This window comes from Oncorhynchus masou, chromosome 13 (assembly GCF_036934945.1).
Source record: "Oncorhynchus masou masou isolate Uvic2021 chromosome 13, UVic_Omas_1.1, whole genome shotgun sequence".
Lineage (NCBI taxonomy): Eukaryota > Metazoa > Chordata > Actinopteri > Salmoniformes > Salmonidae > Oncorhynchus > Oncorhynchus masou.
In genome coordinates this window covers 27973244-28034191 of record NC_088224.1, presented here as the reverse complement: position 1 = coordinate 28034191, position 60948 = coordinate 27973244, and the positions used below count along the sequence as shown (strand labels likewise).

Here is a 60948-nt window from a genome sequence, read left to right as displayed (position 1 = left end):
TATGTATGTTAACTGAAAGAGCGATTTGATGCAGTGAACAAGAGACTTTGAATTGTTTTGCAGTACTCAGTCAATTAAAAAAGTGCTTAGAGTTTTGAAACATGAGTCAATTTGATGATTTGTTTCCATTTTTTGTTCAGAGTTGTGAAAATGTACCACATACTTGTGAAAATTGTAGCAAAGTAATTTAAAAAAACCTGTAATAAGCTACATATCCTATACATTCTGTTTGCATGTTAACTGTTTTTGAACATGGAATAACATGTAGCTTAGAGTGTTTGATTGGTTAATGTGTTGTTACTTGTTGAAGTCAGGTAAGACAGTCCATCTCCAGGCCATCAGCTGAGAGAGCCAATACATCAAACTACTGTGACACTGTCTGGTGGTTTTGCTGATTATCTGCCAATGGGGGTTGAGCAACAGAGGTACTAACAAGTTAATTTTCACATAAGAATTTTAGATATTCTACAGTTGTGTGTGTGTCTGTGTGTCTCTGTGTGTGTGTGTGTGTGTGTGTGTGTGTGTGTGTGTGTGTGTGTGTGTGTGTGTGTGTGTGTGTGTGTGTGTGTGTGTGTGTGTGTGTGTGTGTGTGTGTGTGTGTGTGTGTGTGTGTGTGTGTGCGTGTGTGTGTGTGTGTCAGAGCAGAGAACATTTCTGGCTGGCATTTGACAATAAATGTTAAAGTAGCATTTATATGTATATACAGTACCAGTCAAATGTTTGGACACACCTACTCATTTCAGGGTTTTTCTTTATTTTTACTATTTTCTACATTGTACAATAATAGTGAAATAACACACATGGAATCCTGTCATAACCAAAAAAGTCTTAAACAAAACAAAATATATTTTATATTTAAGATTCTTCAAAGTAGCCACCCTTTGCCTTGATGACAGCTTTGCACAGTTTGGAGGGGTTGTTCTACAATGTAGAAAATAGTTGTTGTTTTTTTATTAAAAAAAAGAATAATAATTGAATAAGTAGGTGTGTCCAAACGTTTGACTGGTCTGGATAGGTGGAGTGAAATTTGTTATTTTATAGGGTCAGTACAGAGCCCCTGGAGCAAATTAGAGTTGAGTGCTTTGCTCCAGGGCATATCGAAATACTTTTCACTTTGTCGGCTCGGGTATTCGAACCAGCGACGTTTCGCTTACCGTCATGAACGCTCTAACCACTAGACTATTTCAGCACCTTGGACAGCTCTTACCGCTAAAGTGAAGCCTCTAAAAACAAACTGTTGATGATTTCTGAAAGTTACATTTGGCGCTCAACGAAGACGACTAGTCAGAAGAAGCGTTCATACATCAAACCACAACGTGTCACTTTTTCATAGAGCTTCAAATATTCAAATCACTATGCAGAATCAAGTCAATTGCAGGGCTAGAACATGGGATTTATGATTCACTTCAAGGTGTCTCTATTTACATTTTAACTGATCATGTGTCGATCGATAACGTTATTCGATAACGAAAAGCGCCCATGTAAACATTTTGTGAACCCATTCCTTGTTGTGCATGGTGCTATAGTCTACCTTTCAATTCGTCTCACAATTCAAACTCGTTTTAATGATACATAGACTCCACCTGGTGGTGACAAATGTATATGCATGGATACAGTGAGAGATTACATTAAATCAGTACTCTCTATCATCACTGAATGCAACTGAACCTGTCACTTTTATTAATACGGTGTGGCTCGGATCCTCACCAGTCATATGTCTCACATCAACAAGATTACTGTAAAACAATGTATCTCTCATCCCACTAGATGTCACTCTGGTTCCATTACAAATTTGCAGAGGCCTAAACTGGATCGAAGGTTGTTTGAATTAAACAGATAGAGTTTATGTTTTTGTGCATGAAACCTAAAGACACACTCATATACAAATCATAATGAAGACAACATCAATAGAATAACATAATGAACAACCATTTTGTTGACTATATATGCTAATAAGATTTGAGCCTTTAAAAAATAAGAAAACAATGAAAAATAAGAAGCCTTGGACTATAAAAAAAAATCAACACAAGCACAGTCAGGGGGCCTTCATAATAGAAAAGCCTAACTGATTATTATGGAGAGAAGCGAGCTGTGCCAGTGGGCTTGATTCGAGGAGAAGATCCTAGCCGTGGGTGTCCACTCCGGTTCCCAGTGCCAGCTGCCAGTGCTGCGGCTCTAATCCACCGTGTGAGTGGGTATTTATCTGCCTCCCAGGAGCTAATCTTGCCAGGGCTTCTAGCTCGTCCAAAAGGATGCAGTGGGTGGCATCATCTTTCATCTCAACCGTCAACTTCAAAGCTTCTACATATTTAAATGTTGTAATGTTTTCGACATAAACCTACTCAGCCCACCGATGCTTCGTGGAATTGGAAATCTCCTGTGTGAAAAGCAATAATGATCAAGCAGAAGTAGGCTATTTCAAAGATTTAGGATTCAGATTTTTTTGCTGCTGTCTTTATTGGCAAGGAACAAAATACATTTGAAAAGGCGCTCAACTGGGGCCACACAAGGGCCCTTAGCCCTCTGTTATTTTATCTTTATTCAAATGTCATCTCTTTCCCTCTCCACTGACATATACTGACAAACTGTGTTCTATAGCCTCTCGCCATATGCTGTATCATATAGCCAAAATCGTACAGGTTGAATCTCTTTTGTTCAATAAATAGTAGATGTAAGTCAATGTGCCCATATTGTAACATATAGCCCACATAGCCTATAGTGTGAACAGCCAACTGATCCATGAGAGAAAGGCTTTGAAATAGGAAGATATTTTGAAATAGAGGGATAGCACGAGAATGCAACGTAGCCTACTTCTATCCATAGACACTGAGTTAAAGTAACCACATAGGCTACAGAACAAAGGCAAAAGCAATAGGCTACCCATTGGTTCCACGCGCGCTCTATTTTCCTCTCAAGGCAGTGTGCGGGGTTAATTCATAGATTTTAAAACCAGGGTTAATCCCTCCCACTCTGCTCGCCCCCGCATCGCACCATCGAGCGCTGTGCTCAGCCTCCTCCTCCTTCTCTTGCTGTGTGTGGCGAGAAAACGATTGTTTTTATATCTGTCTGCCTAAAACCGCAAATCGACCTAGCGCAGACAATTAAATGTCGACCAATTCTACCGTTCTGAAAATGTGATGGATTATAACGGTTTGCTCCCGGAAGAGCAGGTTCAAATGCATAATCGAGGTAGATAAGAGTCGCGGATAAACAAGGGGTAGGGGTAGTACGCGAGCGGAGAGCACTTGCAGAAGACAAAGGTAAATGTGCTGCGAACTATGTGATGAATTAACAGTCCAGAAGAGCAGCTGGGAGTGTGGAGGCACAGTTTGGGTCAAAATAACTAGAGAGATTGGCTTTTAAAATACGACCAGAGCGACATGCTTTCTCTGTTTCTCTCAGTGGAATCCACAAATGAACTATCGGCGGTCGGAAAGCATAAAAACCCTAATATGACGATGCCCTGAAATGGTAATGACAGTCAGTCGTTAGGATAAGCTAAACCTTAATGCTAGAGATATATATGCTATTCGTTGATAGAAGCAGACAACTTAACACAAAGGAGAGATTCGTTTCAAAGCACATTATCAGGAAACGGTGATGGTTTGACAGGCTACATCTGAGATGTTTGAAGGGACATGCATTTGATTCTTTGCGCTTCAAGTCAGACATCGAACTCAAGCCACGAACGCTGGCACTGAACTCTACAACGAAACGCACAAACCACTGTAGAGATTGAGTGGCTTTTCCCACATTTTTCTCATGCTAAGTGTGTATACTTGAAGACTTCACATGTTGATGGAAGAGACTGACATAGATCTAACGACGCTATAGTTTCAACGAAAGCACTCAACGAATTGGCTGTCCATTCACTTCAGCACTTCAGCATAGAGCGTTCTACTCGGCTTCCTTCAGAACCTCAGCACAGAGCGTTCTACTAGGCTTCCTTCAACACCTCAGCACAGAGCGTTCTACTAGGCTTCCTTCAACACCTCAGCACAGAGCGTTCTACTAGGCTTCCTTCAACACCTCAGCACAGAGCGTTCTACTAGGCTTCCTTCAGCACCTCAGCACAGACCATTCTACTAGGCTTCCTTCAGCACAGAGCGTTCTACTAGGCTTCCTTCAGCACCTCAGCACAGACCATTCTACTAGGCTTTCTTCAGCACAGAGCGTTCTACTAGGCTTCCCTCAGCACAGAGCATTCTACTAGGCTTCCCTCAGCACAGAGCATTCTACTAGGCTTCCTTCAGCACAGAGCGTTCTACTAGGCTTCCTTCAGGACTACGGACAGCTACCAAAATGACACGGCTGCGCAAGAAAGCTTTCATTGCACTTTTCTTATTCACCCTCTTCATCTTCGGGACCATGATGGGCCTCAGGACACTGAAACCCAGCGATGGCTTCTCAGACCTGGCCCCGGGAATGGGAGAGTTTGTGGGGGAAAGAGGAGGCGACCGGCGACGGCCAGTTTCGAACGACATGGTAGTTTCCCCTGGTCAGCCCCATCTAGCCAGCGACACCAAAGTCGTCTTCACAAAATCCGACCGTGACTACAGTATATTCTACGATGTACAAATCTTCTATTACCTATGGTACGGCAACCCACAGATGGACGGTAAATATATTCACTGGGACCATGTTCTAGTACCGCACTGGGACCCTAAGATCGCCGCCAGCCACGCCAAAGGAAGACACACTCCTCCGGAGGACATAGCGTCGAGTTTCTACCCGGAGCTAGGACCATACAGTTCCAGAGACCCCACCGTGCTGGAGTCACACATGTCGCAGATTGAAGCGGCTGCAGCAGGTAAGGGATTTCGGCACGACTAACCCATCCAAACTGAAATATCATTATCAAGCGGTGTCCTGGACATGATACTGTAGCTCTCAAATATTGGACGTAGCTTCACTTAAACTCCCCCATTCAATCTGCACCAATGTTGTGCACCTAATGCTCTTGAGCTTTCATATGAAAGGGGATGTGTTATAGACCTACCCTTCTGTCAATAGTCATACCAGAGAGTGTCCTCACTAACTGTTTTGCCCCAGGGGTACTGGTTCTGTCTTGGTACCCGCCTGGCATTGCAGACAACCATGGTGAGCCATGTGAAGACCTGGTGCCTGCTGTCATGGACGCTGCCCACAGACACAGCATCAAGGTAACTGGTGAGAGAACCGGTATGTTTTTACAATTTCTGCTGCTTTACTGAAGAAATAAATGTCTGGCTACAGGGTTGGGGTCGATTCCATTCCAATTCAGTCAATTGGAATTTCAGTTTTCTTCTGAAATGGATTGAATTCAAAAGGAATTGGCCTCAACACTGGCTGGTTGACTGGCCGTCTGGCAGTGATGATTGGTTGGTAGGTGGTTATGGGTTAAGGGTTATGTTGTTCGCGCAGATCCTAAACTTGAGATTCAGAAAATAGACCTACAAATAGACCTACATTCTTCTGTAACAGTCTGTCACATTAATTCAGACCTTTATTGTAGTAGTCTTTGTTGTAGTAGTCTAAGTGAGTATCAGTCCTGGCCTTTGTACCTAACTAAATACATACACTTTGAAATATTCACACTACACAGTGGCTGTTTTTGTATGTATAAATTCACTGTGTTCCCTCGAAGACAAAAGCAATGGATTTCTTTTTTAGGGTGAAGTGTGTGATGTTGGTTTTGGAATGTATTTTCTATACCTAAAACAATCTGTTCTAGCCCACTTTCTTCCTCCATCTTGTATGTTATTGATGTAGTCAGAGAAAACACATTTCTTCAACAACCTCCCAAGTCTTTGGGTGCTTCACAAGGTCCTCTGAAGGCCGACTTTTTTTCCTTCAGTATTTTAAAACCGAAGGAAGACCGTTTCCAATTGACGGAGGAGTGACTCAGGGGATACCGTTCAAGGCACTGTTGTACTGTTTGACATTCAGTCTATTGAAGCAATTAGAGATGTTCTGGACACACACACACGCACGCACGAACACACACACACAGCATTGGCCTCCAAGGCATAACTGGGGCTGATCATGCAGCCTGAGGCCTGTGTGCATGGCACGAGATGGTCTCTCTCTCTCTCTCACACACACACTGCATAAACCCATAGCATGCAGTACAGTGCATGCATTTATTTAAATATAGCCCAAGGTTCTTCTTTCCATCCGCTTTCATATGTAGAATATGTCAGGCCTACATTTTGCAGAAGACAGTGCAGACTTCACTTCCAACCGTGTGTGGTGTGGAATTGCATGAATAATGAGCACTGTAGGTCTGTGTGGGACTTACACAACAGTAACGGTTTGTATCTCTGTATGACTAACCTGAGGGCTAACGCTGCAATGTTCAACCAGTGTTGCAGAATCCCTGCCACACAGGAATTATAGGTTGAGGTTGAGGGACTGAGAGATCTCTTTCCTTGCATACGTCCTCAGTGTATCTGTGCCAACCTGTCTTTTCTACTCATATAGCCTTTAATATGCACGCTGACTGTTCCATTCACTGACTTTGTTTACATGATCATCACCTTAAATCATGAATAAGAATATACAGAGCCTAATGTGTAAACATTAAACTGCCTCGGGCCTTGCTTATTATTACGTCTCACAAAAAAACAATGACAAAACAAACATCTGTGTTAAATATTTAGATGTTTCAATAACGATCGACATTCCCAGTTTACAGTAAGCGTTGCTGCACCTAAGGGCAGAATGCTAATAGGAGAATCTGTTCCCACTACACAGCACAATGTGTGAACAAACTGAAAAACAGCTTCTCATCTCCAGTAGAGACGCGCGCACACACACACACACACACACACACACACTTTATTCAGCTGAGGAAAGCGACAGATTGAACAGCACATCAGCTCACCTTGCTGCTCGGCCTTTGAGGCCAAAGACACAAACTGACAGCTCGGCGAGCGAGTGAGCCTGGTTGCTGCCGTGCCAAACACAGTGTTGCCATGGAAACTCTTTATGAAAGAGAGCTAGAGAGAGGGAGTGGGTGTTCTTTCCTTTCTATGTAGCCCGCCACGCTCCTTCATGGCTCGACGGTTCTATCAGCGGTTGTCGGTGAGCTGAAGTGGACCTTTTGCTATACAGCAGCTGAGGTAAACTTCCTAGTCGTCAGGCAGTTTAACCCTGGTCCCAAATCTGTTTGTGCTCTCTCGACAATGACAGTAGGTGTAGGCTATACAGCCCAAACAGATATGGGATCAGGCTTGTCTAACCCTGGGGTGAGAGAGGGCAGCCACCCCTCAGCAGTATGTCAGCCCTGCTGCCACAGTCCCATTCATGTCATTTGAATCATTCACAGCAATCTGTGTCACACCGCAATCAGTCATTTGAATGCTGAGAGACTCCCTGTTGACCCTTCAAGGTTCTGGATGTGGTCTCCCTTGAAAAATTGTTTTGAAACCTCAAGGGATTTCATCCTGGTTGGATGTATAGACCTTATATGTATGCCAACTACTGTATCTCCAAGTAAGGTCCTTGAGTGGTTCATTGAAAGGTTGGCAGGCATTGTCTCTCAGTTGCAGCACAGACAGAGGAACAGAGAGAAAATGGCCTTAGGTAATACTTTAAGGTAGAGAGTATTATTGCTTTAAAGTAGAGAGCAGTAAGTATCGTGCTCATTATCTATCTCCAGCAGATAAGGTTCACCGCAGTACCACTGGAAGGAATATATCTCCAAATCACTTTTCTTTTCTTAGGAGGATGGAGGATCACTTAAGACATGACAGAGAGGGTGAGGTGCTGAGTTTGGATATTGGATATGACCGCAGGGAGCTAAGAACCTCTGCTTCAGTGGTTTGCTCTTCTTCTTCCTCCTTCCAGTCTTTTTTTAATTTTCAAGAACTTAGCTCCTGCCCTGCGCCATTCTATCACCTTATATCTTTACCCTTGAGATACAAGCTCTCACATCGCCAGGAGCATACACACAGAGACACAGAGGCCCTGGAGTCAGAGAAGGATTTATAGATGATCTGCCAGTTATAGGCAATCTCTGATTGGCTGATCCCAGCCCAGAGGCCTCTGACACTAGTCTGACAGGGTCAATTTCATCTGTTATTCAGGAGTCCATGACATTTGATTAAACACGAATTCCCTGAGGAACAGGTTCTATACTCTTAGAAAAAGATAACTTGTTTGTGTTCCATGTAGAAACATCTCTGGAAAGGGTTCTACATGGAACCAAAAAGGTTTATTCAAAGTTGTTTCCTATGGGGACAGCCGAAGAACCCTTTTAGGTCCTAAATAACCTTTTTTTCTAAGAGAGTACTATTTACCGATGGATATGCCAGTTGTAGGGCAACATGGCGAAATGCATTGGTTATGAACAATAATCAGAATCACTTTATCCGCATAGTACATTAACACATATCCAGAATATAACTTAGTGAGAAGGTGCTGCCATGAAGACATTGTACAAACAGAATACAGACACAAAGTCAACATACAGAACATACTGTATGATAGCACCTTTTTTTTAAAGAGTGTATCTAGAACCTGAAAGTATTATTTGGCTGTCCCCATAGGAGAACAATTTGAAAACCCTTTTGTGTTCCATGTAGAACCCTTTCCACAGAGGGTTCTACATGGAATCAAAAATGTCTCTACCTGGAACCAGAAAATATTATCCTGCTGGGGACAGCTGAAGAAACCTTTTGGAACCCTTTTTTCTAACAGTGTATAAATACAGTGACTTTGTTGGAAAGCGAGGTATCGACAGTACTTATTCTTTCTCTATGCCAGTGCATTGAACAGTCAATGCCTTACTGCATTTCAATGCAACAATCAAATGGCAATGTGCTGATATACTAATGAATGTGAACATTGCTTTTCATTACGTCTTCATTTACAGGACAATGTTTACATTCATGTGGTATAATGTTTCAAAGACTATGAAAATGTGTACTGCAGACAGTATTGTCCTCTTTATTAAGAGTTTATAATGATCCGTATCTGTACTTGGTTCCCACAGGTGGCGTTCCACATCCAGCCGTACAAGGGACGGACTGACCTCAGCATGTACGATAACATCAAATACATCATTGACAAGTAGGTTGACCTTCCACTGTCCTATGCATCAACATGTCCTCTTCTCTCTCTCAAACTACATCATTGACAATTAGGTCAGTCTTAAACAATTCACACACCTCTCCATTCCTCTTCTCTTACTCGCTAGATCATTTACATGTTTTTGGTTATTTAGCAGACACTCTTAACCAGAGCGACATACATTTTCAAACTTTTTCCCCATACTGGTCCCCCGTGGGAATCAAACCCACAACCCTGGCATTGCAAGCGCCATGCTCTACAAACTGAGATACACATTAACAAGCAGGTTGGACTTCGACTGTTCTGTACATCCAGCCACTCCATTTCTCCTCTCCTTTTACCTCTCCACTCTCACTCCCCCCTTCTCTCTCTCTCAAACTCACACAGATTAAGATGCTCTTATCACTTACTTTAAGCCAAAGGTCAGAGCTCTGCTTCCCATGTCAATTTCCAGTGACTTTGATCTGGAGAAATCTGAGTCTTCTTCAGGTCTAAAGGAGGTTAAGGAATGAAACGCAAGTGGCCTTTGTCCTGATTTTGCTTGCATTTTTAGAGTATTACTCAGAGGGCTTGAGACAATTGATAGCGCCACTAAAAGATTAGTACCTGTGGGAAAATGTATGAAAATAGTTTGGCTTTGGAAGAGACCAGTAGTAGCCTGCAGGTCCCAGATCTGTTTGTGCAGTCTTGTCAACTCCCATGGTCATTGTCATGCCAAACATATTTATAACAATGACTATACATACAGTGGGGCAAAAAAGTATTTAGTCAGCCACCAATTGTGCAAGTTCTCCCACTTAAAAAGATGAGAGGCTTGTAATTTTCATCATAAGTACACTTCAACTATGACAGACAAAATTAGGAAAAAATCTAGAAAATCACATTGTAGGATTTTTAATGAATTTATTTGCTAATTATGGTGGAAAATAAGCATTTGGTCACCTACAAACAAGATTTCTGGCTTTCACAGACCTGTAACTTCTTCTTTAAGAGGCTCCTCTGTCCTCCACTCGTTACCTGTATTAATGGCACCTGTTTGAACTTGTTATCAGTATAAAAGACACCTGTCCACAACCTCAAACAGTCACACTCCAAACTCCACTATGGCCAAGACCAAAGAGCTGTCAAAGGACACCAGAAACAAAATTGTAGACCTGCACCAGGCTGGGAAGACTGAATCTGCAATAGGTAAGCAGCTTGGTTTGAAGAAATCAACTGTGGGAGCAATTATTAGGAAATGGAAGACATACAAGACCACTGATAATCTCCCTCGATCTGGGGCTCCACGCAAGATCTCACCCCGTGGGGTCAAAATGATCACAAGAACGGTGAGCAAAAATCCCAGAACCACACGGGGGGACCTAGTGAATGACCTGCAGAGAGCTGGGACCAAAGTAACAAAGCCTACCATCAGTAACACACTACGCCACCAGGGACTCAAATCCTGCAGTGCCAGACGCGTCCCCCTGCTTAAGCCAGTACATGTCCAGGCCCGTCTGAAGTTTGCTAGAGAGCATTTGGATGATCCAGAAGAAGATTGGGAGAATGTCATATGGTCAGATGAATCCAAAATAGTACTTTTTGGTAAAAACTCAACTCGTTGTGTTTGGAGGACAAAGAATGCTGAGTTGCATCCAAAGAACACCATACCTACTGTGAAGCATGGGGGTGGAAACATCATGCTTTGGGGCTGTTTTTCTGCAAAGGGACCAGGGCGACTGATCCGTGTAAAGGAAAGAATGAATGGGGCCATGTATCGTGACATTTTGAGTGAAAACCTCCTTCCATCAGCAAGGGCATTGAAGATGAAACGTGGCTGGGTCTTTCAGCATGACAATGATCCCAAACACACCGCCCGGGCAATGAAGGAGTGGCTTCGTAAGAAGCATTTCAAGGTCCTGGAGTGGCCTATAGCCAGTCTCCAGATATCAATCCCGTAGAAGGGAGTTGAAAGTCCGTGTTGCCCAGCAATAGCCCCAAAACATCACTGCTCTAGAGGAAATCTGCATGGAGGAATGGGCCAAAATACCAGCAACCGTGTGTGAAAACCTTGTGAAGACTTACAGAAAACATCTATCATTGCCAACAAAGGGTATATATCAAAGTATTGAGAAACTTTTGTTATTGACCAAATACTTATTTTCCACCATAATTTGCAAATAAATGTATTAAAAATCCTACAATGTGATTTTCTGGATTTTTCCCCCTCATTTTGTCTGTCATAGTTGAAGTGTACCTATGATGAAAATTACAGGCCTCATCTTTTTAAGTGGGAGAACTTGCACAATTGGTGGCTGTATGTAGGATCTTCATATGAGCCAGTTTGCTACAGCAGGAAAATAATCATGCAGCAATAGGTATGTGAATTATGTGTATAAGAATGTATGGACATTTTTGTAGGGGTTGATACACTTTTCGCAAGGGAAAATCAAGTCTGAAATTTCAAAGTGGAAATTAAACTTTAGAAGCCTTTTTAACCCTCAAATACACTACAGGTTTAACATTTCCTGCATTGCAGGAAAGTTCTCCTGCTACAGGATGATCAAATTAAGATCTTACATTTGTAGGAGCCGGTTACAGTGCACCAACAGATCGAGACAGAAATATGAATATGAGAGGTTTTATATAATGAGGCATGATAGTGATCCATCTTAACATTGTCCCAACCTTTGAACACCCTCTGTGGGCGGCGGGAGGGTTAGTGTATCGTAGTCAAGCTAACTGAACAGTGATGATCGTGACTGAGGCCAACTTCTGCAAAAGCAACTGTGCTAGCCATCTGGCTGAAAATAAACCACAGAGAGAATGAGAGTGGGAGATACATTTATAAATGCTGAACTCTCCATCTACAGTGTTCACACATTCCAAATTTGCTCTTGAAAATAATAGCACCATTTCACATAATAGCATTTTCTGTAGACATCTGGCACTTCACTCAATTGAGAACCCTTGTGTTGGCAGAACCTCCTGCTTTGTAACAAGTGTAAAACAACAACACACTTTTATATAATAATCTCTGACTGTAAAATCGAATCACCCATGTGGGTGATACACATTGCGAGTGGAAGATTGGCTACCTATGGAGTCATGATATGTTTTCCATCTTGTTTGTTCACTTCTCTATAAAAATAAGTGTGATTTGTATGTATACTGCAATTCAGCTTCTCGATGCATAAGTAAACATGAACTAAAGTAAACAAAATCTTGACCTCATAGGTATGGGAACCATGGCGCCTTCTACCGCTTCAGGTCGACCACGGGGCGGATCCTTCCTCTGTTCTATGTCTACGACTCCTACCTGACCCCGCCTGAGGCCTGGGCCGACCTGCTCCACCCCGCCGGCGCCCACACCCTCCGCGGCACGCCCTACGACGGCGTCTTCCTCGCCCTGGTCGTAGAGGAACGCCACAAACACGACATCCTGGCCGGTGGCTTCGACGGCATGTATACGTACTTCGCCTCCAACGGCTTCTCCTTTGGCTCCTCTCACCAGAACTGGAAGGCGGTCAAGGACTTCTGTGACGGTAATAACCTGCTGTTTGTGCCCAGCGCCGGGCCGGGATACGTCGACACGGCAGTGAGGCCATGGAACAACCACAACACGAGGAACAGGGTCAACGGACGCTATTATGAGACCAGCCTACAGGCTGCGCTGTCGGTGCGGCCGGAGATCGTGACCATCACGTCGTTCAACGAGTGGCACGAGGGGACACAGATTGAGAAGGCGGTGCCCAGGAAGACGGTGACGCGGCTGTATCTGGACTACCAGCCCCACCGGTCAGACCTATACCTGGAACTCACCAGGAAGTGGGCCGAAAACTTCAACAAGGAGAAAGAGAAGTGGCTCATGTAGAGGACAGGGTCGATGGGAATAATACCTTTTGGATGTGACTGGAGCGAGTAAAACTGAGGAGCTTTTCACATTTCTGAGCTGAGCCGAACCAAGCCAAGCTGTACTGAGCTGTCCTGGTTAGTGGTTACTATCAACCATAGTCGCTGGAACCTGCTGAAACATTTTTAAAAATTGAAAGAAAATAGCACAGCCAACACAGTTTGGTTCAGCATGGTAGTGAGAAAAGGGTTTGGAGTGGCCTCATTGCTGGGTATTTTGGGTCCTTGTGAATATAAACCATATTTATTTTGACAGTGAAGCAAAAAAATTGTCAATTTGGCCCCATACTCCAGCATTTTGGATTTGAGATTTGTTTTTAATATGAGGCGACAGTACAGCATGTCACCTTTTATTTGAGTGTATTGGGGCGGCAGGGTGGTTAGAGCGTTGGACTAGTAACCGGAAGGTTGTGAGTTCAAACCCCCGAGCTGACAAGGTACAAATCTGTCGTTCTGCCCCTGAACAGGCAGTTAACCCACTGTTCCTAGGCCGTCATTGAAAATAAGAATGTGTTCTTAACTGACTTGCCTGGTTAAATAAAGGTTAAAAAAAATGAAAATAAATATCTGTTTTACCATTTAGAAATGAAAACCTTAATGTATCTAGTCCCCTCCCCATTCAAATGTTTTTTTTCCCTCTCATAGGTATTTGGACAATTGAACTTATAGCATATTAAACTTTTCAAAAGTTTAGTATTTGGTCCCATATTCAAAGCACGCAATGACTACGTCAAGCTTGTGACTCTATAAACTTGTTGGATGCATTTGCAGTTTGTTTTGGTTGTGTTACAGATTATGAATGGTGAATAATGTACTGGAGTCACTTTTATTGTAAATAAGAATAGATGTTTCTGAACACTTCTACATTAATGTGGATGCTGCCATGATTATGGATAGTAATGAATATATCCTGAATAATGACGAGTGAGAAAGTTACAGAGGAACAAAGATCATACCCACCCCAAAAATGCTAACCTCCCCTGTTATTGGTAATGGTGAGAGCTTAGCATAAATATATTTTTTGGGGGTATACACTTTTGACTACTTTAATACACTATAAGTGAATTTGTCCAAATACTTATAAGAATATTTTTTTTACTCAAATGGGGGGACTACATACAGAAGTGTTTTATTTCTGAACTGTAAAACAGATACGTATGAAAATGCCCTCAAATAAAAGGTGACATTCCGTAGTCGCCTCACATGAAACATTTGATCTCAATTCCAAAATGCTGGAGTATAGAGCCAAATGTACACATTTTATCTTCACTGTTCAAATAAATACAAGTAGCATATGCTTTTCAGTGGAGCAAGTGGGACTGAGACTGCTCACACCATTGATTTAGCAACAATTTCACCTGGCCTATCAGAGGGCAAGATGAAGGTTGCTTACACCAATCCAATCCTCTCAGATCTGCAGAAGCATCTAGGGGGAGGGGGCTAGGGGTTGGTTTGGGATTCAGGGGTACACTCATGATTGAACCGGTCTCTGTTTTCGTCAACTCTTTTGTTCTTCTCTCAAATTAACTTTTCCATTTATGTGAATTTCATCCCGATGCCTGTTTTTATTTTACATCTGAATACACAACACAAATACTTTTGTACAAAGTTTCATTGGTTGGTTTGAGTCAACTTATGTTAGTGCCAAGAAATAGCCTGTTTTGAGTGACTTAAGTCTATTCCTTTCAGATGAGTTCTGTTGTGATGATCGCCACAGTAATGATATAGCCACTGAGGTTTATGTAGTGTGGGTGAGCTTGGAGACATTCTGACATTGAGGACTTATTCTTTCCTGTAATACTTTTAAATGGTGAAAAATAAATGTATTGTCTGGTTACTATGTGGGAATCTTTGGTGTGTTTGAAATAGGGTGGTTTCGACTCAACCCAAATCAGCAAGGGTCAGACCCACCATCTGGGAAGGAGCCTATCCTGTAACATGCTCTTCTATCATTGTCAAGCCGTAGCAGGCTGCCTGGTCCCTTCTCAATACACTGCACTAGCTACTTTACTACTCAGCTCAGGACAAATAGAAACCATGGGGCCAGTGTTGAGTCTCTATCCCGCTCCATACCCACACTGCCCAAACACATTAGCCGTTAACACCAAACCAACCAGGCGTGGTGAGTTTAGAAATGTCAGGCTTCACAGCACCGTGCGACGGCCGGCCCCGACACTCCTCATCACCGATCCTTCTAGTACCAGGTGACAGATCAGATGATGCATTCATACCATTATAGCTTCCTGGTTCGTACCTCAGAATGTCAACCGTAGAAGGGCAGTGAACTGAGAGGGGAGAGAAAGGGACAGAGAATCAAAGAGAGCGAGAAGTATGAAAATAGAATTGACTGACAAGACAGTAGGAGGGCGTAAATAAGGAAGTCATTTACATTTAGAAAGCCTGTTGTTCCTTGCTACTAGCATCCTCTTAGCCTGGAATCCAAACTGATATTCATTCTACAATGGTGAAACACAGTATATCAGTTCAGATTCTAAATGAGCATAATCCATACAGAGCTTGTTCAATCTTGAATCCATCACCATCTGATCCTCCTGCATGGGTCCATCAGGCCAGCGAAAGTAAAAGCAAGCTAGGAAAAACCGAAAAAATGATGTTTCCTTCTGTTAACTCAGTGACACTTTTAGAATATTGAGGTCATATGAAAACATTGTCCAGGGACAGAAAGTCACACTAGACAAAAGAAAGGCACGAGAGACAGAGACCGATACAGAGAGAGAGAGGAAATGTATCAAAAGGCAGCAGGGTTGGCTGGGGGGATGTCGTCGAGGGAATTCTGCCACTCAGAGTTCCAAACCAAAGCACTTAAAACAGGAAGCCCATTAAGCTAGTTCAATAATGCAGAACATTCAAAGAGACACAATCAAGTGGATTTATGTACATTAAAAAAGTTACTCTTCAGAGCTCCTCCACAGGGAGCCTGATGCAGACACCTCAGCTAACCTGTCCATCTGCTCATCATGTCAGTAAGTAAAACAGTTACTCTTCAGAGCTCCTCCACAGGGAGCCTGATGCAGACACCTCAGCTAACCTGTCCATCTGGTCATCATGTCAGTAAGTAAAACAGTTACTCTTCAGAGCTCCTCCACAGGGAGCCTGATGCAGACACCTCAGCTAACCTGTCCATCTGGTCATCATGTCAGTAAGTAAAACAGTTACTCTTCAGAGCTCCTCCACAGGGAGCCTGATGCAGACACCTCAGCTAACCTGTCCATCTGGTCATCATGTCAGTAAGTAAAACAGTTACTCTTCAGAGCTCCTCCACAGGGAGCCTGATGCAGACACCTCAGCTAACCTGTCCATCTGGTCATCATGTCAGTAAGTAAAACAGTTACTCTTCAGAGCTCCTCCACAGGGAGCCTGATGCAGACACCTCAGCTAACCTGTCCATCTGGTCATCATGTCAGTAAGTAAAACAGTTACTCTTCAGAGCTCCTCCACAGGGAGCCTGATGCAGACACCTCAGCTAACCTGTCCATCTGGTCATCATGTCAGTAAGTAAACCAGTTACTCTTCAGAGCTCCTCCACAGGGAGCCTGATGCAGACACCTCCGCTAACCTGTCCATCTGGTCATCATGTCAGTAAGTAAAACAGTTACTCTTCAGAGCTCCTCCACAGGGAGCCTGATGCAGACACCTCAGCTAACCTGTCCATCTGGTCATCATGTCAGTAAGTAAAACAGTTACTCTTCAGAGCTCCTCCACAGGGAGCCTGATGCAGACACCTCAGCTAACCTGTCCATCTGGTCATCATGTCAGTATGTAAACCAGTTACTCTTCAGAGCTCCTCCACAGGGAGCCTGATGCAGACACCTCAGCTAACCTGTCCATCTGGTCATCATGTCAGTAAGTAAAACAGTTACTCTTCAGAGCTCCTCCACAGGGAGCCTGATGCAGACACCTCAGCTAACCTGTCCATCTGCTCATCATGTCAGTAAGTAAAACAGTTACTCTTCAGAGCTCCTCCACAGGGAGCCTGATGCAGACACCTCAGCTAACCTGTCCATCTGGTCATCATGTCAGTAAGTAAAACAGTTACAGATGATGACATTACATCAAAAATGACATGTTAAAAACACATATTGTGAACATTGAAGAAAACGTTGAAGAAAAAAATAATATTTGTGCATTGCCAGGTTAGTTTGCTAGTGTCTAAATGTACTGCACTGCATTGTTAGAGCAGCATTTGTTACTTACATCTCCCATTATTCGACATCCTTGAATACAGAGATCATTTGCAGGTTCAAAATGAAACGGTACGGATACATGACGCACGCGATGCCACAACAATTTGCATTCCACACACATTTCGCAAAAAATGCAATGTTAAGTACTGCTTGAGGAGTGATAGTCTGTTTTAACAGGGCTCTATCTTTCTGCGCCATCAAAAATAAATGTCACCTTTCATGTTTCCAGTGGGACTGGATGTAAAGAGGAATGTTGCTGCAGAGGATTTGTGCTCTAGTCAACCATTTTCCACACTACCTTCAGCGGCCAGCCACTGTTCAAACCCAATTCATAATAGACCACTAGTCTGCTACCAGAATTGACCTGATCCACAATGAAATGTAGCACATGATTGCTTTCTACCCTCAGCAACCAGTCCGGAGTTGGTTGGGTTACTATTGATTGAGGTTATGGGGACAGGGTAGGGAGACCTGATGTTGAACTAGGTATTAACAACAGAAAGAGTTAAGTACACAGCACAGAGCATAGAGACACACCTCAGTTGGATAAGGAACAGGAACAGTTTCTCCAGTAATACAAATGTTGACTTGAATTTTCATGGGGGATGTACAGGTGGAGGTTGAGGATGCTATGGTGGAGTAGGTTGGGGCTGAGGGGGCTGGGGTGGTGGGTCCTGGGGCTGGGGGGGTGGGTCCTGGGGCTGAGGGGGCTGGGGTGGTGGGTCCTGGGGCTGAGGGGGCTGGGGTGGTGGGTCCTGGGGCTGGGGGGGTGGATCCTGGGTTGATAGGTCCTGGGACTGAAGGAACTGGGCACCAGTCTGTTTCTCTGTGTCTGATGCTGCGCTGCCGTCTCTGCAGGGGCACCGACACTGGCATGACTCTCCCTGTCTAATTACGATGACAGGCAGACTCAGGCCTATCTGCTGCAGAGCTGTCCCTAGCAGACAAGACAGATTGCATGTCAAATCTTTTTAAAAGTCAATATATCCATACAAATTGTACAGTACAACAACCTCACAGATACGGTCTTGTTGCTAGCATTACAATATCTACAGCTCTGCAACTGCTAATGTTTAGCGACCAAATACATTGAAATGATCAACATGTAGAATACGTGTAAAAACCACACCTGAATTCAGAGGTGACATATGTCGGTAAATATAACGAAGCAAAAGATGAATCTCCATAAATTACCTGTGTTCCCTCCCATTGGTATTTCTGTGGTGAAATAGAGCTTCTCTAGTGTCGAGCCACTGTGTTGTTGCTGAAATACAACAGAACAAGAGAAGAGAGCATGTTCAGAATATAATTAACAGAATGTCAATGCCTCGTGGCTAAACAGAGGAAAGGTTTCATTAAAACAACTGAAGGTCAATTAACAGTTGGACTGGATGAGATCCAGCAGGCCAATGATTGGACAGTCCCTCTCCACATCCTAATAAAAAGGCCAATGATTGGACGACCCTCTCCATATTTTAATTAAAAGACCAAACGATTGGACTGCGGCCATCTCCATATTCTAATTAGCTGGCTTTACTACCCTCCAGGTTAGGAGGCTTCAATAAAGCATCTAGAATAATGACACAAATACCGTATGACAACAAATGATTAATTCATAAAAAACTGTCCGATAAAAACATGTAAGAATGTTGTATTATTAGACCAACATCTAATAGAAAAACGTATTATCTGCTTATAACTTATAATGGGCCTGACTTGTTATAATTATAATAACAACCTATTAGTAAGTTGTTAATGATGACTCACGGATAGCTGTGTCTGCATGTCCTGCTGCCTCGGGTCATTGATACTGTTCAAAAGCCACTGGAGGTTCTGAGTGGACAAGGTGATGGGCTGGATGGTACTGTGGTCAGGGACCGTAGGAGGAGTAGAGTACTCCAGGGAGAGGGGTGTTAGTGGGGCCTGGAGGGAGGAGCTGGAGGGTGGAGGGTATGGGCCTGGTTGAGAATAGATGGAGGACATGGCAGCTGGGTGTAGTAGTATGCTCTGGGTGGAGCCTGGTTGGGAATGGAGGGTGGTGGTTGGCTGTGATAGTAGGCTCTGGGTGGAGCCTGGTTGGGAATGAAGGGTGGTGGTTGGCTGTGATAGTACGCTCTGGGTGTAGCCTGGTTGGGAATGGAGGGTGGAGGTTGGCTGTGATAGTACGCTCTGGGTGGAGCCTGGTTGGGAATGGAGGGATGAGGCTAGCTGTTGTAGTAGGCTCTGATTGGATGGCTGTTCTGGAATCACCTCATGTTTAGGTGTATCACTGATCATGGGAGAAACAGGAACTGGACAGGGTTCACCAGGGGTGCACCCAGGGGTGAGGAGAGCGGTGGGCTGGGGTACAGGACGGGGGTCACTCGGGATACACCCAGAGGTGAGGGGTACAGGGCGGGGTTCACTCGGGGTAGAGTCAGAGGGTTCAGGACAGGTAGAAATGAAAGGGTGAGATGCTTCTGAAAGCACCACGGTTAGAGATGGGTTCTCCAAACTATACGAGGGCACTGCCACCGATGACACATCTGGATAAGATAGGGGACAGAGAAAAGGTTTTTAAGGGCTTAACAGGAGACAAGGCATTTAGACCATAAAGCACTGGTGGTGTTCACCACAACATGGTACAGTACTCACCCTGTGTCTGGGTCTTGTCTTGAAACAGCAACTCAAACACCAGGTCCAGGGCATCAGACTGCCACAGGGACAAGACAGCAGCAGAGAAACGTTAGTCTAACAAGCAAAACATATACAGCACGTCTTAGTTACCATCTATACAATTACCATACAGTATGCACAACTTATACATGTATACAATTAGCCCTGAGACATGACTGTAGTCTCTAATAGTGTCTATATAGCCAATAGCAAAGGGATAACTGTATAGTGTATATATTCTCACCAGTCAGTTTATTAGGTACACCTATCTAGTATCAGGTTGGACCCCCCTTTCCTCCAGAATGATTTTTTGGGGGGCATTCTACAAGGCGTCAGAAATATTACACAGGGATGTTGGTCCATGCTGACACAATGGCATTACACAGTTGCTGCAGATTGGACAGAGGTGCCAACAGCCCGTTCTCTCATCCCAAAGATGTTCTATTTGAGGTGTGTGGACTGAACCGGCCACGCTAGTAAACTGTCATGTTCCAGACAATGTTAATCCACTCCTCAATACTCCAGTGTTGGTGATCACATGCCCTCTGGAGCAGCTTCTTCTTGTTTTTAGCTGATAGGAGAAGGATCAACGAGTTGTGCGTTTCAAGATGCCGTTCTGCACACCACTGTTGTACTGCGCCGTTATTTGCATGTTTGTGGCCCAACTCTTAGCTTGCTCCATTCTTGCCATTCTCCGCTTGATCCCTCTCATCAACGAGCTGTTTTCATCCACAGGACTGCCACTGACTGGATGTTTTTGTTTGCCACATCATTCTCTGTAAACCCGAGACACTGTCGTGCCTGAAAAGCCCAGGAGGCCGGTCATTTCTGAGATACTGGATCAGGCGCGTCTGGCACCGACGATCAAAGTCGCTTAGGTCACTTGTTTTGCCCATTCTAATGTTCAATCAAACAGTAACTGAATGCCTCGATGCCTGTCTGCCTGCTTTATATAGCAAGCCACGGCCATGTGACTCATTTTCTGTAGGAGCGATCCTTTTTCGTGAACGGAGTCGTGTACCTAATAAACTGGCCGGTGAGTGTATGTCTTTAAGACATATAGCATGGATGTTTATTCAGACAGTGTGCGAAATTGAAAATTTGGAGAAAAAAAAGAGTTACAAAATGACTTACATTACTTTCTCTGAGCTGAGAAGCAGTGGAAATCAGGCTCATATCACTGAGACATGGGGAACGAGGATTCAAATCCTGTGTTTCAAAACATGATTATTCATTAATTATAAGAGATGATTAGAGAGCACCGCATATTGAGAACAGACTTAAAAGACAGAGAAATACAGAGAAAATCTATTGATTGCATGGATATTTGACCAGTAAGTCTTGACACATACCGTGTGAGACAGAAACAGATGCAATATGTCATTGTCAAAACATCATTATTAAGTGCCATTTTCAGTCACATGGTGGGAGGACTCACGTCTGAGAGGGAGTGGCTGTGAATTATGTCAGCTGACGGTCCAGGGTCGTGACCTTTGATGTTGTCCCTCGGACTGTTGGAGGAGCTTAGGGAGTTATCACCATCTGTGTCCACCTGAAGGAGGGGTGGCTCACCTAGAAGAAAGAACACACACACACAGATATTACTGTTATAGGTCTCTCTTATACAGCAGCCAACTCTATTGCTACAACCCATAAGAAATTGAGATATAGTCCTGGCTTGGAGAAAGAAAGGTAATTTAAGTCCACAACTCTTTACCTTATGGGTGAAGGGGCAGGATAAAGAAATACGCTCAGCAATATCCAAGTCCATGCATAACGACAATGATCATTAATAACATGAGTTTATGCTGATGTTGCCTTTAGTGCCTTGAGGCATGTGTTTTTTGGGGGGATGAAAGGGCAAGGAGGTTCAAGCCACTAGTGTTGTTTGAGAAACAGGCACACATACACAAGTCCTGGCCACAGACACAAGCAGTTCTGCAGGATACATATGGAAACTCCCACTGGGAAGCAAACCCAAAAAGCAGGAAGATAATGTTTCCTCAGCCTCTGACATCAATGTGAGTTGCATTCACAGATCACATGTAATGGATCTAAACCCCATCTGAGACTCATAGCTCATAGCTGTTGGGTTCTCTGGTATCAGAGGGACAGGCAAGAGAAAGACAAATTACAGTGTTATAGTTAGAATGGAGTGTTAGAACGTGTGTGTGTGTGTGTAGCACTGGGCCCCAGAGGAACCTGCAGCAGCAGGATTGATAGCTCCACCACAACAACAACAGCAGCAGTATTGATAGCTCCACCACAACAACAGCAGCAGTATTAATAGCTCCACCACAACAGCAGCAGTATTAATAGCTCCACCACAACAGCATTAATAGCTCCACAACAACAGCAGTATAAATGGCTGCACAACAGCAGCAGTATTAATAGCTCCACCACAACAGCAGCAGTATTAATAGCTCCGCAACAACAACAGCAGCAGTATTAATAGCTCCGCAACAACAACAGCAGCAGTATTAATAGCTGCACAACAACAACAGCAGTATTAATAGCTCTACAACAACAGCAGTATTAATAGCTGCACAACAACAGCAGTATAAATAGCTGCACAACAGCAGCAGTATTAATAGCTCCACCACCACAACAACAGCAGTATTGATAGCTCCACCACCACAACGACAGCAGTATTAATAGCTCCACCAAAACAGCAGCAGTATTAATAGCTCCACAACAACAGCAGCAGTGTTAATAGCTCCACAACAACAACAGCAGCAGTATTAATAGCTCCACAACAACAGCAGTATTAATAGCTCCACCACAACAACAGCAGTATTAATAGCTCCACCACAACAGCAGCAGTATTAATAGCTCCGCAACAACAACAGCAGCAGTATTAATAGCTCCGCAACAACAACAGCAGCAGTATTAATAGCTGCACAACAACAACAGCAGTATTAATAGCTCTACAACAACAGCAGTATTAATAGCTGCACAACAACAGCAGTATAAATAGCTGCACAACAGCAGCAGTATTAATAGCTCCACCACCACAACAACAGCAGTATTGATAGCTCCACCACCACAACGACAGCAGTATTAATAGCTCCACCAAAACAGCAGCAGTATTAATAGCTCCACAACAACAGCAGCAGTGTTAATAGCTCCACAACAACAACAGCAGCAGTATTAATAGCTCCACAACAACAGCAGTATAAATGGCTGCACAACAGCAGCAGTATTAATAGCTCCACCACAACAGCAGCAGTATTAATAGCTCCGCAACAACAACAGCAGCAGTATTAATAGCTCCGCAACAACAACAGCAGCAGTATTAATAGCTGCACAACAACAACAGCAGTATTAATAGCTCTACAACAACAGCAGTATTAATAGCTGCACAACAACAGCAGTATAAATAGCTGCACAACAGCAGCAGTATTAATAGCTCCACCACCACAACAACAGCAGTATTGATAGCTCCACCACCACAACGACAGCAGTATTAATAGCTCCACCAAAACAGCAGCAGTATTAATAGCTCCACAACAACAGCAGCAGTGTTAATAGCTCCACAACAACAACAGCAGCAGTATTAATAGCTCCACCACAACAGCAGCAGTATTAATAGCTCCACAACAACAGCAGCAGTATTAATAGCTCCACAACAACAACAGCAGCAGTGTTAATAGCTCCACAACAGCAGCAGTATTAATAGCTCCACAACAACAACAGCAGCAGTATTAATAGCTCCACAACAACAACAGCAGCAGTATTAATAGCTCCACCACAACAGCAGCAGTATTAATAGCTCCACAACAACAACAGCAGCAGTATTAATAGCTCCACCACAACAGCAGCAGTATTAATAGCTCCACCACAACAGCATTATTAATTGCTCCACAACAGCAGCAGTATTAATAGCTCCACCACAACAACAGCAGTATTAATAGCTCCACCACAACAACAGCAGTATTAATAGCTCCACCACAACAGCAGCAGTATTAATAGCTCCACCACAACAGCAGCAGTATTAATAGCTCCAATTCCTCAACAACAGCAGTATTAATAGCTGCACAACAACAGCAGTATTAATAGCTGCACAACAACAACAGCAGTATTAATAGCTCCACCACAACAGCAGCAGTATAAATAACTGCACAACAGCAGCAGTATTAATAGCTCCACCACCACAACAACAGCTGTATTAATAGCTCCACCACCACAACGACAGCAGTATTAATAGCTCCACCAAAACAGCAGCAGTATTAATAGCTCCACCAAAACAGCAGCAGTATTAATAGCTCCACTAAAAAAGCAGCAGTATTAATAGCTCCACCACAACAACAGCAGCAGTATTAATAGCTCCACTAAAAAAGCAGCAGTATTAATAGCTCCACCAAAACAGCAGCAGTATTAATAGCTCCACCAAAACAGCAGCAGTATTAATAGCTCCACCACCACAACAACAGCAGTATTAATAGCTCCACCAAAACAGCAGCAGTATTAATAGCTCCACTAAAAAAGCAGCAGTATTAATAGCTCCTCCACAACAACAGCAGTATTAATAGCTCCACCACAACAACAGCAGCAGTATTAATAGCTCCACCAAAACAGCAGCCGTATTAATAGCTCCACTAAAAAAGCAGCAGTATTAATAGCTCCACCACCACAACAGCAGCAGTATTAATAGCTCCACAACAACAACAGCAGCAGTATTAATAGCTCCACCACAACAACAGCAGCAGTATTAATAGCTCCACCACAACAACAGCAGCAGTATTAATAGCTCCACCACAACAACAGCAGCAGTATTAATAGCTCCACCACAACAGCAGCAGTATTGATAGCTCCACCACAACAACAGCAGCAGTATTAATAGCTCCACCACAACAACAGCAGCAGTATTAATAGCTCCACCACAACAACAGCAGCAGTATTTATAGCTCCACCACAACAACAACAGCAGTATTAATAGCTCCACAACAACAGCAGCAGTATTAATAGCTCCACCACAACAACAGCAGCAGTATTAATAGCTCCACCACAACAACAGCAGCATTATTAATAGCTCCACAACAACAACAACAGCAGCAGTATTAATAGCTCCACCACAACAACAGCAGTATTAATAGCTCCACCACAACAACAGCAGTATTAATAGCTCCACAACAACAACAGCAGTATTAATAGCTCCACCACAACAGCAGCAGTATTAATAGCCCCACCACAACAGCAGCAGTATTAATAGCTCCACAACAACAACAGCAATCAGACCTGGGTTCAAAAAGTATTTTGATTGCTAAGGCCTATCTACTGGGCTGAAATAAACTTGGATGTTTTCAACACACACCTGTCTGAGAATCTGACTCAGCTTAGGAAGCCATACCCCATTAAGAGCACTCAATAAAACGTAGCGGGGAGGAAAGAAAGACATATTGTTTTATCTTCAACTCCGGAAAAAAGGGGTTTTCAACTCCCCCTAGTTTCATTTAAAAAAAGACAGGGTTTGATCTCAAGGAGTTAGCTGTGTATCACCACGCCACCTTCACCTATTTGTCCCAGGATGTGTGTTTGGAGATGGTCACTAGAGGTGAACGCCTTGTAACAGCCAGGATGGTCACACCTGGTGAGAAAACAACACTAAGTTGAGTTATGTTCATTCATTGAGTACGTTTACATGCACACTAATAATGCAACATTAAACCGATTATGGCCGGGTATTGTCACACCCTGATCTGTTTCACCTGTCTTTGTGCTTGTCTCCAGCCCCCTCCAGGTGTCACCCATCTTCCCCATTATCCTGTTTATTTATACCTGTGTTCTCTGTGTCTGTTGCCAGTTCATCTTGTCTGTTCAAGTCAACCAGCATTTTGTGTCTCAGCTCCTGCTTTTTCCAGTCTCCCTTTTCTCGCCCCTTGCCTGTCCTGACTCGGAGCCCGCCTGCCTGACCACTCTGCCTTACCCTGAGCGTGCCTGCCGCCCGATACCGTTGCCCTGGTTTACTGACCCCTGCCTGCCCTGACCTGTCTATTGCCTGCCCCTGTTGGAATATTAAAGTCTTGTTTATTCTACGTGGTCTGCATCTGGGTCTTACCTTCATATCTGATAGAGTATGACATTAGTCATGTAAACACCTGACTTTGCTTATCTTAAATCGGTCATAATGAAAGTAAGCATATGCTGATGAAAACACCTGGTTTTCTGAGCAATCTATAGAATTATTAGGATGTAAACAGCTTAATCGATGTTCCAGTGGTTTATTTGCTATGTGCGATTGACGGGGAAAAGAAGTTAGGAAAAACTGAAAGTATGCATCCTATAGTTTTCACATACAGACTTTATATGTCCGAACTCAGAATCTAATAGTCTTCTCAAAAATAACATGGTCACTGTGGTAGAACATTTATTTTGATTGACGATTTTCAGCATTTATCAAAAGTCCCATCGGTAGCCTAATTTCAGGGAAATCGTTTTTCTTGCAATGGATGCAACTTTTCAATCAAACTATTATATTAACCTGACTATCTACAATAATCACATTATTGTGTGCATGTAACCGTGCTCATGTATTCATTTGTGCAAGCATTCATTTGTTCATGAATGAGTTAGTCCTTTCAACCCACTGCATACTTCAGCCATTCATTGTGAGCTCACCTGAAGGGCCTCTCCTTGGAGTGTGTCCGGATGTGTTTCCTCAGGTCACTCAGAGTGGTGAAGTACTTGGTGCATCCGTCCGACTCGCAGTTAAACGTGTTCCCTGTGTGCAGTCTCTGGTGGGCTTTCAGCCTGCACATCACCACAAACACAACAGAGAGAAACAAACACGGCTGATGTTTGCAGATCAACACACTAACATACAGTCACTGTGAGTTGTGGCTTGACTTGGGGTCAGCATACCAAAGGCCACTAAGCTGTGTATATTAACTTTGAGGTCAGGGGGTCAGAAGAGTGCCCAACTCATGATAATTTGGCTGCGATTCCTTCAGTTGACAATTTTATTGCCAGTGGGCCTGTAAATGATATATGAACTAAATAGATGTGGCGGAGAAAACTGCTAGGTTGTGTTATCTGCCCCACCTCGTCAATGGTAGGGAAAACACTGGTCTAACCCTTACCTGTACAGTGTGTTGTAGGCCTTCTCACAGCCCTGTTGGTCACACTCGAAGGGCTTCTCCTTGGTGTGAACGCGGATGTGGATCTTCAGACTGTAGGAGGTGAGGAAGGCCTTGTCACAGCCCAACTGGTTGCAGACAAACGTGTACTCTCCTCTGTGTCTCTTCTGGTGGGTCCGCAGGTTCCCTGCTGTGCTGTAGGTACGAGTACAGTCCTCGTATAGACACTGGTAACGCTTCACCTGCAGAACAGACAGGCAGAGAGTTGTGGTCGTAAACTATGTCAACAAGATGGAAAACCACCATATGCATAAACATAAGTTTAACATTTAGGAAGTGTTTTTAGTACCGGTATGTAACACTTCACAAACATTACTATACATCAAGTCTGGAAATTAATCAGCTGTATTGGTTTCTATGAGAAGATTGAAGTGCACATTTATGAATGAGATCTAATTACCTTCACAGAAAGAGAACCAAGAGGCTGTAAAGCATGAGAATTTTCATCTCATCTTTACATCTTCAGAGACCTTGACTATAATGACTCTGTGGTTCTGGATGGGAGAGAGGCTGATGATGATGAGGGAAAACAGAAGCTTCACAGCTCGCTCCCGGGCTGGCCCAATTTCACCACCCCAAACCAATCTCCTCTCCTGTCTCTTCCTCTCACTCACTGACTTCATCATAACAGTTGGCTTGTCGCCTTCACACAATATGGTTCTGCTGCTGCTAGCCTAGCATGGTTTATTTTCTCTGTGATGATGATGCGGATGAATGACCTCAGGGACGTCTTACTCCCTTCCACATGTTATACACTCTTAGAACGGAGCTATATAGAAAGTCAAATGGTGCTTTGGCTGTCCCCATAGGAGAACCCTTTGAATAGCCCTTTTTGGTTCCAGGTAGAACCCTTTTGGGATCCATGAACGACCCTTTCCACAAAAGGGTTTACCTGGAACCAAAAAGTATTCTCCTATGGGGACAGCCGAAGAACCCTTTTTCGTACCCTTTTTTCTAAGAGTGTATATGTGATATGCTGAAAAGGGTCGGTCTCAGTTATTCACAGACTGAGAATACACATCATATGATTTGATCATCACGTGTAAGCCTGACCAACCCCAAGTCATGTTTGGCAGAAGGGTTGAGGCCTACACTCTCGACTCAGTGTAATTTCAAAGAAGACTACAAAATGGCTCTCTGCCTATCTATAACCTTGTAACATCCTTCAGGACATCATGACCGGGACATTAGAAAATATTCAGTTCATTATGAAAGTATTCAGACCCTTCCCTTTTTCCACTTTGTTACATTACAGCCTTATTCTAATATGGATTAAATAAATAAAAATCGATATCAATCGACACAAAATATCTCAATGACAAAGCAAAAAAAGTTTTTATAAAATGTTGCTAATTTATTTAAAAATGTCAAATTTACATAAGTATTCAGACCCTTTGCTATGATAATCTAAATTGAGCTCAAGTGCATTCTGTTTCCATTGATCATGGAAACAGATGTTTCTACAACTTGATTTTAGTTCACCTGTGGTAAATTCAATTGTTTGGACATGATTTGGAAAGGCACAAACTTGTCTATATAAGGTCCCACAGTTGACAGTGGATGTCAGAGCAAAAACCAAGCCATGAGGTTGAAGGAATTGTCCGTAGAGCTCGGAGGCAGGATTGTGTCGAAGCACAGATCTGGGGAGGGTACCAAAACACTTCTGCAGCATTGAAGGTCCCCAAGAACATGGTGGCCTCCATCATTCTTAAATGGAAGAAGTTTGGTACCACCAAGTATTTTCCTAGAGCTGGCCGCCCGGCTAAGTTGAGCAATCGGGGGAGAAGGGCCTTGGTCAGGGAGGTGACCAAGAACCCGATGGTCACTCTGACAGAGCTCCAGAGTTCCTCTGTGTCATGTTCTGACCTTTATTTCCTTTGTTTTGTCATTATTTAGTATGGTCAGGGCGTGAGTTGGGGTGGGCAGTCTATGTTTGTTTTTCTATGATTTGGTTATTTCGATGTTGTTTCAGCCTAGTATGGTTCTCAATCAGAGGCAGGTGTCATTAGTTGTCTCTGATTGAGAATCATACTTAGGTAGCCTGGGTTTCACTGTGTGTTTGTGGGTGATTGTTCCTGTCTCTGTGTTTGCACCAGATAGGGCTGTTTAGGTTTTCTCATGTTTATTGTTTTGTTAGTCTGTTCATGTGTAGAGTCTTTATTAAAGAACCATGAATAGAAACCACGCTGCATTTTGGTCTGCCTCTCCTTCACCGCAAGAAAACCGTTACACTCTGTGGAGATGGGCGAACCTTCCAGAAGGACAACCATCTATGCAGCACTCCACCAATCAGGCCTTTATGGTAGAGTGGACAGACAGAAGCCACTCCTCAGTAAAAGGCACATGACAGCCCGCTTGGAGTTTGCCAAAAGGCACCTAAAGGACTCTCAGACCATGAGAAACAAGATTCTCTGGTCTGATGAAACCAAGATTGAACTCTTTGGCCTGAATGCCAAGCGACACATCTGGAGGAAACCTAGCACCATCCCTATGGTGATCATGGTAGTGGCAGCATCATTCTGAGGGGATGTTTTTCACCGGCAAGGACTAAGAGACAAGTCAGGAGTGAGGGAAAGATGAACGGAGCAAAGTACAGCGAGATCATTGATGAAAACCTGCTCCAGAGCAGCCAAGCTTGTAGCATCATAAACAAGAACACTCAATACTGTAATTCCTGCCAAAGGTGCTTCTAACAAAGTACTGAGTAAAGGGTCTGAATACTTACGTAAATGTAATTTCTGTTATTTATTTTTTATAGATTTGCTAAAATTGATAAAAACCAGTATTTGCTCTGTCATTATGGGATAGTGTGTAGATTAAGGGTGGAGAAAAAAAAGAATAATGCTGTAACGTAACAACATTCGGAAAAAGTCAAAGGGTCTGAATAGTTTGCAAATGCCTTGTATATGAATGAGCAATGATGCCTCTCCTCCTCACAAACAGAATACCAGGAGTGAGTTTTCCTGACAACATGTCTAAATAAATACAGAACATGCTCAGATATCAAAACAGGCTTATGTGACCGACTGGGGTTGAACCAGGGATTAGCCCACTGGGCCAAAACCCAGGCATTAGCTCAAGGAGCCAACACAAGTCTTCAGGTCTTTGGATATCAAGGCTTACCTCGCTGTGGTGGGTATCTGGGCACTCAGAGTGCAGTGTGATGGTGGCCCCCTGGATGTGCCGTGGCATGGGTGTGGAACCAGGGTTGATGGTGAACTGGATCTGGTCCTGGGAGATGGTGTGGTGGATGTACCCCTGTGACATGGCCTGCCAGTGGTCTTCCAGACCTCCACGGCCCTCCGCCTCACATCCCTCATGTAGGTACATCATCAGGTCCTCTTCCTCCTCTTTATTGTCAGTTCTAGAACCCACTGGGTCTTGTTCAATCATCACAGTGGTTCTGTCATACACTGTGTCCAGACTGTGCACACCAGAGTCCAGTGTAGAGGGCAGCAGTAGCTTGTCCCATTGGTCCCAGTCGACAGTAACCATCTTCCTGGAGACATTGTCCTCTTCAACCTGCTGATTGGTCTTGTCCGCCTCTTCTTCCTCGACAAAGAGCACGGTCTCATTCATCCTCATACATGGTAACAAAGGTGACACACTCACTGGGTTGCCATTGAAATGAGAAGTAGAGGGTTAGAAAATGTATCAAGTAACAGTAGGCTTTCACGACAACAGCTACAAATGCATGTAATTTTGTTGAGATTAACGGACTATTGGTTAAACGGTTTGAAACTACAGTAACCTAATACAAAGTCAACTACAATCTCGGCATTCCTCAGCGAGTTTAGGCTATCATCAAAACTATTTTACTTGTTGCTACTAAGAAGCACTCATTCAGCAGGACGCAGCGCAGAAATGTTGCCACGTTTCAATAACAATCCCTAGCTACTCACAGTTTTGAAAGTTCACCACGTAAATGCAGTCAAAAATAACTACAAGTTCGTTTGTCTTTATAAAATGTCTTCCGCTTTGTTAATTATGTTTCAAAACCGATTCCTCCGTTGTTACAGTGTTGCTACATTGTAGTCACCCTAGCAGCCCATTTAACCAGCTTCCTCTTTCCGCCCAGACTCAACTCACTCAACCGTGAACCGTCTCCCTCACTCAGTGAAGTAAACGACCGGTAACTGACAAAATAAAGGAAACACCAACATGGGCCACCACGAGCCAGAGCAATTTCAATGCACGGTGGCATGAGGTTGAGACCTGATGACTGAGACGGTCATGGCGTATGGTTTACATCGTTTTCATGCTCATCAACCATTCAGCGACGACTCGTGCCCTGTGGATGTGGGCATTGTCATCCTATGGCCGGTGGCATAGCCATTGTAGCCAAAATAATGCCCTGCCCAGTAATTTATACATGGCCCAAAGTAAGATGGGATGTTAATTGATGAATTAACTCAGGAATCGCACCTGCTTTCAACATACTTTGTATCCCTTATTTACTCAACCGTTTCTATTGTTTTGGCAGATACATGTATACGCTATAGCTCCTGGATATAACTGTGCTATAGCGCCATCTTGTGAAGATTAATTATTGCTGAACACACTGCACCCCATCTGAAATACCTTTTTTTGTGAACCTGACAGTGATACAATCTTGATGAGAATCCTAGAAATATAATGATCAACATGGTTGAGGCGTAACATAGTTGAGGTATGAGTCTAATTGTCTGAGTTGAAATCATTGTGAACAGTAATTGGTCCATAGCGGGTTCATTCTAGGCCTATGTATCCCCAGGCAGTAACACCCACAGAAGAACAGCCCACTCAAACCCATGACTGGATCCACTAGAGGTTGGGATGTGTTATTTAACAACAACATAAAGCTGGAAAACAGTTTTATTTTCACGAGAGCTTGCATTCACAGATGAAGAAAACATGAAAGAACTAATGACGCCCAAGCAGTGGATATGACAAAACTGAAATATGCATTTAGTCGATCCATACTAAACCCTCTGCATTCTAAAGTGAGTCTAATGTCACAGGAAGGTTGGTAGATTACCGAGTGTTGATTAGATTGTCCAGTAGAGAGGTAACACTCAGAGCCAGGAGGGAGAGACTCCCCAGGCCACAGCAGGCAGAGTTGACAGGCATGTTGAGAGAACCATCCAGTCTGAGACAGGAGACAGACCCAGCCACACAACACTCATTGTGGCATTGGTACGAGCTGAAGGGACCACACTTAGTGCTCCGTCTGCAGTCTCTGGCGCATCCAGCACTCCACACCGCCACGTATGTATTCCAGGTGACCTGGCTTGAGGCTTTCTTGAGCTGTGGGATGGTGTATAGGTTGTACTTATCATCATCAATATCATCATTGTGATCATAACCATTAGGACCGGAAAAATCATCATAATTAACAAAAACAACACTTCATCCACGAATAGTTTAGATCCAGATAAACTGACATGTTGATAACCAAGCTAATTGAGTTGACATTGCATCGTAAAGACATTTGTTAGAAGGAATGGGTCTCTTCTTACCTCACAGAAGTCCATACCCTCCTCACACAACTCATCCATGACCTTCACATGTTTGTAGCACGTTATGCCGATACAGCTAAATATTTTACAAGACCTCATCTGTGAAGGAAAGCAAATTATAATGTATGTTGAAAAGTTGACATTTCTGCCAAAATTGCCAGCATTTTGCATTCATTTGCAAGAAATATCTAGTACCTTCTTTCTGGTTAAAGCAGCATTTACAGTCATGTCTCCCATTGTGGATCTTGCAGTAGCTGTAGTGGTAGGCTCTGTGGTGATATTATAGTTCTCAGTTTGGGTCATATCGGAGGCAATGGAGCCTTGGTCATCAAAGTCCTTGCCCCCATCTTGAGTATGGTTTCCATTGGACTGAGATGTTGGTATGACATCACTATACTTCACCATTTCATTCTTGAAAGAATGGGTGATGTTAATATCATCTTCTGTGTCGTTTCTCTCAGTCTTGAGTGTAGAGATGTTTGTGATGTAATCTTGAGCTCTGGTGTATTCTCCCCCAGTCTGGGATGTAGGGAAGACTTCTTTGTTGCGGTCTGTATTGTAGTAGTCTCTTCCTGGAGGGACAGTGGTGGTGTGAATGGTTTGGCTGTTTTCAGTCTTTGACTTGGTTGTGCATATAGGATACAGTTTGCTGATGGTTGTGCTGGGTTGGGTGGTTTGAGCTTCAGTCATCTTGGGGTCATTTGTGGAAGTTGGGAGTTGGTCTCCCACAGTTTTCTTAATGGTTAGATTCAAAAGCACTAAATGATAATGAATTAATAATCAAATGAGTTATAATCAAAGCTTATTAAATCTCTCAGCTATTAAAACAATCAGGGATAATCAGATAATACAAATCAGAGATGTTGTAATCTTACCAAGAACAAATACAACAGATCTCCTTTGAGGACCGGAAAGACCAAGGACTCCTGCATTGAAATGGTAAAATAAAAATGCTAATCAAGGTCAGCTCTGTCATTTTTTTGTATAAAACCAACTGATATTTACTGGACTACTGATATTGATTAGGTAAGGTGATGAGGATACCTCTGCTGTCCTGTTTCAAAAACATCCTTAGCTTACTTCCCCCAGCAGCAGATGTGTGGATAATTAACCTGCAAAACTGTAGCCTGAGTCCCAGTACAAACATGTGCGTTAATTAATGAAGGTTTCAGATTCTCAGTCATGTGATGGCGTGGGCATTGTTGTTGATGAGAGTAATATTCCATCAATTTAAACACGTTATAAATCCATGTAGTTAGTGTTGACCCTGGGGTCCAGGAGTACTCGTAGAACACACCGTGGTCGCTTTATGATCCCCTCAGGATACACTTAGCCAAGACCAGGAGCCAGAACTTCCATCTCAACGCATCACCTAAGGAAATGCTTATCTCCTCTCTCAAATGACTTTTAATGGGTGCAGCCTGGAGACTGGTAATGTGGTCATGTGAATTAGTGGTAAACAATTAAACGCTATCATACCCATATCCCTGTTTATATATGACCAGTTATGATGACTGTTGGATGGTGTATATTATAGATAAACAGCAATATTTAGACATTTCTTCCCTCAACTGTACTCATATTGGCAAACTGATACTGTAAGTCAATTTGCATGTCATAGCAAGCAAGTCATGCTACATGAAATAACAATATTTAAATCATTAACAGCTCACTCAAATACAGCACAAGTGTCTTGTATAATTCCAAAAAATCTGCTGAGCTGAGAAAGCATCTTCAACATTTTAAGAAATGTATGAATTAGTAAATAAAAGGTGAATTTTCCTTACCAGGCAAACAGAGGAATCGGTAAGCAAGTGTGAAGATATCTGCAGACTCCCCTCTAGTACAATCCCTTTAAAGGGACTGTCCATCACCTGACAATGGGAGGGTTCTTGGATATACAAAAATGTGTAATCATCCATAAGGGAATGGACAGTGGTTCAGGTGACTCCTTAAACAACTTAAGACATTACAATTGCTTTCTAATAGAACTAACTAACTCAGAAACAACAATGGTGACAAATATTACTCATTTATTATTAGAATCAATGGCTGTTTCATTTCAAAATGGTTGTCAAAGGAAGGAATTAATAAAAACAACATCACAACTTCTAAATGAAAAGTGTAAATGAAAAGGTCAAGGGTCAAAGGCCAAATAAAATAATAATAATAATTGGGCATCACATTGCGCTTCAAGGTTTCCAAGTCTTTGTCAGTCTCCTCTCTACAGCAGACCCTGTCTCTTCAGGTCCTCATAGGTCTTCTTGTTGACCACGTTTCCACTGGAGTCCTCATACTCCTCCTCTGTATCTGGTTGCCAGCGCTCTGATGCCTTCTGTGACTTCAGCTTTGACCATACTGGGTTAAAAATACACTATTATTATCCAGAACGTGGACTGAATGACCAGTCATTTTTCATCATTTATTTAACCAGGAAAGACCCTTGCTGTCAGAAATCTTTTTGTGAGGGCAATCTGGATGTACAACTACTCCGGAAAATATTTATTGGTCTGGTAACACTTTTTTCTCTAACATGACTATTCTATTCAACCCAAATAACAATACTCATTATTTTCACTTGTCATCTGCCTCAGCCTCTATCAGGGCTGTAACAGAACTACTTACGAGAGACTGCGTCCTCGATCTGGGTGACGTTGGCAAAGTGAGCCGTGTTGGGGATTCCCAGGCAGCGCATGCCATGGGCGTGACGCCACTCCTGAGGGGAGGAGACAACAGGTGACAACATATTATCTAGCAGTAATATTAACCAACCATGGTCAACATGCTCTTATCAGCTGAGAACAGAATTAGTCCATTTCTAAAATTGAATCCTCTACAGTTTCACTTATACACACATACAAACGAAAGGAGGGCATTGACATAACACTGTAATAACCTAATATGACATTGTAATAACAATACGCAAATAATTCTACGAATAATGTTGAACAGAAATCTGAACGTACTGCAAAGTGCCTCTGGAAGGCCTTGGGTCCTCTGTATGTGTAGTTTCCACAGATCTCACAGTTATAATTGATGTTCAGGCCATGGAGTTTGTACAGCCAGTATGGAATGGGCTAGAACAATTAAAAACGAGGTTAGCGTGGTAGTATGCAACCGCTGTACAATGAAGTCTGAATAAATAACACCATTATTAATAAAACAATAATTTATATTTCATTAGTATTGCAGCGCTTTAACACAGCTAGTACACAGGTCTGATGTCAGGGCCCGACTCCAAACCTTTCCATCCCAGCCGAGAGGCAGGTTCTTGGGGTTGTAGATTATCTCGTTGTCCTCATCTTCACTCTCACTCTCACTGAGCTGCTCCTCCTCTTCCTCCTCTCTCTCCTCTCCTGTCCTGGCCTGCTTCCTCTGCACGTTCTCATGGGTCAGCTGCCTCTGCTCCTACCGGGCCATAGACAATCAGATGGAAGTGTTAACAGGTGTTTGTGTGGTTATTGTGAGTAACACACACCTATTGTATGGCCGGGACTAACCATTATATAAATGCCCTCAGAACTAAAGACATTCATCATTAAATACGACTAAAAACATAGATGCTGGGCTAATAAAGAACACTAGTATAGAACAAGAAGGCCTGCACACGGTTAAAGCTCCCAATTCACCACTTTATTGACAACGTTTCGATCAGAAACTAATCTTGGTCAGGTGACAGGATGGAAACCTGGTCAATAAAGCGGTGAATTGGGAGCTTTAACCGTGTGCAGGCCTTCTTGTTCTATAAAGGAATCATCCGTGGCATCTTTTACTTACCCCCAGGATTTCCACATACTCATAAACCTGAGACTCCAGGAAGGCGACTTCTTTGTTACGCTCTGTGTCTCTGCAGAGAGATTGGAATGGTCAATAACACGGTGGGAACATGCTATCAGGTGCAGAAAAACATAAAACACGCAAATGTTTAACTGACAATCACATACTTCTTGGGTCCCTTGGACTTCGGGTTCTTGGCGAACAAGGAGGGATCCAGAGATTCCAGGGATTTTCCTTTGGTACTAAACAGCCTCTGGGCTCTCTCTTCCAGGGTTCTGTGAGGTCACATACACATTAGCCATATACACCCATTTAGCAACCTTACAGTAGTCACCCAGTCCGATATTAGTCATCAGTACACCGTCGATCTATACTCCTAGTCTACGGCTGGAATTTGATGTTATTACAATATTCCAGTTACTGTTATAATATTCTAATTACAACTGTTATTCCAGTTTTCCAAGTTTAATGTATGTCCATAGACCTCCTCCCAGCCACAGAAGAGCATGCTTATTGCTTACCCTCCACATTTCAGGCCCAGGGCCATAAGGGCAGACTTCAACCTGTCCAGACCCAGGGAAGCCAACTCCTCCCAAGAGGAGAAAGCAGAAAGGTCTAGATGAGCTCCGGCGTGGGTCAGAGCACTGCTCGTCTCTTTCTAGAACAGAGGAAGAAAATAAAAATGGGAAACTCCCATATAGACCATCACTATAGTAGTCTTCTTCCCCATCTTTGACACTCACTGGCCAGCCAGGGAAGGTCCCCATCTCCCACTTCTTCTCAAACTCTCCCAGGATCTTGCCGTAGAGATCATTCTGGTCCAGCAGAGGTTTGACTCTCTCTGTGTAGTCCTGAAGGTACTCCAGTAGCATCTCTAAGTACCTGTATAACATCGAACACAGGTGTGAAACAACCTGATGGAAAAACATGCGGAGGAGAACTACAAACAAATTAATATAAGGTACTACAATTCTATAGGAATGCATTTAGTGCATTTACAGTACAATCACAAAGAAAAGGTCTGTACAATAAAGCAAATGGTTAAATATGCTTACTTTTTATATTCAGCATTCTTTCTGTCCTTGGAGACATCAAACAGCTGGTCAAATGAGGACAGGTAGCTGATGTACTCCAGTTTCTGAAACAGAGGGCAGAAGGTTAGGCTTTAGTATAGTTTGACATTAGACTAGGATGAAGAGTATTTAGAGTAGCGAGTGGACATCTTACCTCTGCCCCTTTCAGGTTGATGAACTTCCGATAGCAGTCATGAAGATCTAGGTAGCGTCCGTACGCCTCCTCATCACTGAACTCCACCATGTCTGGGGAAAGACCACATAAATAATTACATTAACACCTACACAGTGTTAGACAATGACTCCACCACCACACTGTAGAAAACTCACTCTGTGTTTCTTCAGTTGGGTTCTCTCTAGCCTTGACCAGCTCATCAAACTCCACAGACATGGGCACACAGATCTGAAACAGCAACAGACAGACCAGAGCAGCAGAAATGCTAAACCCTGATGAAGGTTGGTTGACCTAAATTGCAGTTCAAGATTTGGTTTCAGACATTTATTGTGGAACATGCAATAACACAAATTACACACCCCCCCCCCTTCGTGCACCTGGACTGTAGAACGACATATGAGACATATCCTGAGACATATTGAATGATACAATAGTTATTTAAAGGGGCAATGTACGATTGGTGTATCTATGTGTGGACTTTCAAATGAATTACATAAACCCATTGATTGATTCTGGAAGAATAACTTATAAAATGTTGCATGTGCTTAGTTCCAACTGTCATACCCCACCAGAATTCAAAATATAAGTTTGTTTTGCTCTATTTTTTTTTTATAAACAACATATTTGCAAACAAACACTAGTGTATAGCCTCAACACATCTCAAACTATACTTTGATATCATGGATGGTCAGTCCTAGCTCTGTCTATGAATTTGAGTGGTTACATTTCTCCTGCCCCATCCCTCAGCATTTTACCAAAACAGTGGCGGGGTAAAGTAATTATTTTAACTTCAGATTGCCCGTTTACTTTGATATCATGGATGGTCAGTCCTAGCTCTGTCTATGAATTTGAGTGGTTACATTTCTCCTGCCCCATCCCTCAGCATTTTACCAAAACAGTGGCGGGGTAAAGTAATTATTTTAACTTCAGATTGCCCCTTTAAAAACGTATCTCTGTGTCTGGAACTACTTAGGGTTTTTGAGAAGATATACACCGAGTGAACAAAACATTAAAAACACCTACCCCCCTACAAAGTGTACAAAACATGAACCCCCCAAGGTGTCAAAAGCGTTCCACAGGGATGCTGGCGCATGTTGACGCCGATGCTTCCCACAGTTGTGTCAAGTTGGCTGTTGGACCATTCTTGATACAAACGGGAAACTGTTATGCGTGAAAAACCCAGCAGCGATACAGTTTTGATACAAACCAGTGCACCCTGCACCTACTACCATACCCTGTTCAAAGGCACTTAAATCTTTTGTTTTGCCCGTTCACCCTCCGAGTGGCACACATACGTATACAAGCCATGTCTCAATGCTCAAAAATCCTTCTTTAACCTGTCTCCTCCCCTTCTTCTACACAGACTGAAGGGGATTTAAAAAGTAACATCAATGTATGTGTATGCCATGGAAAGAGCCGGTGTTCTTAATGTTTTGTACCCTCTGTGTACTTCTGGGATGATTTATTCAGTGTACAGCTAGGCCTGACAGGAAGGAGTTGATAAAAAGATGACCTCATTTGGATGCTTCCTGTGGAACTCCTTGATCTGTTTTAGTCTGTTGTAGAACTCTGCAAACTCATTTGGTCCCGAGATGGCGTTCAGTTCATCCTTCCTCATGCTGTGGATAGAGAAAGCAAAAATACTACACCTCTGATTTACTCGGCATAACAAGGCTGATCATGCAGGAGCGCTTGAAACACAAACACATTACATACACACTTACCCATCTTTGTCTTCATATGCTTCCCTGACAGTTGAGCTCACGTCCATGTATCTCTGAAAGGATGGCGTAGCTAGTTATCAAAAAAATACTGTCACATCATGCATGTCCTTGACAAGTAGGCTATTAGCCACAAGACAAGTGAATATGAAAATACAGGTCCAACTTGTTATTTACTGTTGTGATGTTTCAATATCACATAGAATACTCACATCCAACATTGCTCTTGTTCGATGGTCTGAGTTTATTTGTTCGCGTAACTGTTTGAGAAGAAAAATCCATAAATATTAACTAAGGTTAGATAGCAAAGCCAGAAACTGGACCAGTTAAACGCTAGCTAACAAACTAGCCTTATATGCAATTCAGCTAACGTTAACTGAATACAATAGCTGTCAGAAATTGTAGCTGGTAAGTTAGCCACAAATAAACAAAATCACAAGCTACTATTCCCAAAAATAACGTTAGCTTATTTGATTTTGTTTAATGCATTAATCAATGAACGTCTTCATTAACATTAAATAGCATTCGCGTTGATGCAAAACATACCGTGGTTTTCTTATGCATCATTTCCTTAGTTTTGGCATCCAACAGCCTTTCCTTCTCCTCATGGTAGCGACGTTGTTGTTCTAAAATCGTCTCCATTGTTATTTTCTGACCAACAAATTACAGAAATAAGAAGGACTTGAACAATGAATGCCGCGAAACTTCGGTTACGTTTATATTCAATGGCGCATGTTGGGACTGTGAGGAACTAATTCCACAGCAGGGTTGCCAGGTCAAGCTTTAATTTCTATCCCAATTCTTCTTCGATGAGGTTTAACAGCGGTTGGCATCCAATAAATGTTGCATTACCGCCATCTACTAGACTGGAGTACAACTTTGCTTGAATAAATAACAAAATAGATTTTTAAAAATACTAACACTAACAATCTAACACTACACTAACAAAAAAATAACATCACCCTACTCAACTATTTAAATCGATTTAGTCATTCGTCAGGCCAACAACCTGAAAGGATGGGACACCACCACTTTTCACACCCTGGAACTCTTCTGATATCAAGTCTCACACACCCAAATACTAGAGGTTGACCAATTAATCGGAATGGGCGATTAATTAGGGCCGATTTCAAGTTTTCATAACAATCGGTAATCGGCATTTTTGGACACTGATTATGGCCGATTACATTGCACTCCACGAGGAGACTGCGTGGGAGGCTGACTACCTGTTATGCGAGTACAGCAAGGAGCCAAGGTAAGGTGCTAGCTAGCATGAAACTTATCTCATGAAAACCAATCAATCTTAACATAATCACTAGTTAACTACACATGGTTGATGATATTACTAGTTTATCTAGCTTGTCCTGCGTTGCATATAATCGATGTTAATTTATCATTGAATCACAGCCTACTTCGCCAAACGGGTGATTTAACAAGGCATTCGCGAAAAAAGCACTTGTCGTCGCACCAATGTGTACCTAACTATAAACATCAACGCCTTTCTTAAAATCAATACACAAGTATATATTTTTAAACCTGCATAATTTAGTTAATATTGCCTGCTAACATGAATTTCTTTTAACTAGGGAAATTGTGTCACTTCTCTTGCGTTCATTACACGCAGTCAGGGTATATGCAACAGTTTGGGCCGCCTGGCTCATTGCAAACTAATTTGCCAGAATTTTACATAAATATGACATAACATTGAAGGTTTTGCAATGTAACACCAATATTTAGACTTATTGATGGCACGTGCGCCGAATACAATAAGTGTAGACCTTCCTGTGAAATGCTTATTTACAAGCCCTTAACCAACAATGCAGATTTAAGAAAATACCTCGGTACCGAGTCAATGTGCAGGGGCACCGCTGTCGAGGTAATTGAGGTAATATGTACATGTAGGTGTAACCGATGTGAAATGGCTAGCAAGTTAGTGGGGTGCGCGCTAATAGCATTTCAATCGGTGACAACTCTCGCTCTGAGACCTGAAGTTGTTCCCCTTGCTCTGCAAGGGCCACAGATTTTGTGGCTCGATGGGTCACGATGCTTCGAGGGTGACTGTTGATGTGTGCAGAGGGTCCCTGGTTCGAGCCCAGGTAGGGGCGAGGAGAGGGGCTGAAGCAATCCTATTACATAGGTAGAGTTATTAAAGTGACTATGCATTGGTAATAAACAGAGAGCAGCAGCAGCGTAGAAGGGGGTGGGGCAATGCAAATTGTCTGGGTAGCCATTTGATTAGCTGGTCAGAAGTCTTATGGCTTAGGGGTAGAAGCTGTTTAGAAGCCTCTTGGACATAGACTTGGCGCTCCAGTACCGCTTGCCATGCGGGTGGCAGAGAGAACAGTCTATGACTAGGGTAGCTGGAGTCTTGGACAATTTTTAGGAACTTCCTATGACACCGCCTGGTATAGAGGTCCTGCATGGCAGGAAGCTTGGCCCCGGTGATTTACTGGGCCGTACGCACTACCCTCTGTAGTGCCTTGCGGTCGGAGGCCAAGCAGTTGCCATACCAGGCAGTGATGCAACCCGTCAGGATGCTTTGAGGATCTGAGGACCCATGCCAAATCTTTTCAGTCTCCTGCGGGGGAATAGGTTTTGTCGTGCCCTCATCACGACTATCTTGCTGTGCTTGGATCATGTTGGACCAAATAAATAAACCCTTTGCGCATGTGCATAACTATAGATAAATCCGACAGCAGAGTTTGAGTGATGTAAGTTTGACAGAAGATCTCGCAATCTCTGAGCAAGAAACACTTGGATGAACATAAAACACTATTTTTAATTGTGTTGTTATTATGTGCCAAATGTTAAGACTACAAAGGTTATAAATGGCCCATTTGCGAGATTGACTTGTCATTTCAATAGACTAGAGGTCGGACGATTAATTAGGGCCGATTTCAAGTTTTCATAACAATCGGAAATCGGTATTTTGGGCGCCGATTTGCAGATATATATATTTTTATATACCTTTATTAAACTAGGCAAGTCAGTTAAGAACACATTCTTATTTTCAATGACGGCCTAGGAACGGTGGGTTAACTGCCTTGTTCAGGGGCAGAAAGACAGATTTTCACATTGTCAGCTTGGGGGATTCAATCTTGCAACCTTACAGTTAACTAGTCCAATGCAATAACGACCTGCCTCTCACTCGTTGCACTTCACAAGGAGACTGCCTGTTACGCAAATGCAGTAAGCCAAGGTAAGTTGCTAGCTAGCATTAAATTTAGCTCATAAAAAACAATCAATCATAATCACTAGTTAACTACACATGGTTTATGATATTACTGGATATTATCTAGCGTGTCCTGCGTTGCATATAATCTGACTGACCATACAAGCATCTAAGTATCTGACTGAGCGGTGGTAGGCAGAAGCAGGCGCGTAAACATTCATTCACATTCAAACAGCACTTTCGTGCGGTTTGCCAGCAGCTCTTCGTTGTGCATCAAGCATTGCGCTGTTTATGACTTCAAGCCTATCAACTCCCGAGATGAGGCTCGTGTAACCGAAGTGAAATGGCTAGCTAGTTAGCATGCGCTAATTGTCGTTCTGTTGCTGGTTCGAGCCCAGGGAGGAGCGAGGAGAGGGACAGAAGCTATACTGTTCCACTGGCAAAACTAAAGTGCCTATAAGAACATCCAATAGTCAAAGGTTAATGAAATACAAATGGTATAGAGGGAAATAGTCTTATAATTCCTATAATAACTACAACCTAAAACTTCTTACCTGGGAATATTGAAGACTCATGTTAAAAGGAACCATCAGCTTTCATATGTTCTGAGCAAGGAACTGAAACGTTAGCTTTCTTAGATAGCACATATTGCACTTTTACTTTCTTCTCCAACACTTTGTTTTTGCATTATTTAAACCAAATTGAACGTTTCATTATTTACTTGAGGCTAAATTGATTTTATTTATGTATTATTTAAGTTAAAATATGTGTTCATTCAGTATTGTTGTAATTGGCATTATTACAAATAAATAAATAAAAATCGGCTGATTTCAGATAGTCTACAGTAGCCTAGAATAAATGTAGGCAAGATGTAAACTGAATGATTTAGCAGCTTGCTTACTTCAAATTAACAGACTAATTTATTCAACATGAAAAGCGAGGCGATTTCGCAATACGAAGTGCTTGTTTCCCCAATAGCTTACTGGAATAGGCTACTGTTGGATGGGGTCATAATTTAAATCACTGAATGAAATATTAATAATATATTTATGAACTGAATATGCTTGTCAACAACCAGTGTTTAATTTTTTTTAATTCGTTTTACATGTAGCCTAATCTGACTACTGTTACCGTCAATCTAACGCGTTCATAATAACACAAGGCAAGTAATAGGCTATTTATTACATTGGTTTGCCAGTGACACAAATTGACTTGCAATGACTCCAGTAATATCGTCATTTCAACATATTTATTGTATCAAGTGGGAGCCTACAATGGCATATACATTAATAGGCTACTTGAGGGCCAGCAGAGGCAAATGTATAATTATTCACTTTTAGCCTAATGTCCGTTTTATTGAGGACTTTTCCCCATAAAAAGAACCACGTGAGGGAGTTCCACAACTTCCTTTTCCAATGTCCACTCAGGCAGCCCCCGAGACTCAAGAACTGAGCATGCATAAAGCACTTTGCTTAATACAGTTTTCTTTAAACAGTCAACATTAGAATGCAGTTTAAACCATCTCCAAGAGATTCATGTAGTGCGCCCAAAGTCGTTTTCCAGTTCTTTGTTTCTATTATTTATTGATGTGCATCACTTCTACAGTATTAATATGTTTAATGGAAAAATACTACGAAATATGTGTCTCTATAACGACAATATAAATAGCTTACCTACAACTGGTAAAAAGCTGTCACAACGTGCGCGCGTGCTGCTCTCTCTCCTCTCTTACTTGATTCAGCCAATAACTGTGGTTCTGTGCTTTGCTCTCTCAAAACACACACACAAACACACACACACCTCCTCTCCCTTACCACTACTGAGGAGCTGGTCACAGAGAAATATATATTTTTAAGAGAAATGCCTTGGTGGTCGTGGTGCAACATAGAAATAGCCCAAAAATACACAATTTTAAGAGAAATGCCTTGGCGGCCGTGGTGCAATTTAGAAATAGCCCAAAAATCCACAACGAATACATTTCACCCGCGACATCGTTTTCAAAGTAGCCCAAATTCAGGAAAACCGCGAACATAGCAACACCGTTCCACAGTTTATTCACCGCGTGAGGAGACATCTTTCCCATAATTTAGGTTCCGCCACCGTCAGTGAGTTTTTGAGTGTGGAAAGAGAGATTATCAGATTTTTTCACCCAGTTTTTTGTTGAGTGATATCATTCTACACGGAACAAAAATATAAACACCACATGCAACAATTTCAAAGATTTTACTGAGTTATAGTTCATTTAAGAAAATCAGTCAATATAAATAAATAAATGGATGGATGGATTTCACATGACTAGGTCGGGGGCGCAGCCATGGGTGGGCCCAGCCAACCAGAATTAGGTTTCCCCACAAAAGGGCTTTGGTGTAGACATAAATACTCCTTAGCACACCCTTCTCCAACCCCTCAGATGATCCCACAGGTGAAGAAGCCAGGTGTGGAGGTCCTGGGCTGACGTGGTTACACGTGGTCTGTGGTTGTGAGGCCAGTTGGACATACTGCCAAATTCTCTAAAATGCCATTAGAGGCGATTTATGGTAGAGAAATTAACATTTAATTCTCTGGCAACAGCTCTGGACCAGGGCCCTTCTCCCCCGATTGCTCAGTTTGGCCGGGTGGCCAGCTCTAGGAAGAGTCTTGGTGGCACCAAACTTCTTCCATTTAAGAATGATGGAGGTCACTGTGATCTTGGGGGCCTTCAATGTTACAGAAATGATTTGGTACCCTTCCCCAGATCTGTGCCTCGACACAATCCGGTCTCTGAGCTCTACTTACAATTCATTCGACCTCATGGCTTGGTTTTTGCTCTGATATGCATTGTCAACAGTGGGACTTAATATAGGCGGTTGCCTTTCCAAATCATGTCCAATCAATTGAATTTACCACAGGTGGACTCCAGACAATTTGTAGAAACTGATCAATGGAAACAGAATGCACCTGAGCTCAATTTCAAGTCTCATAGCAAAGGGTCTGAATACTTACGTAAATAAGGTATTTCTGTTTTTGATTTTTCTATACATTTGCTAAATTTTCTAAAAACATGTTTCCGCTTTGCTATTATGGGCTATTGTGTGGAGATTGATGAGGAAAATGATTTATTTTATACATTTTAGAATAAGGCTGTAACGTAACAAACTGTGGAAAATGGGAAGGGGTCTGAATTAATTCCGAATGCAATGTAGGTCTATCGACAATATTTCTATGAATTATTTTGAAAGAAAAACAATTCTGTATTGAAACCACATCCACTATCTTCCCTAGCTCGTCTGATAGAGTTTTCTGTGAACTTTTCTTGAACTTTGCAAATAAATAAAAATACCCTAACATATCAAAAGGACATTAGCCTATTCATTATATATTGTTAGGTTGGTTAACCGTTAACCCTCTACTGCCAATGCTTGTTACCCGATTTGAAAAGCCCAATACACACACACACTTGGTTGCGCGCACTCGTGTACTCACTGTGTAAAAAAAAGAGAGCGCGCGCTCAGAGGCGGTCCGGTTGTCTCATTCTCTCGCAGCCAGTCTGAGCGGATAACGAAAGCGAACGGAGAAACAGATCGAATAGAACGGCCGATCAACACACGGCATATAGCCTACTTCAACACACGGGATATAGCCTACTTCAGGGGTTGATAGAAGATTGTTTGCATCGACCGTCCAACTATTTGGAAGGTAATCTCTTTCTGAAACATTGTAACAACTGCACATTGAAAGTAACGTTTAAAGAGTCGATGGCCCGGGAGAAGAACGATATCCTCTTGGGGAGAGGGGGGGGGGGGTGTCTTTTGTGCGGAGACGGGTCTTCTTGATGTGGAAAAGCTTCACAGCTAATATTTCACTCAAGCTGCTTCGAACGTTTTGTGTTGTGTTTATCTTGAGGCTATGAGGGCACATGAGGGCTCTCCGATTACCGTTAGGGTGTTATTTTTTTAGGCCTTCTCAATTATGTGGAGTGCACGCGATATGACGGCTGCTCCCCCAGCAGTAGACCTACTGGATCAGTTATTCTGACAGCCCTACGTGACAACAGGGATTATTTACACACAAAAGAAATGTGCTCGTCCGTATGAATGACTGTGAGACCAATGCAACACGGGATTTGTTACTTTTTTTTAGCAGATTTTATCATCACGGTCCCGGTATAAAAGGAGAACACTGAAAGTGTTTAAAGAGCCGATGGCCTGGGAGAAGAAGATATCATCATTGAGGGGGGGGTTGTGTTACATTGATGTTACATTGATGTTAAATTATTGTTACAAAGTGTGCCCATATCTTTGATAGCCAAAACTCACAGTATTTTCAATTGACTTTAACTTGTCAAAGAGAGATGATTTATAGAATCAATAAAATAGAATATAAACAATGTTTTCTAAAAGATCATGCTTTGTGTTTTGTATGCTTAGCCTATTAACCTCATTCCTAAATTGCCTCAGTAGAAACCACCAATCTCTGTATCAGAAGAAGAAAATTAAATGTATCCAATTACTGTCCGTGTAGAATGTTGCCCAATGGATCCTGAATGTTCATGACCAAAGTGTGTGTGGTAGAACTGCACTTTGCAATAATTTGAAGATCTGTTATCTGTCATTATGCTCTGTCTGGAATGTGATGCTCATTTCAGCAACCATCTGCTCCTTTACAGTAGCCCCCCCCCCCCCCATACACACACTGCACACAACCCTCATTTACCCAAACAACTACTTCTCATTCTGTGAATGTTCAAAATACACTGCTTCACCTTGAGGGCTCATATGGTATGTTGGGAAATTACATTTCCTCAATGCGACCTTGTAGAAGGAGCTTTGATTATAGAGGCTGTAGTGTGAGCTGGTCCGTAAGGACAAGGAACCTGCCTTCCTTACTATAATGACCTTTAAAAGACTTGAGAGCTGGGAGGAGAACAGTATTTCATTCTGTTGGCTGTAGCTGGCTGGCTGTCTCTGGTGGTTTGGTTTTTAATACCGTACTTCTATCAGAATAGCTAAAGACTGAAGGACAACCACAGAACCAATAGTATTCTCACCTTCGACTGCTGTAGCTTTAGGCATGTGTGTAGGAAAACCCCAAACCCTTGACTAATCTGTGTGTGTGTGTGTGTGTGTGTGTGTGTGTGTGTGTGTGTGTGTGTCAGAGCCAGGATGTCCAGTGAGGTGCAGCCCAGCTCAAGGCCGGACGACAGTCCCAACACCAGTGGGGGAAGCTGGGACGTGGAGCAGAGAGAGGTGGCCCCTCCGGTTCAGGAGCAGGGTCAGGAGAGGGATCAGACAACGCCCAAGAAGAAAGAGGCCAAGATATCCAGCAAGACTGCTGCCAAGCTCTCCACCAGCGCCAAGAGGTAGATCTGCAATTCTCTCTATTCTATTCTGTTCAGGTAGATTGTGTAATGAAGTGTCCTTGACAGTCTTGGTCATATACAATATGCATGTAGTGCATTTATGGTTTTTGTGGAATTCCTTTGGAATACAGCTCAAGCTCAACAATGGACTATCCAATATACTGAATGTACAACACATTAAGAACACCTGCTCTTTCCATGACAGACTGACCAGGTGAAGCTATGATCCTTTATTGACATCACTAGTTAAATCCACTTCAATCATTGTAGATGAAGGGGAGGAGACGGGTTAAAGAAGGATTTGAGACATGGATTGTGTATGTGTGCCATTCAGAGGGTGAATGGGCAAGACAAACTATTTAAGTGCCTTTTGAATGGGGTATGGTAGGTGCCAGGCGCACCGGTTTGTGTCAAGAGCTGTAACGCTGCTGGGTTTTTCACACTCAACAGTTTACCATGTGTATCATGAATGGTCCACCAGCCAACTTGACACAACTGTGGGAAGCATTGGAGTCAACACGGGCCAGCATCCATGTAGAATATTTTCAACACCTTGTGGAGTCCATGCCCTGGAGAATTGAGGCTATTCTGAGGGCAAAACTGACTCTAGGAAGGTGTTCCATTCCGAGCCACAAATGTCATACGCAGTATAATACAGAGATTATATTGACTTAGATGTACCTTGAAGCAGTGGGTTTATTATAACCATCAATGGATTATGAAATGCAATGGTCTGAGGGACATTAGAGAAAAACAAACAAAGTGTTTGTGTCAGCGAGAGAACCCATGGATGAGTGACCGTGAGAGAGGGAGGCCTGCATGTTCTGTAATTGGTCCATTTCCCCCTGGATTCCCTCGTTCATTCCCTCGTTTATTCTTCCCTCCATCTGCTCTTAACAGCCTGCCGCCTTACCACGTAAAATTGCCCACCTCATGAGAAAATACTGTAGATAAAATTAGAGCGTCTTGTGCATTCAAGCCTGGGAACGACTTACTCCATAACCGCAGTAATTGTATTACAGTTATACAGCCCCTTGCAGAAAGAAGTCTTTTCCCACTGCCTGTAAGGAATAGTAGGGCACAATGATTTACCCACAGTCTCCTCTCATCATGAACCAGAGAGTTTATAATCAATACAAGCACACACAGAGGAGAGGAAGGGATCTGCTGTCGTTTGTTCTACTCTTCCTCCCCTCGCTCGCTCCCTGAGGTGTGGTGCCTTCCTGTCAGCACTCCTCTGTGTGTGTGTGTGTGCGCGCGTGAATGTGTGCACTCCTCCATGGCGTGGCAGTTGGAGAGGACCGAGGGAATGAGCCGACAGGGATGACAGGTGAAATGAAGAAAAGGACCACCTGAGGTTCTCTCCCGCTCTGAGCGGTGGTGCTGGTGAGTGGTGGGGTGCCATTTCTACTGATGTTGTGACACTTCCCTGTCTCCTGATGTTGGAAGGCTGCTTGTCGTTGTCCTCCACCATGGCTACAGTTGACTGTTTGTTTGGCTCATCTAACAGATAGTGTCAACAGTTGTTGTGAACATTGTGAATATATGATTTAGGGTCAGGGGCTGTATGTATTTAGTGTCTCAGAGTAGGATTTAGATCGGCACTCCTACTCTGAGACACTTAATACATTCGGAACCAGGATTATAGCTCAATCTGTAGTGTTATGATTATTCATTTGGTTCCGTTCCACTGTTCTGAACCAGCAAAATTATGTTCCGAACCGGTTCAAATCCCCAAAAAGTAACGGTTTATATCGTTCCTTTCTGTTCCTTTTTAAACCTCTGAAATCTATTTTCTTTAACATTTAGCTCAACATTAAATTACTTCACCAATCAGTGCGGATAGAGCAGCTTGCTATGGAGCGGGCAAGCTATAACTAGTTGTTTACATGCATTGGACAGACAAGTGTAGGGCCCGAGATGCAACTTAAATGTTGTGGGTGGTGAGCGAGCGAGAGAAGGTGGAGGAGGAGGCTTGAAGTGCTGGGCATCTTGTTATGACACGTATTATCTTTATTATGCCCACAGAATTATACCGAGGAGGAGCGGCTTCTATGAAGGAACTTTGAAGTGTCTTTGAACCTCAGAGAGGTGGCTTAACGTTGCACCAGAACTAGTTAGCTAACAAGCTTGTGTGTGTGTGAAGTGTTACCAGAATTTAAATAAAAACGTACCTTTTTATAGTTAATAAATCCAATGTGAAATGTTATAACTATAGTTTCCTTAACTAACATTGAACAAGTTCATTCATTCTTCTCTAATGAAAAAACTCTCTCCCTAATTATTGAATTTCTACATCAGTAAGCCACAGTAGCCTATGCTATGGAGGGGGAGGGGCTTGTAACCTACACACGCTTTGTTGAGATTTTTTTTTTGGGGGGGGGGGGACAGGAAATAAGACCCCTGTACGTAAAATAACATTATTAACCTTTTCTCATGCCTTTAAAATAACCGTTCTGTTTCGGAACAGTATAGATCACTTTCGGTCCCGGTTCTGATTCTGTCCCTATAAAAATGTTGTTCGTACTTAGGTTGTGTTCCCTGAACCAGTTCCAACCCTTTGGAGAGTAGCTTGTTGTCAGTTTTGGCTCCGTGTGAGTGGAATATTGCAGCCTTAATGACGGTGAAGTAACTGATTGTAAAAAAAAAACTGCACCTGCCTGTTGGGATCCTCAGAGCAAATCATTGGCATAGTTATCTAATGAGCAGTGCTGTGTACGGCAGTATAACATAATCCCTGCCCTGATCCCGTCTACTCACTATACTAAACCACTGTTTATTTATGTATTCTTCCATAAATACTTCCAACAGGGAGGGAGAGACTAAATCAAAATGTTTAGTTCACCCTGAGTCATTAAAATCCTTATCTCAATCTGTCTCATGTATTTGTCCAGAAAGCAGATATGACTCTTTTACACAGCAAGGCCTGTCTGATCTCAATGTCAATTTACACTTGCCCATGAAACTAGGTGAGGAATTCAACAGTGCGTCCCTATGTTGAGATAGTCTGACAAGACGTATTCCTGTATTCAATCACAATTCTAGGAGCTCATTAGGACATCAATGAGTTATTCAGTGTGTACACTTACAGATTGATTTTACTGGCAGACTTTATATAACACACGAGCTAGTCTGTTCTGCGTGTGTATAGCATTACACAGCCTCAATTCGTCAGGGCATGGACTCTACAGGGTGTCGCAAGCACTCCACAGGGATGCTGGCCCATGTTGACCCCAATGCTTCCTACAGTTTGTGTCAAGAACTGCCACAAACCGGCACCCTTCTACCATACCCCATTCAAAAGTCACTTAAATCTTTTTTCTTTCCCATTCATCCTCTGAATGGCACACATACAGCATCCATGTCTCAAGGCTTAACACTCTTCTTTAACCTGTCTCCTCCCCTTCCTCTACACTGATTGAAGTGGATTTAACAAGTGACATCAATATGGGATCATAGCTTTCACCTGGTCAGTCTGTCATGAAAAGAGCAGGTGTTCTTAATGTTTTGTACACTCAGTATATGATCTGTGTGTGTGTGTGTGTGTGTTCCACCACATGTAATTCCATCTCTTTCCCCAGGATTCAGAAGGAGCTCGCTGAGATAACCTTGGACCCGCCACCTAACTGCAGGTAGGAGCTTGTTGATTGTTTGTTTTATGACGCTCTGTGCGTGTGTGTGAGCCTGTTCCGCCTGTTTTATAGTGGTCTGTGCGTGTATATGAGCATGTTCCGCCTGTTTTATGTGTCTGTGACACCTGAAGCACTCTGTCAGTCTGTGCTGTGCATGGCATAGAAGGAAAGGGGATGGTGAAGGGCCTGTGCTATGTTGGCTGAGTCACTCAGATGAATGGTATACAGATAGCAACCTTATTGTAGTGTTGCCTGCATTTACAATGTGGTTTCTCTGTCTGTTAGAATGCTTTTCCTTCAATCTGCAGTCCAACTCATCCCAAACCATCTCAATTGGGTTGAGGTCAGGGGATTGTGGAGGCCAGATCATCTGATGCAGCACTTCATCACTCTCCTTCTTGGTCATATAGCCCTTACACAGCCTGGAGTTGTGTTGGGTCATTGTCTTGTTGAAACACAAATGATAGTCCTACTAAGTGCAAACTAGATGGCGTATCGCTGCAGAATGCTGTGGTAGCCATGCTGGTTAAGTGTGCCTTGAATTCTAAATAAATCACTGACACCAGCACAGCACCCCCACACTATCGCACCTCCTCCTCCATGCTTCATGGTGGGAACCACACATGCTGAGATCATCCATTCACCGACTCTGCGTCTCACAAAGACAGCGGTTGGAACCAAAAATGTCAAATTTGGACTCATCAGACTAAAGGACAGATTTCCAGCAGTTTAATGTCCATTGCTCGTGTTTCTTGGCCCAAGCAAGTCTCTTCTTATTATTGGTGTCCTTTAGTAGTGGTTTCTTTGCAGCAATTCGATCATGAAGGCCTGATTCACACAGTCTCCTCTGAACAGTTGATGTTGAGATGTATCTGTTACTTGAACCCTGTGAAGCATTTAGTTGGACTGCAATTTCTGAGGCTGATAACTCTAATGAACTTATCCTCTGCAGCAGAGGTAACTCTGGGTCTTCCTTTCCTGTGGCGGTCCTCATGAGAGCCAGTTTCATCATAGCGCTTGATGGTTTTTGCAACTGCACTCGAAGAAACTTTAAAAGCTCTTGAAATTTTCCACATTGACGTTAAAAACTTCTTATGGCTGTGGGCAGTATTGAGTAGCTTGGATGAATAAGGAGCCCAGAGTAAACTGCCTGCTACTTGTGCCCAGTTGCTAATATATGTATAGTATTAGTATATTTGGATAGAAAACACTCTGAAGTTTCTAAAACTGTTTGAATGATGTCTGTGAGTATAACAGAACTCATATGGCAGGCAAAAACCTGATAAAAAAATCCAACCAGGAAGTAGGAAATTGGAGGTTTGTAGTTTTTCAACTCTTTGCCTATCAAGTATACAGTGTCTATGGGGTGAACTAGATGTCAACAGTCTTTAGAACCTTGTTTGATGCTTCTACTGTGAAGGAGGGGGGGATGGGAGCTGAATGAGTCAGTGGTCTGGCAGAGTGGCATGAGCTTGTCACGCGCGTTCACGTGAGAGTTAGCTTGAATTCCATTGCATTTCTGAAGACACAAGAATTCTCTGGATTTATGTTAAAAACATCCTGAAGATTGATTCTATACTTCGTTTGACGTTTCTACGGACTGTTATTGGAACATTTCGACTTTTCGTCTGGCCTGCGCGTCATGAATTTGGATTACTGGGCTAAACGCACAAACAAAAAGGAGGTATTTGAACATAAATTATGGACTTTATCGAACAAATCAAACATTTATTGTGGAACTGGGATTCCTGGGAGTGCATTCTGATGAAGATCAAAGGTAAGTGAATATTTATAATGTTATTTCTGACTTCTGTTGACTCCACAACATGGCGGATATCTGTATGACTTGATTTGTTGTCTGAGCGCTTTACTCAGATTATTACATGGTGTGCTTTTTCGTAAAGCTTTTTTGAAATCTGACACACTTCTCCTTAATGCAACCGCTGTATCTATAATCCATGCATAATAGTTGTATCTTTTATCAATGTTTATTATGAGTATTTCTCTAAATTTATGTGGCTCTCTGCAAAATCACGGATGTTTTGGAACTACTGAACGTAACGTGCCAATGTGTATAAATATGAACTTTATCGAACAAAACATACATGTATTGTGTAACATGAAGTCCTATGAGTGTCATCTGATGAAGATCAAAGGTTAGTGATTTAATTTTATCTCTATTTCTGCTTTTTGTGACTCCTCTCTTTGGCTGGAAAAATGGCTGTGTTTTTCTGTGACTAGGTGCAGACCTAATAAAATCGTTTGGTGTGCTTTTCGTCGTAAAGCCTTTTTGAAATCGGACACCTTGGTGGGATAAACAACAAGTTTTATCTTTAAAATGGTGTAAAATACTTGTTGTTTGAGGAATTTTAATTATGAGATTTCTGTTGTTTTGAATTTGACGCCCTGCACTTTCACTGGCTGTTGTCATATCGATCCCGTTAGCTGGTTTCAAGCCATAGGAAGTTTAATGTCTTAAAGAAATGATGGATTGTCGTTTCTCTTTGCTTATTTGAGCTGTTCTTGCCATAATATGGACTTGGTCTTTTACCAAATAGGGCTATCTTCTGTATACTCCCGCTACTTTGTCACAACACAACTGATTGGCACAAACACATTAATAAGGAAAGAAATTCCACTATTTAACTTAACAAGGCACACCTGTTAGTTGAAATGCATTCCAGGTGACTACCTGATGAAGCTGGTTGAGAGAATGCCAAGAGTGTGCAAAGCTGTCAAGGCAAAGGGTGGCAACTTTGAAGAATCTCATATCAAATCTATTTTGATTTGTTTAACACTTTCTTTGGTAACTACATGATTCCACGTGTTACTTTATAGTTTTGGTGTCTTCACTATTATTCTACAATGTAGAAAATAGTCCAAATAAAGAAAAACCCTTGAATGAGTAGGTGTATCCAAACTTTAGACTGGTGCTGTGTATAGTGTACCTATCAGAGCTGTCTGAGTTGTGAGTCACAGCAAGAGTAGAAAGAGAAGTGATTGGCCAGTGTGTTCACTACTAAGATCAATCTAGTAATGTTGCTTGCTCACTGCTGTATTTGCTCCGACTCCCACGGCTGGGAAAGGCACTCTTTCACCATTTTCAATCCACACACACACTGGCTAAGCAATTATAGTTGATTTTACACTAAGTCATAGTGGTAGGGGGGCACAATGCTAAAATTCACGCCTGTCAATCAAGAGTTTCTGTGTGTTTTCATTGTGTGGGTCTTTGGCGAGTCAGCGTTTGTTGTCGGAGAGACTGACGCCTTGGGGAAGTTGTGTGTGTGAGAGAGAGAGAGAGAGAGAGAGAGAAGTGTTTGTATGAGCTGAGAAAGGTGAAGGTATGGGTGATTGAGAGAAAATAAACTTCATGACTGAAAACACTCCCGTCACGGAATTAAAACTATTTCCCCCTCGTTAGAGTGTGTTTGTTATACCTCTCTTAGCGTGAGGTGTAGCCCTCGGCCTCAGCTATGGATAATCTCAATGAAGCATGCTATTATATTAACTGACAAAGGGAGAGGGGGGAAATAGATTTCATGGGGAGACATTTGTATTGAAAATTACATTTGTATGAAAATGTGTTATTTGAAGGATGTCCATTCTGAAAGCAGTTTCATGATGAATGGATTCACTTCGCATCAGGCAGCGGCAATTTCGTCACCTCAGAGAGGTGTGTGTGTGTGTGTGTGTGTGTGTGTGTGTGTGTGTGTGTGTGTGTGTGTGTGTGTGTGTGTGTGTGTGTGTGTGTGTGTGTGTGTGTGTGTGTGTGTGTGTGTGTGAGAGAGAGAGATGAGTGAAGAATTGGCCACAGACTGCTGGAGTATCTTTCAGTACAGTGCACTGTGAGGAAGAGCTCTCACACAATTGTAGATTTATGTATTGAATCCCTTTTGGGGTGTTTTGTTCATTCTTACAGAAACAGGCCCAAGCTCCCCTCCAAGTCTTCTATAAACCCATGTGGGGTTTTCTAGTGTTTGGTTTGTAAAAGTCGACACAACAATTTAACATTTCAACGCGTATTTTGTAAGATAAAAGCAATGTGTGATTTAATATTTTTCATACTTTTGGCCATGTAGTTTATGTGGACACCTGCTCATAGAACATCTCATTCCAAAATCATGGGCATTAATATGGAGTTGGTCCCCCTCCTTTGCTGCTATAACAGCCTCCACTCTTCTGGGAAGGCTTTCCACTAGATGTTGGAACATTGCTGCGGGGACATGCTTCCATTCAGCCACAAGAGCATTAGTGAGGTCGGGCACAGTCGGTGTTCCAATTCATCCCAGAGTTGTTTGATGGGGTTGAGGTCAAGGCTCTGTGCAGGCCCAGTCAAGTTCTTTCACATTGATCTCGACAAACCATTTCTGTATGGACCTCGCATTGTGCACGGGTGTGTTGTCATGCTGAAACAGGAAAAGGCCTTCCCCAAACTGTTGCTACAAAGTTGGAAGCACAGAATTGTCTAGAATGTCGTTGTATGCTGCTGCATTAAGATTTCCCTTCACTGGAATTAAGGGGCCTTAACAGCCCCAGACCATTATTCCTACTCCATCAAACTTTACAGTTGGCACTATGCATTCGGGCAGGTAGCGTTCTCCTGGCATCCACCAAACCCAGATTCTTCCGTCGGACTGCCAGATGGTGAAGTGTGATTCATCAATCCAGAGAATGCATTTCCACTGCTCCAGAGTCCAATGGGGGCGAATTTTACACCACTCCAGCCGACGCTTGGCATTGCTCATGGTGATCTCAGGCTTGTGTGCGGCTGCTCGGACATGGAAACCCATTTTGTGAAGCTTCAGACAAACAGTTCTTGTGCTGATGTTGCTTCCAGAGGCAGTTTGGAATTCGGTAGTGAGTGTTGCAACCGAGGACGATCATTTTTACGCGCTTAGGCACTCGGCTGTTCTGTTCTGTGAGCTTGTGTGGCTTACCAGTTCACGGCGGTGCCGTTGTTGCTCTTAGACATTTCCACTTCACTTTCACAGCACTTATAGTTGAGCGGGGCAGCTCTAGCAGGGAAGAAATTTGACCAACTGACTTGTTTGAAAGGTGGCATCCTATGACGGTGCAATGTTGAAAGTCACTGAGGTCTTCAGTACGGGCCATTCTTTTTCTATGGAGATTGCATAGCTGTGTGCGTGATGTTATACACCTGTCAGCAACTGGTGTGGCTGAAATAGCCGAATCCACTAATTTTAAGGGGTGTCCACATACTTTTTTAGTGTATATGGCTGCAATACACCATAAGGATAATTTATGGTAGCCTACACAACACATTAGAAGCAATGGAGGCTCCTCGGAGGTTGGAGAGGAGGACAATGTCCCTAAGTGAATGTCATAAAAAGAGAAATTGTGAAACATTGAAATAATTATTTTCAAATAAAACTATACAAAATATATTCATGTCACCAAATAATTGATTAAAACACACTGTTTTGAAATGAAGGTCTAGAGTAGCCTTAACGGCATTCTGTAGGGTAGCACCATGGTGTAGCTGGAGGACAGCTGGCTTCCGTTCTCCTCTGGGTACATTAACTTCAATACAAAACCTTGGAGGCTCATTGTTCTCACCCTCTTCCATAGACTTACACAGTAATTATGACAGGTTGGAGGACATCCTGCGGAAGTTATCAGAGCTCTTGCAGCATGAACTGACATGTTGTCCACCCAATCAGGGTCAGAGAATGAATATAGTACTGAAGGCATAAGCTCCAGCTCGCCAGCACTGCAGTGCATAAAATGTAAAAAGGAGAAAGACCAATAGTTGAAGAGTTTTGAACAAATGTAATTATTTAACAGCAGAAGCGAGAGGCTATATTTTGTTGTTTTATTATTTTTCACTTAGCTAGTGAATACATCTAGCTAGTTAAGCCTATTCAAACACCGGGCTAAAACAGAGAGGGATGCTATGTTAGCTAGCTGGCTATGGCTATCCAACACTGGAACTCTTCCAAGTCAAGGTAAGCTTTTGGTTTTATTAATTTATTGCCCCCAGGGCCCGGCGGTGTAACTGCTTGCTGACTGTAGGGGGCACTGAAGTCCACAAGCGAAGAGTAAAGGTGAGAGCATAGATTTGAGAAGAGAATTATACAAACAGCATGATAAATTTGCTCATTGTATTCTTTAACCTTTTTTTAACTAGGCAAGTCAGTTAAGAACAAATTCTTATTTTCAATGACGGCCTAGGAACAGTGGGTTAACTGCGTGTTCAGGGGCAGAACGACAGATTTTTACCTCGTCAGCTTGGGGATTTGAACTTGCAATCTTTCAGTTACTAGTCCAACGCTCTAACCACTAGGTTACCCTGCCGCCCCTTTTATGTGACTGTTATGATAGTGAACTGTGTTTGCGTGTGATCAGGGTTGTATTCGTTCCACCGATTCTGTTGAAAAATGTTTGTTAAACGAAACAAACGGAGCGAAATGGGGATAAACATACCGGAATTTATCCAAACCTCTTGTTTGCAACTGCTGGACTAATAATTACATTGTAGATCAGCTAGATTTAGGCAAGAGTGTGCAAGGCAGTATTGAATGTGTCACTGTCACCTTGATTACTCAAAATTCTCTCGACTTCTGCACCCAGTTACATTGTAAACTTTCATTCATAGGTTAGGTTGTAGCAACCTCATGATGGGTATAGGGAAAATTAGAGTATCGTGTAGTAGCCTAAACCTATTGATGTCACATTTGAGCTGGGTGAATGGAATGTGAATGACAGTCATCCAATATTCTGTAATAGAAATATGGCCATGTTCCTAAAAAAAACAATATATTGTCCTCCCTCATCCCAAATGTCACCAACCGCCACTGATTCAAATATACAAGGCTAATCCTTCTTGGTTTGTACTGTGTTCCTTTCTATAGAGCAACAGGTAGAAACATCCACCATCTGTTTATCAAAGGCTGTGTGTTCTGCCTGTCCTCACAGACGTGACTAATTGATGTGACAACGGTATTAATACTCACTGTAAATGAGGACAGGAAGGGTGAGAGGCATATGTGTGGAGCGGACACTGACGCTCGTTAGCTTCTCTTTATTTTTTCTCCATCCTTCTCCTTCTGCAGCGAACCACTTCTGTTCCTCCTCATTTCAATAAAGCACAACTATCACTCTCCCTTCCTCGCTCTCTCTTTCTCTTCCTCCCCCTCTCGGTCTGTTTTTCATCCCTATTTTAAAGAGAGGAGAGGGAGTCGTGATACTTCCCCCTTGAGAAAATAAAACATTCTAACTTTCAACAAAACGTGTCTCATTTTAAAGAATGTATTTGGCAATTAGCCTTGTCCAACACAGGACTAAGATTGAATCGTACTACACCGGCACCGATGCTCGCCGGATGTGTCAGGGCTTGCAAACTATTAGACTACAAAGGGAAGCACAGCCGCGAGCTGCCCAGTGACACGAGCCTACCAGACAAGCTAAATTACTTCTATGCTCACTTTGAGGCAAGTAACAGTGAAGCATGCATGAGAGCATCAGCAGTTTTGGATGACTGTGTGATCACGCTCTCCGTAGCCAATGTAAGTAAGACCTTTTAAACAGGTCAACATTCACAAGGCTGCAGGGCCAGACGGATTACAAGGAAGTGTAATCCGAGTATGCACTGACCAACTGGCAAGTGTCTTCACTGACATTTTCAACCTGTCCCTGACGGAGTCTGTAATACCAACATGTTTCAAGCAGACCACCATAGTCCCTGTGCCCAAGAACACTAAGGTAATATAATAATATAATATAATAATAATATAGGTAACCTTCCTAAATGACTACCAATGTGTAGCACTCATGTCTGTAGCCATTAAGTGCTTTGAAAGGCTGGTCATGGCTCAAATCAACACCATTATCCCAGAAACCCTAGACCACAATACAATTTGTGTATTGCCCCAACAGATCTACAGATGATGCAATCGCTATTGCACTCCAAACTGCCCTTTCCCACCAGGACAAAAGCAACACCTATGTGAGAATGCTATTCATTGACTACAGCTCAGCGTTCAACACCATAGTGCCCTCAAAGCTCATCACTAAGCTAAGGACCCTGGGACTAAACACCTCCCTCTGCAACTGGATCCTGGACTTCCTGATGAGCCGCCTCCAGGTGGTAAGCGTAGGTAACAACACATCCGCCACGCTGATTTAACACGGGGGCTCTCAGGGGTGCGTGCTCAGTCCCCTCCTGTACTTCGTTCACTCATGACTGCATTGCCAGGTATGACTCCAACACCATCATTAAGTTTGCCAATGACACAACAGTGGGCGGCCTGATCAACAACAATGATGAGACAGCCTATAGGGAGGAGATCGGAGACCTGGCCGTGTGGTGCCAGGACAACAACCTCTCCCTCAACGTGATCAAGACAAAGGAGATGATTGTGGACTACAGGAAAAAAAGGACCGCCCCTATTCTCATCGACGGGGCTGTAGTGGAGCAGGTTGAGCGCTTCAAGTTCCTTGGTGTCCACATCACCAACAAACTATTATAGTCCAAACACACTAAGACAGTCATGAGGGGGGCACGACAAAACCTATTCCCCCTCCATAGGTTGAAAAGATTTGGCATGGGTCCTCATCCTCAAAAGATTCAACAGCTGCACCATCGAGAGAATCCGGACTGGTTGCATTACTGCCTGGTATGGCAATTCCTCATCCTCCGACCGCAAGGCACTACAAAGGGTAGTGCGTACGTCCCAGTACATCACTGGGGCAAAGCTTCCTGCCATCCAGGACTTCTATACCAGGCGGTATAGAAAAAAATGGTCAAAGACTCCAGCCACCCTAGTCATAGACTGTTCTCTCTGCTACCGCACAGCAAGTGGTACCGGAGCGCCATGTCTAGGTCCAAAAGGCTTCTTAACAGCTTCTACCCCCAAGCCATAAGACTCCTGAACAGCTAATTAAAGGGCTACCCAGACCCCTCTTTTATGCTGCTGCTACTCTGTTTATTATCTATGCATAGTCACTTTAAACACTACCAACATGTACATATGACCTCATACCTCAACTAACCGGTGCCCCCGCACATTGACTCTGTACCAGTACCCCCTGTATATAGTCACGTTATTGTTATTTTACTGCTTCTGTTAATTATTTGTTACTTTTCTTTTCTATTTTTTTTTAACTTAACTTCTTAAAGCATTGTTGGTTAAGGGCTTGTAATTCACTGTAAGGTGTTGTATTCGGCGCATGTGACAAATAAAATGAGATTTGATATGTTGAAAGGAAGCAAGCCAAGCATGCAGGACGTGGATGATATTATGGGATGTTATGGGGATATTTTCTCTTGTTTAATCAAGTTTGTCACCCGAGCAGAGAGTAATTAATTGAATGTGACAAGTGCTCTGCAAGTCTATGTAAATACCGTGTGTGTGTGTGTGTGTGTGTGTGTGTGTGTGTGTGTGTGTGTGTGTGTGTGTGTGTGTGTGTGTGTGTTAATTACCATTTCCTTTCATGGTGGTCCTGGCAGTGTTTTGATAAGAATCCCCTTTGGCAGAAGGAAACAATGTGGATCCCCTGGAGGATTGCTCTCTCTCCCTCCATCCATAATCCCAGGAACATTGTGTGTTGTTCCAGATTAATCAATTCTAAATGAACACTAGTGGTAAGTGATGAAGT

At 42.8% G+C, this 60948-nt stretch overlaps 4 protein-coding genes across 5 annotated transcripts in view; 2 read left to right on the top strand and 2 right to left on the bottom strand.

Moving 5' to 3' along the window:
- Positions 1-3043: 3043 nt before the first annotated feature.
- Positions 3044-14782, top strand: LOC135552047 (glycoprotein endo-alpha-1,2-mannosidase-like protein). The gene is made up of 4 exons (XM_064983420.1): positions 3044-4810; positions 5053-5162; positions 8978-9054; positions 12271-14782. The coding sequence occupies exons 1-4, from the start codon at positions 4303-4305 to the stop codon at positions 12905-12907; spliced, it is 1332 nt and encodes a 443-aa protein (XP_064839492.1). The 5' UTR covers positions 3044-4302; the 3' UTR covers positions 12908-14782.
- A 1039-nt stretch (positions 14783-15821) lies between these two features.
- Positions 15822-31025, bottom strand: LOC135552045 (metal regulatory transcription factor 1-like). Its single transcript, XM_064983417.1, has 11 exons — positions 30844-31025; positions 30065-30552; positions 26885-27123; positions 26424-26555; positions 25319-25392; positions 21244-21377; positions 20940-21014; positions 19785-19842; positions 18918-19675; positions 18345-18414; positions 15822-18087 (listed from the first exon to the last, which is right to left on the bottom strand). The coding sequence occupies exons 2-11, from the start codon at positions 30524-30526 to the stop codon at positions 17780-17782; spliced, it is 2310 nt and encodes a 769-aa protein (XP_064839489.1). The 5' UTR covers positions 30527-30552; positions 30844-31025; the 3' UTR covers positions 15822-17779.
- A 3427-nt stretch (positions 31026-34452) lies between these two features.
- Positions 34453-44149, bottom strand: LOC135552046 (splicing factor 3A subunit 3). 2 transcript variants are annotated; one of them, XM_064983419.1, is made up of 16 exons: positions 44031-44149; positions 39732-39836; positions 39398-39445; positions 39189-39241; positions 38978-39107; positions 37620-37692; positions 37444-37535; positions 37272-37354; positions 36960-37098; positions 36738-36874; positions 36384-36491; positions 36217-36286; positions 35683-35847; positions 35406-35516; positions 35065-35155; positions 34453-34797 (listed from the first exon to the last, which is right to left on the bottom strand). In XM_064983419.1, the coding sequence occupies exons 2-16, from the start codon at positions 39825-39827 to the stop codon at positions 34664-34666; spliced, it is 1530 nt and encodes a 509-aa protein (XP_064839491.1). In that variant the 5' UTR covers positions 39828-39836; positions 44031-44149; the 3' UTR covers positions 34453-34663. The 2 variants fall into 2 exon arrangements, with proteins under 2 accessions (XP_064839491.1, XP_064839490.1); XM_064983418.1 differs by lacking the exon at positions 44031-44149 and having other exon boundaries at positions 38978-39083.
- A 1697-nt stretch (positions 44150-45846) lies between these two features.
- Positions 45847-60948, top strand: part of LOC135552043 (ubiquitin-conjugating enzyme E2 E2-like) — a 69169-nt gene continuing 54067 nt past the window's right edge. Inside the window, exons 1-3 of the mRNA XM_064983416.1 lie at positions 45847-46032; positions 47492-47695; positions 51277-51327. Of these exons, the coding sequence (XP_064839488.1) occupies positions 47499-47695; positions 51277-51327 (248 nt within the window). The 5' untranslated portion in view covers positions 45847-46032; positions 47492-47498. The remainder of the gene's footprint in view (positions 46033-47491; positions 47696-51276; positions 51328-60948) is intronic.

Excerpts from the sequence above, each read along its gene's own strand:
- LOC135552046 (XM_064983419.1), bottom strand. The coding sequence starts at position 39,827 with ATGGAGACGATTTTAGAACAACAACGTCGCTACCATGAGGAGAAGGAA. Across the intron at positions 39,108-39,188 it reads GCATATGAAGACAAAGATGG|TATTTTTGCTTTCTCTATCC; the intron begins GTAAGTGTGTAT and ends TCAGAGGTGTAG. Across the intron at positions 37,099-37,271 it reads AAGAATGCTGAATATAAAAA|GTACTTAGAGATGCTACTGG; the intron begins GTAAGCATATTT and ends GATGTTATACAG.
- LOC135552045 (XM_064983417.1), bottom strand. The coding sequence starts at position 30,526 with ATGAGGATGAATGAGACCGTGCTCTTTGTCGAGGAAGAAGAGGCGGAC. Across the intron at positions 27,124-30,064 it reads CAGATACCCACCACAGCGAG|GTGAAGCGTTACCAGTGTCT; the intron begins GTAAGCCTTGAT and ends TCTGTTCTGCAG. Across the intron at positions 26,556-26,884 it reads GCCTACAACACACTGTACAG|GCTGAAAGCCCACCAGAGAC; the intron begins GTAAGGGTTAGA and ends GGTGATGTGCAG.
- LOC135552047 (XM_064983420.1), top strand. The coding sequence starts at position 4,303 with ATGACACGGCTGCGCAAGAAAGCTTTCATTGCACTTTTCTTATTCACC. Across the intron at positions 4,811-5,052 it reads GATTGAAGCGGCTGCAGCAG|GGGTACTGGTTCTGTCTTGG; the intron begins GTAAGGGATTTC and ends GTTTTGCCCCAG. Across the intron at positions 9,055-12,270 it reads ATCAAATACATCATTGACAA|GTATGGGAACCATGGCGCCT; the intron begins GTAGGTTGACCT and ends TTGACCTCATAG.